The sequence below is a fragment of the Microcaecilia unicolor genome, chromosome 7 (assembly GCF_901765095.1).
Source record: "Microcaecilia unicolor chromosome 7, aMicUni1.1, whole genome shotgun sequence".
Classification (NCBI taxonomy): Eukaryota; Metazoa; Chordata; class Amphibia; order Gymnophiona; family Siphonopidae; genus Microcaecilia; species Microcaecilia unicolor.
The window spans coordinates 164,669,800-164,741,888 of record NC_044037.1 but is presented as its reverse complement, the minus strand read 5'-3'; the positions used below and the strand labels follow the sequence as shown (position 1 = coordinate 164,741,888).

The 72,089-nt window shown below is 45.0% G+C and overlaps 1 pseudogene; it reads right to left on the bottom strand.

Moving 5' to 3' along the window:
- Nucleotides 1-46,302: 46,302 nt before the first annotated feature.
- LOC115475090 lies at nucleotides 46,303-49,914 on the bottom strand (annotated as a pseudogene).
- Nucleotides 49,915-72,089: the final 22,175 nt, after the last annotated feature.

The window sequence follows — 72,089 nt, the reverse complement described above, 5'->3', positions numbered from 1 at the left end:
AAAGAAACTCCAGACAGCTCAAAACACTGCAGCCAGGCTGATATTTGGTAAAACATGATTCGAAAGTGCCAAACCCCTCCAGGAAAAACTGCACTGGCTTCCAATCAAAGAACGTATTACCTTCAAAATCTGCACCTTGGGTCCACAAAATTATCTATGGGCGAAGTCCCGGATACATGACAGACCTCATAGACCTACCAACAGAAAAATAACAGGATCATCTCAAATGACCTAACCTCCACTACCAAACTGCAAACGACTTAAATACAAATCAACCTATTCAACAGCTTCTCCTATATAAGCACACAACTATGGAACGCACTGCCAAAAGCTGTGAAAACAACCTACGACCACCTAACTTCAGGAATCACTAAAACCACCTTTTCAAAAAGGCATACCCCACCACCCCAACATAAATGCCTACGCTCTGCAACACAGCAAAACCAAGCTCACAATGGACACCAGCAGGCATATTTTCAAAGCACTTTGGGAGGCTAAGTTCCATAGGTTTCTATGGAACTTGGGAGGCTAAGTGCTTGAAAATGACCTGTATATAACCTTTCCTCTCTTCGATCCCATTGTACCTAAACACATGTACCTTTATTCGACCACATCACCTTGTATTTTGTTTCTCTACCGGACTTGCTAACGCCTTTACGTACTATGTAAGCCACATTGAGCCTGCAGATAGGTGGAAATGTGGGATACAATGTAACAAAATAAATAATAAATACAAATAAATATTATAGGGACCACACAGAATGTAGCAAAAGTGCATTCACATCTCTGAGAAAGAGTGAAGTAGATCAATGCACTATTCCCCTCAATATTCCCTGACAAAGATAAGGGCCAAGGCGGAGTAGGTCCCTTTCTTTAGATGAATGCATGACTGCCATTTTGCCTAGAGCTTTCAACCTTGTCCTCAGTAGCAACAAATCAAATAACAAGAAAGCAAAGAAGCTGCAGCATTTAAGGGCTTGTAAGGCTGAATGTGTGCCATCAATAGTAAACAAAATGGCTTCGTTCGTATCAGCTGGATTGCACATTAAAGTGTTCCATAAAACTGAAATATGAGTACCATTTTAATTTGATTGATTACAGTCTATTAGTAACGGTCTCCACAAGGCAGAAGGCAGCTGTACTTTATGTGAACAAGAATAATTTTGTGAGGTTTATAACAGAGCACATTAAAGTGAAAAAAGAGCAGAGAAACATCAAGATAACAAATGCAAGGATGCCTGGGTTCTGTGCTAGTGATGGGCAGCATAAGGGAGCTATCTACAATGGAAAGTGGGAGCAAGCAAGCTCATCGAGGACAATTTGCAAAGCAATTTATGTGGCTAAATAGTAATTTATGTAAACAAATTGGCTTTCTGAAAATTTCTCTTTTTCGAAGTAGCAAGTACGCACTCTAGTTCCACAACCTAATTGTAGTCATAAAAATGATCAAATCTATATATGTTATTTTCCATAAAAACAGGTCCACACAGAATGCAGGTACACACATCCAAGGGCTAGAATTTGGGGAGGGGGGGGGGGAAAGAAGGCAGCTGCCCTGGGCCCTCCAGGTATAGCTTCCCCTTCTTCCCACCACGATCTGTCTCCCTCCCTTCCCCCTCACCTTCCCAATCTTCTTTAAAAATGGATTTCCCCTCCCAGAGGGGCCCTGGCCGCAGCAGCCATCCTCACAAACTACTTCTGGCTGCCCGAAGCTTCCCTCTCTGCCATGATCCGCCCCCTCTGACACAATTTCCTGTTTCCATCTGGGTGGATCACACGGTGGATCATAATGCGTCTTTTTGCTGGGAAAAATGCTGTCACCATGGGAAATAAAAAGAGCCTGAAGGCTTTGTCACCATGCAGACAGTTTAAAAAAAATTGCCCCTCAGGAAATCATGTATCAGTCAAACATTCACCTGCAAACCTTTTAGAACACAGAGTCATTTTTAGTTTCACGTAGAAACACATTAGGCTGAGTTAAACTGTCTGGAGTAAAGCTATCCAGGTACCTTTAATGGACACTAACCGGTGAATTTTCAAAGAGAAGGGGGGCGTGGCGGCAGTGTAGCGAAGGCGGGACTGGGTGTGCTTAGGAGATGGCATCCTCGGCCAATAATAGAAAAAAGAAGGGCGTCCCTGACAAACACTTGGGCGACTTGGTTCATTTTTTTCACGACCAAGCATCAAAAAGGTGCCCGAACTGACGAGATGACCACCGGAGGGAATCTGGGGATGACCTCCCTTACTCCCCCAGTGGTCACTAACCCCCTCCCACCCTAAGAAAAAATCTTTTAAAATACTTTTTTGCCAGCCTCAAATGCTATACGCAAATGCCATACTCAGTCCATCGCAGCAGTATGCAGGTACCTGAGCGTTGTAGTGGGTGCAGTGTACGTTCAGGCAGGCGGACCCAGGCCCATCCCCCCCACCTGTTACACTTGTGTGGTAAATGTGAGCCCTCCAAAACCCACCACAAACCCACTGTACCCACATGTAGTGCCCCCTTCATCCCCCAAGGGCTATGGTAGTGGTGTACAGTTGTGGGTTTGGGGGGGGGGGTTGGGGGGCTCAGCACCCAAGGTAAGGGAGCTATGCATCTGGGACCTTTTTCTGAAGTCCACAGCAGTGCCCCCTAGGGTGCCCGGTTGGTGTCTTGGCATGTGAGGGGGACCAGTGCACTACGAATGCCCGGCTCCTCCCACGACAAATGGCTTGGATTTGGTCATTTTGAGATGGGTGTCCTCGGTTTCCATTATTGCTGAAAACTGGGGACGACCATCTCAAAAACGACCTAAGGACGACCATCTCTAAGGTCGACCTAAATTTCATGATTAGGGCATCCCCGACCGTATTATCGAAACGAAAGATGGACGCCCATCTTGTTTTCATAATACGGGTTGCCCCGGGCCCATTCTACGAGGATGCCCTCATGAAAACTTGGGCGCCCCGTTCGATTATGCACCTCCATGTGGACTTACCTGGATAAGTATGACCATTGAATACATTCATTAGTTATCCAGAAAAACTTATCCAGCAAGCTTTAAGCCAGCTGGTGTAGTGCTCAACTCACCCAGTTTAGTTTAACTGGACAGTACCAAATAAAGTATTGTGTAGCTAAACTAAACATGTGTCCCCATAGGAAGTAATTCTATAACTGAGGAGCTTACTCTGTAAATGAATATAGGCTTCTACTTTCCTTTACAGAATACTAGTACAACAGCAAAACTATGTGCCTATAATTTAAACATGGCGCCAAAGAAAACTTATAACATTTGTCTAAAAATCAAGTAGTCTCACATTATTGTGATTGATTCACGACCTCAGCGGAGACTCGTTTCACAGAACAGTTTGTGCTCTTGACTTGCCTGTCTCCTCATCAGTCCAAAATATCATTTAATCAACACTTTAATTCAAAAAAATCATATAAACTGTTTTGTTATTCTCATATATTTGTATAACAAAATATTAAAGCAGCTTATCTTTTAACTTTCTTGTTGCAGGTCTGCTAGCTGACATGGTGTGCGTTGTTGGCGATGGACTGAACCTTGATGCAGCAAGATGCTAAACATGTTGGCTAGCGGTCCACAACAAGAAAGTTAAAAGCTAAGTGGCTTTAATATTTTGTTATACAAAATATATAAAAGAATAAACAGTTTATGATTTTTTGAAGTGTTGATTAAATGATATTTTGGACCAATGAGAAGGTTGGTGAGTCAAGAGCGAAACTGTCCTTGTCAAACGAGTTGCCGCTGAGGTTGTAAATCAATCACAGTAATATAGTCTGCTTAATTTTCAGACAAATGTTATAACTTTTCTTTGGCGCTGGGTCTTCTGTTTGTTGATTTTGTGGTTACCCCCACCTTTCACTTCATATTGGTCAATTAATTAAGATTTATCATTTAAACACGAGCACTTACGCCAGCCATAGAGGTGGCGTGTGTGCTCCTAAGTTCCAGTGATACTCATATAACTTATAAACTGTTATAAGTTACACATATAAGTCCTGCCCATGCTCTGCCCAGACTCTGCCTATGTATATGTCTATTTGTAAGATGCACATTATGTAAGATATATGTGTTTTGACAGAATAGCACTTAGGTATATTTCTGGCATTTATGTCTGTATAGGTATATTTCTGGCATTTATGTCTGTATGTACACACATAAACACATATATGCCACTGGTGGCCAAAACTGGGTGCCAACATTTAGGTGTCGATCTAAGATGTGTGCCAAACCACATTGGCTAACGAGCCAATTAGTGCCAATAATTGAGTGCTAACTGGTACTAATGTGTACCAATTTGAATTTGCATGCACATCTTGCTATGCGGTAATCTATAACACTGTGCACCCAAATCCCATAATGTGCAACCCAAAAGGGGGTGTGGCCTTGTGCAGACTAACCATTCAGGCAACCAGGCAGTGCCTGAGGGCCCAGAGCAATTGGGAGGCCCAATACTTTCTCCCCTATTACCGACATCTCTCTCCCCTCCACCCCCAGGTCTGGCATTCCCCCTCTCTCTCACCCCCTCCCACACTCAGGCATTTCCCCTGTCTCTGACGCACACACAACCCCCCCCTACTCTGCGCATTTACCTCCAAAGTTCTTTTCTCTGTACAGGGTTCTGACATAGCCTGTCTGCTGCTGACCGGAACCTTCCCTCTGCCACGGCCTGCCCCTTTCTGATGTAATTTCCTGCTTCTGCCATGGAGGGCTGTGGCAGAGAGAAGGTTCCAGTCAGCAGCAGACAGCCTATGTGAGGCCCTGTACAGAAAAGGAACTTTTTAGGTAAAGGGGGGGGGGGGGGTGGAAGAGATGAACCTGGGGATGGAGAACAGAGAGGGGGCAATGTTGACCTCAGGAGGGAAAGAGACGTTGGACCTGGTGAAGGGAGGGAGGGAGGAAGCAGAGATGGTGGAGCTGTAGAGGGAAGGGGCAGAGATGGTGCGCCCAGAGGGAGGAAGAATGAGAGGGAGAGATGTTGCATCTGGTAGGAGGAAGAAAGATGTTCAATCTGGAGAGGGGGAGGGGAAAAGATGTTGGATCTGGGGAGGGGGAAAGAGACAGAGATGTTGGATTCGGGGGGGGGGGGATGGAGGGAAAGAGGGAGAGACATGGAACCCGGAGAGAGGCCATAACTCTTATTGCCCAGGAGCCCAGATCTCTCTCAGTCTACCCCTGCCTGGCACCCAAATTTGGGCACTGAAATCGGCACTCAATGCTATTCTCTAATGGACGCTCATCTTTGCATATCATTATAGAATAGCATTAAATACTGGTGTATTTCGGCACCAATTTTTGAGCGCCATTTACTGAATCTAGCCCATAATATTGGCACATAACTGTTAGCATATTACCATCAAAATGCCCCAAACGCCACCTTAGATAAGTGGATAAACAAAATTTATGTGATAAGCAGTGCTGGGAAGGGAATGATTTTTAAAATCAAAGATTTGTCTGGGTAACTCCCAAAAGTTAACGGGATAGTTCTTTGAATACTGGGCTCGCAGATGTCATTGCACAGGAACTGCACCGCACTTTGAAGCATAGCCTAAATTACAGAGAGAAATTGTTTCTCTGCATCATTTTGGTGTGTAACCCTGAGTAGGCCCTCAGTATCATGAGTAGCAGACATCTGAGAATGGAAAGCGGAGGCCTATTTCCATGGAGATGGGGGAGAGCAAATGGTCATATCATCAAAAGCAAATTAGGGACATGGAAAGCTTTTGTAATGCTGATATATTAAAATAAAAAGATAGAAAGAACATAAAAGGGCCGATCTCATTAAAACCAACTCTAACTTGGTAATCAGTGAAATAGAACTACTTACTTGAAATGGAAAAAAAAATAATATTCCAGAAAGCGTGCTTTGGAAGAGACAACAAAGCAGCACAAAAGCTTGCCGGTAGCCAGGTGTAATTTCCAGGGTGCGTGAATGTATTGTGTTCTGAACCTTTCAGAGCTATACCCTTACTGTAGCTTTCTTTTTTGTCAAATTGTCCTTCTTTTAACTCACTAGTCTAATACTGTATTCATATATATATATGCATGGATATAGTAGTGAAATGTGCATTTGCTCTAGATTCACTACCACTTGTATTCACTTTAGGAGAGTGAGCCACACAATATTCTTGAAATATCTCATTCTATTCAGAAAAGCAGTGCACTTCTGGATTAAAATTAGCCTAGGAATGACAAATGCAAGATTTAGATGTGTGTGAATTTGGAAGGCCATATAGGTCTATTCTATTCTATTCCAAGTACAGTGCACTCCATTTAAGTGCACATTGGATAAGCGCATGCTCTGTTTAACTGCATGCCGTACTTCGGTCCCGTTTTTGACACCATCAATTTCTATGGGGACAAACTTCGGTTTAGCGCACCACTGATAAGTGCAAGATTCACTTACATGCATGGTTCAAGACCGCTTCTCTGCAGGAAAGACTCCGCATAAGCGCACGCACGGAATATGGAAACCGATTGGTGCATGACAACCAACAAGATTTCAAATTTACTGCCTCTTTAACTGCCACAGGCAGAATAAGCGAAATAATGTTGTTAGGGCATACACTGGGGTCGTCGTCGCGGCGGAACTGTAAAACTTTAACACTGGCTGAACGAATAGAAGTTCTTAAAAAATTAGAAAACAAACAAAGTCAAGCATCTATTGCTAAAGAATATGGTGTCAATCCCAGTCAAATTTCACATATCTTGAAGCAGAAAGACCAGCTTCTGAAAGATTGGCAAAGCAATACAAATCCACAACGGAAACAAAAACGGGCGGGAAAAGCTGAGGAGGTAGAAGATGCTCTTCTTCGGTGGTTTTCTTGAGTCAGGAGCAGTTTCCTATCAGTGGTCCACTGCTTATGGAGAAAGCTAACCAGGTAGCAGAAAGTCTTGGACTAACTGAATTCAAAGCCACTGTTGGATGGTTGGAAAGATAGGAGAGGAACAGCATAAAATTCAAGAAACAGCACGGTGAGAAACAAAATGCTGATGACTTTGGTGCTGAAAATTGGGTTGTTTCAGTTCTTCCTACCATCTTGAACAAGTTTGCACCTCGTGACATTTTCAATGCTGACGAAAATGGTCTCTACTGGCGAGCGATTCCTGATGGAACACTTGCATTCACACATGCCGAAACTACTGAAGGTAAAACATCGAAGGACCGACTGACAATCCTCCTTTGCTGCAATATGGATGGGAGTGAGAAGTTGGAACCCCTCATCATTGGAAAGAGCAAACAGCCCTGTTGCTTCAAGAAAGTTAAGCAACTTCCTATGTCATACGAGGCTAACGCAAATTAATGGATGACTGGGGAAATTTGGAAGCAGTGGCTAAAGAAGTTAGACACTAGAATACGGGCACAAAAGCATCATATTTTGCTGCTTTGTGATAATTGTGCTGCACACAGGGATGATGTCAGGCTGTCTAATGTCAAGGTGGTCTTCCTGCCACCAAAAACTACCTCTCTGATCCAACCTATGAATCAGGGCATAATAGCCAATTTCAAACAACATTATCGGGCTCTTGGGCTACGTCGTCTGATGAGCGTTATGGATGACCAGACTGGTAAGGATAAACTGAACTGGCTCGTAATCTATCACTGTTGGATTCCCTACATATGCAGAAAGAAGCCTGGAATCATGTTACACAGGTTAAGTGCACGCTCTGGTTAACTGCATGCATTTCTTTGGTCCCAGACCCTTGCACTTAAGCGGATTGCATTGTATTTATATCCTGCTTGTATCAGCATGGAATCAAAGCAGGTTACAAATTTTGAAAAACTACTGTCATGATCTTACTGTAACTACGCTTGAGCCCAGCGAAGTCCAGCAGTGTCTGAGCCCAGTGAAGTACAGCGGCAATGACTTTCACCTCCGCACACACCCTGCTCCTGGGGCACGCAAGTGAGCTGCAGCTCCGCAGATCTGAGCTGACGGCAGCATGTCAGGGAGGAGGCATGCCTGAGCATGTCTGGGTGGCGTCGGAGCCTGAACACTCTTAAGGCAGTTCAGCCCCACTCACAGTGCCTTCGCAACAAGTCTGGTTCCTGCTTGCTTTGTTCCTGGTTCCTGCTTGCCTTGTTCTTGGTTCCTGGTACCTGCCAAGTTTTGTTTCTGGTTCCTGCTCAGCCTTGTTTCTTATTCCTGGTTCCTGCTCAACCTTGTTCCTTGTTCCTGCCAAAGCCAAGCCTTGTTCCTGGTTTCTGCCTAAGCCAAACCTTGTTCCTAGTTCTAGCTGAGACTTGTTCCTGGTTCCTGCTGAAGCCGAACCTTGTTCCTGGTTACTACTACTACTACTTATCATTTCTAAAGTGCTACTAGATGTACGCAGAGCTGTACACTTGAACATGTAAGAGACAGTCCATGCTCAACAGAACTTACAATCTAATCAGGACAAACAGGACAAATAAGGGAAAAGGGAATTACTTAAGGTGGAAATTATACAATAGACATGGGTACTGAGCAAATGAATAGGGGTTAGGAGTTAAAAGCAGCTTCAAATAGGTGGACTTTTAGCCTAGATTTGAATACAGCCAAAGATAGAGCTTGACGTACTGATTCAGAAAGTCTATTCCAGGCGTATGGTGCAGCAAGATAAAAGGAACGGAGTCTGGAGTTGGCAGTGGAGGAGAAGGGTACAGATAAGAGAGATTTACCCAATGAATGGCGTTTCTGGGGAGGAGTGTAGAGAGAGATAAGAGAGGAGATGCAGAGTGAATGCACTTGTAAGTCAGTAAGAGGAGTTTGAACTGTATGTGGAAATAGATATGGAGCCAATGAAGTGACTTGAGGAGAGGGTTAATATGAGCATAGCAACACCAGCGGAATACAAGTTGTGCAGCAGAATTTTGAACAGACTGAAGGGGACAGAGATGGCTTAGTAGGAGACCTGTGAGAAGCAAGTTGCAGTATTCTAACTGAGAGGTGATAAGAGTGTGAATAAGTGTTTTGGTAGTGTGCTCAGAAAGGAAGAGACAAAATTTTGGTGATATTATAGAGAATGAAACAACAGCTTTTAGCAGTCTGTTGGATATGTGCAGAGAGAGAGAGAGGAGTCAAAGATGTCCCCAAGGTTACGAGCTGACGAGACAGGGAGGATGAGAGTGTTATCCACAGAGATAGAGAATGGGGGAAGAAGAGAGGTAGGTTTAGGGGGAAAGATAAGAAGCTCAGTCTTGGTTATGTTTAGTTCTGCCATATGTCCTGGTAGAGCCTTGTTCCTGGTCCTGCCAAAGCGAAGCCTTGTTCCTGGTTCCTGCCAGAGCCTCGTTTCTGGTTCCTGCTAAAGTCTAGCCTTGTTCCTGGTTCCTTCCAAAGCTCAGCTTTGTTCCCTGATCCTGCCTAAGCTGATCCTTATTCTTGGTTCCTGCCAGAGCCGAGCCTTGTTCCTGGTTCCTGCCAGAGCCTCGTTACTGGTTCCAGCCAAAGCCGAGCCTTCTTCCTGGTTCCTGCTAAAGCCAAGTCTTGTTCCTGGCTCCTGCCAGAGCCTTGGTCCTGGTTCCTGCCAGAGCCTTGTTCCTGGTTCCTGCCAGAGCTTTGTTCCTGAGTTTCTGTCTGGCCTAGTCTTAGAGATCTGACTGTATCAGTTTCCTGCTCTTGCCTCTCTTTGTGGGCCTTGGAGGTGCTCTGTCTGCCGCAGTCGGGCCTGCGACTGTGGCCCAAGGGCTCACCACTCCAAAACACAACAACTACAAAACACTTACTAAGCAGATTTTAAATATTTACTAAAAGGGCCTCTTATCAAGCCGTGCTAGCGGTTCCCATGCAGAAATACCAGCGGAGCCCATTGGGATCTGCTAGCGTGGGTTGATAAAGGAGTCCCTAAGTCTTTAAAGCTTTCTGAAATAATACAACTTTCATTATAGCGTTCGAAATAAACTTGATTAACAGATGGATAGCCCAATCTTAATAAGGATAAGTACATAAGTATTGCCACGCTGGGACAGACCAAAGGTCCATCAAGCCCAGCATCCTGTTTCCAACAGTGACCAATCCAGGTCACAAATACCTGACAAGATCCCAAAAAAGGTTCAATACATTTTATGCTGCTTATTCCATAAATAGCAGTAGATTTTCCCCAAGTCCATTTAATAATGGTCTATGGACTTTTCCTTTAGGAAGCCGTCCAGACCCTCTTTAAACCCCACTAAGCTAACTGCCTTTACCACATTCTCTGGCAACAAATTCCAGAGTTTAATTACACGTTGAGTGAAGAAACATTTTCTCCAATTCTTATTAAATTTACTACTTTGTAGCTTCATCGCATGCCCCCTAGTCCTAGTATTTTTGGGAAGAGAAAACAAATGATTCACGTCTACCTGTTCCACTCCACTCATTATTTTATAGACCTCTATCATATCTCCCCTCAGCCTTCTTTTCTCCAAGCTGAAGAGCCCCAGATGCTACAGCCTTTCCTCATAGGGAAGTCGTCCCATCCCCTTTATCATTTTCGTCATCCTTCTCGGTACCTTTTCTAATTCCACTATATCTTTTTTGAGATGCGGCGACCAGAATTGAACACAATATTCGAGGTGTGGTCACACCATGGACCGATACAAAGGCATTATAACGTCCTCACTTTTGTTTTCCATTTCTTTCCTAATAATACCTAACATTCTATTTGCTTTCTTAGCCACCGCAGCACACTGAGCAGAGGGTTTCAACGTATCACCAACAATGATGCTAAGATCCCTTTCTTGGTCGGTGACTCCTAATGTGGAACCTTGCATTACGTAACTATAGTTCGGGTTCCTCTTTCCCACATGCATCACTTTGCACTTGCTCACATTAAACGTCATCTGCCATTTAGACGCCCAGTCTCCCAGTCTCGTAAGGTCCTCTTGTAATTTTTCACAATCCTCTCAGGATTTAACAACTTTGAATAACTTTGTGTCATCTGCAAATTGAATTACCTCACTAGTTACTCCCATTTCTAGATCATTTATAAATATGTTAAAAAGCAGCGGTCCCAGCACAGACCCCTGGGGAACCCCACTATCTACCCTTCTCCATGGAGAATACTGACCATTTAACCCTACTCTCTGTTTTCTAAACCTTTAACCAGTTTTCTGAAAGATTTTCTTTTAGCTCTAATAGCTTCCTTCACCTCATGTTTTAACCATGCCAGCTGTTGTTTGGTCTTTCTCCCTCCTTTTTTAATACATGGAATATATTTGGCCTGGGCTTCCAGGATGGTATTTTTAAACAGCATCCACGCCTGATGTAAATTTTTGACACTCGCAGCTGTTCCTCTAAGTTTTTTTTCACCGTTCTTCTCAGTTTATCATAGTCTCCTTTTTGAAAGTTAAATGCTAACGTATTTGATTTCCTGTTTATACTTTCTCCAAAGCTAATATCAAATCTGATCATATTATGATCATGTCACGACTGTGGCCGTGACCCCTCTTTGACTCACTTTATTTCCGATGGTCAGCTTCTGAGCTGGCTCCTGTCTGCATTGTTGTTTCTTTCCTATGTGTTTCAAGCCTCACTTTGGTGTTCAGTGTATTTCCTGCCTCTGTCCTGTTTATAAGGAAGTGGTGGACTTTCATTCAGGGCCTTTTCAATGTCAAATGTCAATGTCTCCAAGTTAGTCCGTGTGCAGTGTAGCACTTCTGCCTTGCTCTAGTCTGTGTGCCCATGGGCACTTCTGTCTTGATTTCTTGTTTAGGGTGCCTGTGTGCACTTCTGCTTCTGTTCTTCTCTGTTTGTCTGTGTGAGTCAGCTTTGTGTCTGTCCTGTTTGTCTTTAGCTTCAGTTCCCTTCCTGCTTGTGTCTGCCCTGCAAGCCTTCAGCTTTAGTTCTGACCCTGCTTGTGTCAGCCCAGTTTGAGAATCCTGAATCCTATTCCAGCCAAGCTTGTGTGAGAATCCTGAATCCTGTTTACTTGAGCATCCTGAATCCTGTTCCAGCCAAGCTTGTGTGAGAATCCTGAATCCTGTTTGTTTGAGAAATCCTGAATCCTGCTTGAGTATCCTGAATCCTGTTGTTCCAGCATTATCTGCCTATAGCTTCAGCTCCAGTCCTGTCTGTTCCTACATTGCCTGTCTACAGCTTCAGCTCTAGTCCAGTCTGTTCTAGCACTGCCTGCCAAGCAGTGGCATTCCTAGCGTGGTTGGCACCCAGGGCGGATCGCCGATGCGCCCCCCCCCACGGGTGCAGCGCCCCCCCCCCCCCGCCTGCGAAATGACACCTTCCCCCCTCCCCGGCGAAATGACACCCCCCCAGGTGTACGCCGCTGGGGGGGTGCCGCGGCGTGTGCCTGTGGGCTCCGACTTCGTGAATTTCGCTCGTTCGCTGCAGCTCCCTCTGCCCCGGAACAGGAAGTAACCTGTTCTGGGGCAGAGGGAGCTGCAGCGAACGAGCAAAGTTCGCGAAGTCGGAGCCCATAGGCGCGCACCATGGCACCCCCCCAGCGGCGTGCACCCGGGGCGGACCGCCCCCACCCCCCCCCTTGGTACGCCACTGCTGCCAAGCCAAGTCCATTCCAGCCTCCAGTTAAGTCAAGCCAAGACCGTTCCAGAATCCAGTGCCTGCCAAACCAAGTCCGTTCCAGAATTCAGCTCCATCCTTACTTGTTAGCCTAGTCCTGGTTGGGGGTTTTTGCCTCCTGCTGCCGCTCGACGACAGTAGGCCAAGGGCTCATGTTGTTACAGAGTTCGTGACTGTTTGTTTTGAGCCTGAGACCGTGACAGATCACTGTTATCAAGCGGCCCCATCACCATTACCTTACGCACTAGATCATGCACTCCACTAATGACTAGGTCTAGCATTTTAACTTCTCTTGTCGGCTCCTATACCAGCTGCTCCATAAAGCAGTCCTTGATTTTGTCAAGGAATTTTACCTCCCTAGCATGCTCTGATGGTCATACCCAGTCAATATCAGGGTAATTGAAATCAGCCATTATTATTGTGTTGCCCAGTTTGTTAGCCTCCCTAATTTCCGATAATATTTCTACATCCGTCTGTTCATCCTGGTCAGGCGAATGGTAATACACTCCTATCACTATCCTTTTACCCTTTACACATGGAATTTCAATCCACAGTGATTCCAACAAGTGTTTTGTTTCCTGCAGAATTTTCAATCTATTTGGTTCAAGGCCCTCTTTAACATACAATGCTACCCCTCCAGCAATTTGATCCACTCTTATCACTACAATATAATTTGTACCCCAGTATGACAGTGTTCCACTGGTTATTCTCCTTCCACCAGGTCTCAGAGATGACTATTTTATCTAATTTTTCATTTAATGCGTTATATTCTAACTCTCCCATCTTATTTCTTAGGCTTCTAGCATTCGCATATAGACATTTCAAACTGTTTGATGTTCCTATTTACATCATGCAGATTGGGCAGCAGGAATAGTTAATAACTGCACATGGGCATAAGAACAACAGCCATGAATAATTTTAAACACCAGACATGCCACCTTAAAATCTATACATGCACACACTGGCAACCAGTGTAGATCTCTCAGTAAAGGAGTGCACTACCAAATTTCCTACAACCTCATATCAATCTGGCTGCTGTATTCTGCCAGAGCTGCAACCTATTATGGGATTTTTTATGTACACCTGCATACAAAGCACTAAAATAATCTATTTGAGATAGGATTATATCTCAAATCGATACTCAAAAATGTTCTGTATAAAAAAAAGAAGACCTAATTGATCTTAACTGGTGCCACTTGAAAACATTTTTCTTATCTGGAAAATAATCGACTAATTATGAAGGGAGTCCAATAACGTTCTACCTTTGGAAACTGGTGTAATTTATGCACACACCTATTGCACAAGTTCGGCAGTCTTATCATTTTTCAAAAGGGTAATTTTATAACAAGGTATCTAGGCTGTAAGGGCGCTTATGTTTTGTCTAAGTTTTAAAGGCATACATAGTTCTGTGTATGTGACTACTGATAATTTAACGGGCCATCAGAAAAAAAATCAATGAGCCAAAGCAGCAACTTAATCAATGCAGAACTCAGCATGCATTTTAAGAGGAACAGATGACAGATAATGCTTGCCGGTTGTGGACAAAATTGATTAACTTTGGGCCCCAGAGTGAATGGGCTATGTCAGCATTGCCGCACGGCTTTATAAAAGAGGGCCTTAGATTGTAAGCCCACTAAGGACAGAGAAAGTACCTACATATAATAATGTAAACTGCTTTGGTGGTATCACAGAAATGCAGTATATCAAATCTATAACTCTTTAAGTTGCTGCTTTGGCTCATTGATATTTTCTGATGGTCTCTTAAATAATTACTAGTGCACATACCCAAAACATGCATTGTTGTTGAATTGTTCTGGTATCACTTCAGGGTGTCCTTTGCAGTAGTAATCTTTTGCATAAACCTAACTTTGCATGAAAGTTTGTGTAAATGTCACATTAATGACTGGTTGTGATACAAACCAGCTCATTAATACATGATTTTGAGAAAACCAGAATATGAAAAATGATTCACAGACCAGTTTTTGCACCATAACCCCCACACACACACACACACACAAACAAACAAACAAACACTGCACCTCATTGTGACCTGTACTGGCCACTGTTGGAAACAGGATGCTGGGCTTGAGTGATCTTTGGTCTGTCCCAGTGTGGCAATACTTTTATAATTATAAGGTATAGTTTAATTGTTATATTTTGTTCTTCCCTGGGCTCGAGGTTTTCATGCAGCATGTTATAAAAGAGCTGCTACTACTGCCAATATCTAAGGTCAATGGGAGGGAAGAGCTGCTACTGCCAATATCCAAGATCCCTGGGAGGGGAACCTTGAAGTCCTGGTGATGTACTGCTCCCTCCGGATACCTCCTCCCCCAATTCAATCCAAGGATAAAAGTACATAAACCAGTGCTCCCAAGCTCCATCCCTTTGAAATGTCCTCCCCTATGTGTCCTTGTGATCTCCCCAAGTTCCCATTCACTCTCACTAGTGAATCCCCCATAGGAGCTGGGTGATCCCCACTTGCTCCTGCCCCATGCATTGCCATTGTGGTACATTGGAACATAGAGGTTAAGCACCATCATCTTGTACAATGTTGGCACCAGGGCAAGAGAAAGAACATTTCTCCAATAAATCTTTTGTTGTCATGGTTGAGAATGTACAAAGTTCCCTGCCATGGCAATGTGTGAGAAATTGCTTGTGGAATTTACCTAAGGGATTTAAATAAAGCAGGAACTCATTTGCATCTCATAAATAACTTTTGCAAAAACTGCTGCTAAGCTGCAAACTTTTTTTGCGGCTTAGTACATTGGCCCTAAAGTGGATTTTAGGCCTTTTCTTCACATTTTAGACTATCGATAAGCAGCAGCAGCTCCATAGGCTCTATGGTATGTATGTTGTAGGAGAGGGGGAAAACAACAGGAGAAAGCTATATATATAGAAGGGAATTAAATTAAAGTGACATTTCCATACATTCAAAGCAATCCTATAAACCAGGTACTAACATTTATACATATGTTACAAGTGTGAGTGTTTAGAATACTAGCATATACATCAGCATGATGTATTGAGCCTGCAAATTGGTGGTAAAATGTGGGATACAAATGCAACAAGTAAGCATTGTAGCCAGACAGCATATTTTAGTGGGCCAATAGGTAGAATGGGTGGGCAGAGGCATTTTCTCTCCATCCCCACCCGCTGTTCCCCATTCCCTTGCTCCCCTCCTCACTCAGGTTTAAAATTAAATACCGTCACTGTTGGGAATCCCCAAGTCCTGCCAGTTGAAGACATTGGCAGCCAGCCATAACTCCCATCACAGCAGTCAGTGGCAGCCACCAATACCAGTATCTCACTCATGCTCAATTCATGCACGAGAACTGGGTATACACAAGGTGTAGTTGTCAGCGGCTGGGAACGCTGCCACTGACTGCCTCGAGGGGAGTTATGTCCAACTGCCAATGTCTTCAGCTGGTAGGATATGGGGATCCCTGCCAGCTACACCACGTTGCACCCTTTAACCATCTATGGGGCCTTAGGCAAACTTTTGTGAACATAAGAAAAGCCATACTGAGTCAGACCAATGGTCCATCTATCCCAGTATCCTGCTTCCAGCAGTGGCCGATCCAGGGACAAACAGTGGCTTTCCCCATGCCTATCTCAACAGCAGACTATGGAGTTTTCCTCCAGAAACTTGTCCAAACCTTTTTTTAACCTCAGATACACTAGCTGCTGATATCACATCCTCTGGCAACAAGTTCCAGAGCTTAACTGTTCATTGAGTGAAAAAAGATTTCCTCCTGTTCGTTTTAAAAGTAGTACCATGTATGGAGAAACAGATTGCATGCTCTCCAGTTGCAGGAGGCTCGAGAGGGTAGGACTTCCCCAAAGGGATGAAGAAATGCTATTTGTATTCTATCTCTCACAAAGCAAGAAGTGCTGTGCTGAATAGGTTTCAGAGTGTATCTTAAGTGGTCATTGTTATATTAGGAGCGGGTTTGGGGTTCTCTGCCTGGGAAGGGGAGGGAGGATTAGGTTTATCGAGTGTTATTATTTTAAGATGACCAGGGGTCATAAGAACCTAGACACCGGTCATCTCAGTAGTATATTCTGAGGGAGGAGGGGGTAATCTTGATCATATTTGATAAAGTTGAATGGTAAACAAGGTTACGAGGGTGGAGGGTAGTGGGACGTTTATCATAACAAAAAAAAAGGATCATGTGTTACATAGTTGTTGCTGTAAGATGTTTTTGCTTATTATTTTGTTAAGCTTGCTCATTATCTTGTAGTTTGATGTTACTATTTGGACTTGTTGCTTAGTTGCTGTTATGATTCTGCCGGTTTGGCTGAGGGGGAGGGGGGACATCTCTTCTGATTGGCTGCCAGGGTTTGTGCTGACGTCAGGGGATAGTACTTTAGCCTGCAGCTGAAGAGTTCCTCTGCTTTTGCGTTACTTACGCTTGGTGGTAACTAGAAAGCCTGATAGTTTTCTCTCAGAACGTGCTCTGGGTTCTGACAGGGATCTGTGTTCGTGTTAGAGTTTCTTTTCCTTCCCTCTGGGTTAGCTGCTGCTGTGTGTGTGTGCGTAGCTCTGTAATCAGGGTCAGCTGCTCATTTGTTTAGTGAGGGCTGGGCATTGCTCAGCCTCAGCTCTGGGCTGAGTGAGAGGTTATCTCCTTTGTTTGTTTTAAGGATTTCTGTGAGTTTAACCCTTTGTGTACTGTGTGTATTGTGTTCCTGCCTCTGCCAGTGTGTTTGTTCTATCGGCCCTGCTCCCTCTCGGGAAGGGAAGCATTCTCTCTGATTGTTTGTTGATTTATGGAACTCTCTCTCTGCTGGCTCTACAAGCTTAACCCTTTGTGTTCTGTTTGCCTCTGTCTACAGTGGGTTTGAGGCAAAGGCTTTCTGCCTTCCTTTTGTGTCTGGTTCCTCTGGCTTCTGCCTGGGGCTTCCTACCCTGGTGGGGGGGTGGGTTGCTGTGTTAGTTCCCCTGTCCTGCGCTAGTCCCCTGGGTGGGTGTGGCCCGCTCTGGTCCTTTGTTTCTCCCTCTGCCCTATTGCTGGTGTTCAGCGCATGTCTGGCATCTTGGGGTCCCGGGGGGCCCTCTGGGTTCTTTCACCCCTCCCTGTGTGTGTCTGGGTTCCCGTTCGGCCGTGAGGCCTGCACGAGTGGCTCTGTGTGCGTGGGTTCCGGTTCGGTTGCGAGGCCCGCCTGTATGCTTATTTCCCTTCTTCCTGAGGGACTGTGGGGAGGGGTAGCTTATGGGTATTGTGTAGCTGGGGTGTGTGGTGGTGGGCCGGTCTCCCCTTGGCCTGGGTCGGCGCCCTGCTGGCCTCGGCCAGGGCCCAAGGGCTCACGATCAACCCAACGGATTACAGAACGCAAAAGCCATGAGCTCGACCGATCCATCCCCCATGCAGCTTCTCCAGCAATTGCATGCTCAGCTACAACAGGTATCAGGAGTCGTGAACGCACTGTCTCAACAGGTAGATGCGCTGACCATCATGGGGGCTGTGGAGGGCCTGCCAGCTTCTACTCCGCTGGGTTCCCACGCATGTGGCCAAGGGATTCGGGTGGCTACGCCCCCGAGGTATGAGGGCGACAGTAAGACCTGCCAGGGTTTCCTCAATCAATGCCAAATTGTCTTCAAGTTGCAGGCCCAGGATTTTCCTTCGGATCGGGCAAAGGTGGCTTATATTATCTCTCTACTGCTCTGGCCTGGGCCTCGCCCTTATGGGAGAAGAAGGATCCCCTCCTGGATAATTTGGCAGAGTTCTTGAAACAATTTCGGCTCATCTTTGAGGAACACGGGAAGCCCTCCTCGGCGGTGACTCAGCTGTTGAACCTACATCAGGGGCGACTCTCTCTGGGTGAGTACGCCATCCAGTTTCGGACCTTGGCCGCAGAGCTAGGTTGGGATAACCCAAGCCTGACTGCGGTATTCTGGCATGGGGTCTCGGCCAACATTAAGGACGAACTCACAGGCTGGGAGCTGCCCTCAGATCTGAACGACCTCATCCGTCTCTGCACCCAGGTGGACATCCGGTTCAGGGAGCGGGCCTATGAACGTCGCGCTGGTCAGCAGGTTGCAGGGGCTAACTCGAGGAGCTCGCACAAAAGCCCTGCTTCCCAGTCGTTGGGTGTGCCCGACGGGTCTGAACCTATGCAGGTTGACCGGGCGGCCCAGGAGAGACAGCGGAGACGCTCTAAGGGGCTGTGCCTGTATTGTGGAGTGAAGGGGCACTTTGTCCGCGAGTGCCCGAAGAGAAAGAAGTCGGGAAACCAGCAGCCCTGATACCGGCTAGGGAGACCGGGTCAGGGCCAAAGTCCGTCTCCCCTTGGATGCAGGTTTTGGTGCCAGTTCTACTGGTGATTAAGGATACCCCTTGTTTTGAGGCGCTAGTTGACTCGGGGGCAGGAGGCAACTTTATCAGCGCGGACCTGGTGCGGGTTCATCAAATTCCTACGATGGAGTTACCTCAGTCCATCACTGTCTCAGCGGCTTGGGGACTGGTTCGGGGAGTTCTCCGCTCCAGGACCGTGCCTATGACCATACGGATAGGAGTCTTACACAAAGAAGTTATCTCCTTCTACGTCCTTCCGTCGGCCACTGAGGCCATAATCCTGGGATTACTCTGGCTTCGCCTGCACAACCCCTGCATTGATTGGGCCCGGGGTGAATTGACGGCGTGGGGCCCGGGCTGCCAGAAGGTCTGTTTGGATAAGGTCTCGCCAGCCCCAGTGACGCTTCCTTTGGAGCGAGCCAATGTTATGTTACCGGGGCCATACAGATCCTTTGGAGATGTTTTTTCCAAACAGCAAGCAGAGATTCTGCCTCCCCATCGCTCCTATGACTATGCCATAGAGCTACTACCAGGCACTGAACCTCCCCGTGGCCGCATATACCCCCTATCCTGGCCAGAGACGGAAACCATGTCCCAGTATATTCGAGAGAACCTAGCTAGAGGCTTCATCCGGCCCTCTAAATCACCCGCGGGGGCTGGATTATTCTTCATGGAGAAGAAGGATGGGGGGTTGCGCCCCTGTATTGACTACAGGGGACTCAATGCCATCACGCGGAAGGACAAATACCCCCTTCCCTTGATTTCTGAGATGTTTGACCGCCTCCAGGGGGCCCAGATCTTCTCCAAGCTCGATCTCAGGGGGGCCTACAACCTTGTGCGGATCAAGGAGGGGGATGAGTGAAAGACGGCGTTTAACACCCGCGACGGGCATTACGAATACCTTGTAATGCCGTTTGGACTTGCTAATGCTCCAGCCGTCTTCCAAGCCTTCATGAATGACATCTTCAGGGATCTCCTGTATAAGTTCATGATGGTCTACTTGGACGACATTTTGATTTTTTCAAGGGCTGAGGAAGATCACCAAGAGCACATGAAGACCGTATTGCAGCGGTTGAGGGAGAACCACCTCTATGTGAAATTGGAAAAATGTGAATTCCATCGCTCCGAACTGCTCTTCCTGGGGTACATCATTTCTAACCATGGGCTGCGTATGGACCCCAGTAAGCTGACAGCCATCCTGCACTGGCAGCAACCTACGGGGCGTAAGGCTCTACAGCGCTTCTTAGGTTTTGCAAACTACTATAGGCAGTTTATTTGGAATTACTCGTCCCTGACTGCCCCTCTTACTGCCTTGACTAAGAAGAACGCTGACGCCCGCAACTGGTCGCCTGAGGCGTGTCAGGCCTTTGAGAATCTGAAACAGGCGTTTGTTGGAGCTCCAGTGTTGCGCCATCCCAACCCGACAAATACATTTTTCGTGGAAGTGGACGCATCATCGGTTGGCGTAGGAGCAGTGCTGTCCTAGGCCCACCCCAGTGGGAAACTTCTCCCATGTGCATTCTTCTCTAAAAAGTATACCCCTGCCGAGAAGAATTATGCCATTGGGGATCAGGAGCTATTAGCCATTAAATTGGCCCTGGAAGAATGGCGTCATCTGCTGGAAGGGGCGCAGGAGCCCTTCACGGTGTTCACGGACTATAAAAATCTGACTTATTTACGAGAAGCGAGAAGGCTGAATCCTCGCCAGGCCCGGTGGGCACTATTCTTCTCCCGCTTTGATTTCATTCTGACTTATCGTCCAGCGGAGAAGAACATCAAGGCAGACGACCTCTCCCGGTCCATGGAGGCTGACCTGGAGGAAGAACTCCTGCAGTATGTAATTAAACCCGATGTCATTGTGCCCACGATGACGCTAGCAGTACCTGCGGGTATGACCTTTGTGCCACCCCGGCTGTATCTGGATTTTCAAAAGGCGTTTGACAAGGTACCGCATGAAAGGCTACAGAGGAAATTGGAGGGTCATGGGATAGGAGGAAATGTCCTATTGTGGATTAAAAACTGGTTGAAGGATGGGAAACAGAGAGTGGGGTTAAATGGGCAGTATTCACAATGGAGAAGGGTAGTTAGTGGGGTTCCTCAGGGGTCCGTGCTAGGACCGCTGCTTTTTAATATATTTATAAATGATTTAGAGATGGGAGTAACTAGCGAGGTAATTAAATTTGCTGATGACACAAAGTTATTCAAAGTCGTTAAATCGCGACAGGATTGTGAAAAATTACAAGAGGACCTTAGGAGACTGGGCGGCTAAATGGCAGATGATGTTTAATGTGAGCAAGTGCAAGGTGATGCATGTAGGAAAAAAGAACCCGAATTATAGCTACGTCATGCAAGGTTCCACGTTAGGAGTTACGGACCAAGAAAGGGATCTGGGTGTCGTCGCTGAAACCTTCTGCTCAGTGTGCTGCTGCGGCTAAGAAAGCGAATAGAATGTTGGGTATTATCAGGAAAGGCATGGAAAACAGGTGTGAGGATGTTATAATGCCGTTGTATCGCTCCATGGTGCGACCGCACCTTGAGTATTGTGTTCAATTCTGGTCACCGCATCTCAAGAAAGATATAGTAGAATTGGAAAAGGTGCAGCGAAGGGCGATTAAAATGATAGCGGGGATGGGACGACTTCCCTATGGCTAAGGAGGCTAGGGCTATATAGCTTGGAGAAGAGACGGCTGAGGGGAGACATGATAGAGGTATATAAAATAATGAGTGGAGTGGAACAGGTGGATGTGAAGCGTCTGTTCACGCTTTCCAAAAATACTAGGACTAGGGGGCATGCGATGAAACTACAGTGTAGTAAATTTAAAACAAATCGGAGAAAAGTTTTCTTCACCCAGCGTGTAATTAAACTCTGGAATTCGTTGCCGGAGAAAGTGGTGAAGGCGGTTAGCTTAGCAGAGTTTAAAAAGGGGTTGGACGGTTTCCTAAAGGACAAGTCCATAAACCGCTACTAAACGGACTTTGAAAACTCCAAAATTCCAGGAATAACATGTATAGAATGTTTGTACGTTTGGGAAGCTTGCCAGGTGCCCTTGGCCTGGATTGGCCGCTGTCGTGGACAGGATGCTGGGCTCGATGGACCCTTGGTCTTTTCCCAGTATGGCATTACTTATGTAAAGGACAATGGGGGCATGCCTCTCAAATGGCAGGACATCCCGGGATTCTGGGAACCAAGCGGTTCATCTCCCAGCAGTATTGGTGGCCTTCACTTGATCGGGATGTGCGGGAGTTCGTGGCTGCGTGTCCTGAGTGCGCCCAGCATAAAGCTGACTGTCGGAGACCCCAGGGGTTGCTGATGCCTTTACTGGTACCTGAGAGACTGTGGACCCACATTGCCATGGACTTTGTTACGGATCTGCCCAACTCTGAAGGGCACACAGTTGTCTGGGTAGTGGTGGACCGGTTTTCTAAAATGGCCCACTTCATACCCATGCCTACCCTTCCTTCAGCGGTGAAGCTGGCACAGTATTTCCTCAGCGCTATTTTTCGTCTCCATGGTCTGCCAGAATCTATTACCTCCGATCAAGGAGTACAGTTTGTCTCAAAGTTCTGGAGAGCCCTGAATCGGGCCCTTGAAGTAAAGCTGAACTTTTCGTCGGGATATCACCCACAATCCAATGGCCAAACAGAACGAGTGAACCAATGATTGAAGCAGTTCCTGCGGATGTATGTCAATGAGCACCACAATGACTGGAGTCAGCTGCTGCCTTGGGCAGAATTCACTCATAACAACCGAGTAAGCTCGGCCACGGGCGCTTCGCCCTTTTACATCGTATGTGGAAGACATCCGCGGATACCATCCCCCTTGAAAACCAACTCGGATGTCCCGGCAGCGGATCGGTCTCGCAGAGTGGAACCGCGCTTCCAGCCTGGCGACTTGATGTGGTTGTCCACGCGTAATCTTCGTCTGAAGATCCCCTCCTCCCGCTTTGCACCTCGATTTGTGGGCCCGTATCCCATTGTGAGGCAAGTGAATCGGGTCTGTTATCAGCTAAAGTTACCACCTACATTACGGGTACATAACACCTTTCATGTGTCCTTGCTGAAGCCTGTGATTCTGAGAAAAGGGACTTTGCCCGCATTGCCGGCTAGTCCAGCCATCTCAGCCTCCCAGGGGGAATACAAAGTCCGGGATGTCTTGGATGCGAGGCGCTTCCGGGGACATCTCCAGTATCTCATTGCGTGGAAGGGATATGGACCGGCAGACAACTCCTGGGAGGACGCTACTCATGTCCACGCGCCGGTCTTAGTCAGACGGTTCCATCGCCTTTTCCCTCACAAACCTAAACCTCGTAGCCGGGGTAAGGGGGGCCCTTGAAGGGGGGGTGATGTTATGATTCTGCCGGTTTGGCTGAGGGGGAGGGGGGGGACGTCTCTTCTGATTGGCTGCCAGGGTTTGAGCTGACGTCAGGGGATAGTACTTTAGCCTGCAGCTGAAGAGTTCCTCTGCTTTTGCGTTACTTACGCTTGGTGGTAACTGGAAAGCCTGATAGTTTTCTCTCAGAATGTGCTCTGGGTTCTGACAGGGATCTGTGTTTGTGTTAGAGCTTTCTTTTCCTTCTCTCTGGGTTAGCTGCTGCTGTGTGTGTGTGTGTGCTTAGCTCTGTAATCAGGGTCAGCTGCTCGTTTGTTTAGTGGGGGCTGGGCATTGCTCAGCCTCTGGGCTCTGGGCTGAGTGAGAGCGTTATCTCCTTTGTTTGTTTGTTTTAAGGATTTCTCTTCCCCCTGTCCCGGCCTGCTGGCTCAGTGAGTTTAACCCTTTCTGTACTGTGTGTATTGTGTTCCTGCATCTGCTAGTGTGTTTGTTCTATCGGCCCTGCTCCCTCTCGGGGAAGGGAAGCGTTCTCTCTGATTGTTTGTTGATTTATGGAACTCTCTCTCTGCTGGTTCTACAAGCTTAACCCTTTTTGTTCTGTTTGCCTCTGTCTACAGTGGGTTTGAGGCAAAGGCTTTCTGCCTTCCTTTTGTGTCTGGTTCCTCTGGCTTCTGCCTGGGGCTTCCTACCCTGGTGGTGGGGGGGAGGGGGGGTTGCTGTGTTAGTTCCCCTGTCCTGCGCTAGTCCCCTGGGTGGGTGTGGCCCGCTCTGGTCCTTTGTTTCTCCCTCTGCCCTATTGCTGGTGTTCAGCGCGTCTGGCATCTTGGGGTCCTGGGGGGCCCTCTGGGTTCTTTCACCCCTCCCTGTGTGTGTCTGGGTTCCCGTTCGGCCGTGAGGCCTGCACGAGTGGCTCTGTGTGCGTGGGTTCCGGTTCAGCTGCAAGGCCCGCCTGTATGCCTATTTCCCTTCTTCCTGAGGGACTGTGGGGAGGGGTAGCTTATGGGTATTGTGTAGCTGGGGTGTGTGGTGGGGGGTCGGTCTCCCCTTGACCTGGGTCGGCGCCCTGCTGGCCTCGGCCAGGGCCCAAGGGCTCATGACCAACCCAACGGATTACAGTTGCTTAGTGTTGGATATATTTTGTTTTGATCCTGAATAAAAACTGTTAAACCTTAAAAGTAGTACCATGTAACATCCTTGAGAGTCCCTTTTGAAAGATTAAAAAAAAGTTTTATATTTACCTGACTTATGTTTACTAAGTATTTTGTAGACCTCTATCATATGCCCCCCTCAGCCTTCTCTTTTCCAAGCTGAAGAACCCTAACCTCTTAAGCGTTTCCTCATATGAGAGGAATTCCATCCCTTTAGTCATTTTGGTTACCCTTCTTTGAACCTTTTATAATTCCTCTATATCTTTTTTAAGATATGGCAACCAGAATTGCACACAAGATTCAAAGTGTGGTCACACCATGGAGCGATACAGAGGCATTATAATATTCTTTTTCTTATTTTCTATCCATTCCCTAATAACTCCTAGCGTCCTGCTTGCTTTTTTGGCCACCACCACACACTGGATAGATTTCAGCATATTGTCTATGGTGACACCTTGATCTTTTTCTTGGGTGCTGACTCCTAAGTTGGATCTAAGCACCAAGTAACTAAGATTTGGATTATTCTTCCCAATGTGCATCACTTTGCATTTGTCCACATTAAATTCACCTGCCATATGGATGTCCAGTCTTCCAACTTCTTAAGGTCTTCCTGCAGTTTTTCACAGTCTGCATGCTTTGTAATGTAAGCCCCGCTCCGGGAGCCAAACCACACCCTACAATTACCTTGCCTGTGTAATCAGTGGCCGTTACCTCAGGTGTGATTCCCCCCCCCCCCCCCCCCCAAGGTGAACAGGTGCCTACTACAAAAAAGAAAAGGAAAAGGTTTAAGGCGGAAATCAGATAAACTCTGCTAACTGCAATTTGTTTTTACTAATCACTTTAAATAATACTCAATAACACTGTAATCTAATAAATATTATTTAATCTCTCTTTTCTTTAGCAACCTAACTGGATCCAGGTTACAAAACTAAGAATAATAACAATATAGAACATATTTGAACAGCACTAGGAAAATATATATCAGATAAGTAATCCCTCTGTAAAAAGTTTTCTCTTAACTAAATGTTAGTGTCTGAAATAACTACTACTATTTAACATATCTAAAGCGCTACCAGGGTTACGCGGCGCTGTACAATCTAACAAAGAAGGACAGTCCCTGCTCAAAGGAGCTTACAATGTAAAGGACAAAAAAGTACAGTCAATCAAATTGGGGGCAGTCTAGATTTCCTGGATAGAGGTACAATGGTTAGGTGCCGAAAGCGACATTGAAGAGGTGAGCTTTGAGCAAGGATTTGAAGATGGGCAGGGAGGGGGCTTGGCGTATGGGCTCAGGGAGTTTATTCCAAGCATGGGGTGAGGCGAGGCAGAAAGGGCGGAGCCTGGAGTTGGCAGTGGTGGAGAAGGGTACTGAGAGGAGGGATTTGTCCTGTGAGCAGAGGTTACGGGTAGGAGCGAAAGGGGAGATGAGGGTAGAGAGGTAATGAGGGGCTGCAGATTGAGTGCATTTGTAGGTTAGTAGGAGAAGCTTGAACTGTATGCGGTACCCGATTGGAAGCCAGTGAAGTGACTTGAGGAGAGGGGTGATATGAGCATATCGGTCTAGGCGGAAGATAAGATGGGCAGCAGAGTTCTGAACGGATTGAAGGGGGGATAGATGGTTAAGTGGGAGGCCAGTGAGGAGTAGGTTGCAGTAGTCAAGGCGAGAGGTGATGAGAGAGTGGATGAGAGTTCGGGTGGTGTGCTCGAAGAGGAAGGGGCGAATTTTGCTGATGTTATAGAGAAAGAAGCAACAGGTCTTGGCTGTCTTCTGGATATGGGCAGAGAAGGAGAGGGAGGAGTCGAAGATGACTCCGAGGTTGCGGGCAGATAAGACGGGGAGGATGAGGGTGTTGTCGACTGAAATAGAGAGTGGAGGGAGAGGAGAAGTGGGTTTGGGTGGAAAGACAATGAGCTCGGTCTTGGCCATGTTCAGTTTCAGGTGGCGGTTGGACATCCAGGCAGCAATGTCGGATAAGCAGGCTGATACTTTGGCCTGGGTTTCCGCAGTGATTTCTGGTGTGGAGAGGTAAAGCTGGGTGTCGTCAGCATAAAGATGGTATTGGAAACTGTGAGATGAGATCAGTGAGCCCAGGGAAGAGGTGTAGATTGAAAAAAGAAGGGGTCCAAGGACAGATCCCTGAGGAACTCCAACAGATAGCGGGATGGGGGTGGAGGAAGATCCATGAGAATTGATGTTTTGTGTTAACCTCTTGTTTTCCAGGATTAGCACTTACTCCAGGACTGCAGTCTCTCAGGTAACTATATCTCTGAACTTATATTTAATACATGTAGTTTTAAATGTCCATTTGTCGCCTTTCTCTCTTTTCTATGGTCTTTCTTGTACAACTTCTTTTCTTCTCCTTTCTTTTAGTTGGAGCTCATACCTTCATTTTTTTCTCTCTCTCTCTCTCTCTCTCTCTGGACTCTCCAATCCAGAACCCTACTACCTGACTTTATCTTTCAATGTTTTTATTGATGACACTTCAAAGCAAAAATAAACAAATAAGGCAATTTGCTACGTACAGTCATCAAACTTTTATCATTTTATCCCCCCCCCCCCATTTCCTCCCTCTGTTTATGCTTCAACATTTTAACATTAGAATATTGTACTTCCTTCTAATGGATTGACTTTATTAGGCAATAACATCCCGCTGCCCAATTAGGCTATAAATGTAACAGCAAAACAACAATAAGACCATACGTTGTGCAGGAAAGAACAGTACATAGGGGATTCCCCTCCCATCTCATGGTCTCCCCATCATATTCTACTACCTGACTTTAAAATGCAATACCCGGCAGCTATGCTAAGACTTATTATAATTAAAAAAAATTATGTCACCCTAAGCTAACTAGAAAAAATAACGGCTCCTTTTACTAAGTGGCGGTAAGCCAAACGCGGCCTTACCACTCACGATAACGGAAGTACCGCCGGGCTACCACAGCAGCCCGGCGGTACTTCCCATCCCTACAAAAATTTATTTTTGTAGTGCTGGACTGTACCTGGCGGTAATTGGGTAGTGCCATGCATATCCCAGTTACGGCTGGGTTAGCGTAGGAGCCCTTACCGCCACTTCAATGGGTGGCGGTAAGGGCTCCCCTCAAATTAGCTGAGCGGCAAGTACTTTACTTGCCACCCAGCCATTTCCTGCAGGAAAGCGAGACCTTCCCTTTTACCAGCTGTGGTAAGAGGGGGCCTCGGCATGTGTATAAAACATGTGCCAACACTAGCACCGGCCCCCTTTTGTCACAGCTTGGTAAAAGGGGTCCTAAATGATTAATTCAAGTGTCTCTTTTAACCCACCCAATTTTTATTTCCCACATTCAGCACAATTGTTAGGACTCATTCACTGCTTTGCTCTATAATTTTTTTTTAACAGAGTAAGGATGCTCAACATTAAACAAGCTTGTCACTGAACTAAATACGCTTCCACAAAAGATCACTAGTATGTTCAGGGAATCTGTGTAAACGGTTCTTAATTGTTCATCACATTCAACTATACATATCCAATCACAGGAGGAAAAAGGGCCTCAGTTGGTGCTGAAACCAAGACACTATTCAAAAGAACTGCATAATTAAGCCTTCTTAGCTCAGCTGCATTTGATCATAGGCTCCCAAAAAAAAAAACATCCATGCTGATATATAACTTTTTTTTCTTTTCATTTTGTATTCTTTATCAAAATGTTTTGTATCACAAAATTTAACACACCATGTTTCATGATTTCCTGAACAAGTCTAGTAGATCTCGTCAAACATTCACATTCTGAGCAGTATGAATGGTGAGTGGTGTCACTGAGAATGAGACTGAGGACTCCCCCTGAAGAAGCGTATGTGAAACAGGCTCCCGTTGGGATAGTCCAATAATAAGATAAGTCTCTATCAGTCTCTCTGATGCTCAATAAGTATAATATTACAAAGTATTGAGAAAAGGTGGATGTTTTGACAAAATCTACTAGACTTATTCAGGGAATCATGAAACATGGATATAGGGGGATTCCTAGTCAGCCCTCTTATTACCAGCCTGGAAACAGGGGCAGGGCTACCCCTAGCAGTAGTCTTTGCTTTTTTTTATGCAAACAGTATAGCATAGCCCAGAAAAAGGGAGAGTGAATTGTTTTATGCATATTGAAAAGAGACCAATTTAATTAAAAATAGACCAATAAAATGGTTTTCCCAGAGTTCCCTCATGGGCAAATACCAGTGGTGTAGCCAGACCCAGTATTTTGGATGGTTGGATGGACCCAGAGCTAACTTAGATGAACCCTTCCATGGCACGGCACAGCTCCCCCCCCCCCCCCCCCCCCCAGAGATATAAAAAAAAAAGTATAGATTTTTTTTCACCTCCCCCACATCAACATCTCTCCTCCTCCTTGGCATCGTGGCATCTGAGTGCCTGTCACTGAACCCCATCCCTCCCTGGTGTACCTTATAGGCGTCCCCAGCACCTGCAGTGATTCAATTATTGCTGCCTGTGCCTGCGCTGACTCCACAGGCCTCCATCGGCTGGGTCTCACCAGACAGGAAATGATGAAAGCGAGGGCGGGACCTGGCCGATGAAAGTCTGCAGGGCTGGTGAAGGCAGCAATAATTGAATCACTGCAGGCACCGGGGACGCCTGTAAGGTACACCAGGGAGGGAAGGGGTTCAGCGACGGGCGGTCAGATGCCAGGACACCAAAGAGGAGTGTTGATGTGGGGTGCTGCCGCTGGGTGGGCCTGAGCCAAGAATGGGTGGGTCTGTGCCCACCCAGGCCCACCCATAGCTACGCCACTGGCAAATGCATTCCTGAGAGTCATCTCCTCCCCAGATTAATGCTATCAGAGTGGATAGGTAAAGTGGCTGACTGTACGGAGCATCAGGAGGAAGGTGGAGGCCAAGCTACATTACTCATTGAGAGTAGATGGAATACTGTCCACCACATCTCCTAAAAAGTACCTACCCCTATAATCACTGCAGCATAGATCTAAAGTCTGAGGATAGAAAAAAAGGGGAAAAGCCCTACTATGTTATACTGTAAGTGCACACTTTTCAACTTGCTAGTCCTAGTGAATTTCCAGGAAAAAATGTGCTGGGCCCACATAGGACTAACAGCCAGTTAGGCAGTGATGCCACTCTGTATTCTGACCTCATCACTGCTCTTTCATCACTCTTCTCCTATCTTGTTTCATACCTCCCCATTGTTTGTGTCAGACATTAATCTTTCCCTTTCTGTTTCATTGTAGATTTAATTCTCTCTCTACCTCTCACAGTAAAATATAACCCTTGGCCTTTAGTTCTATATCTCAATCTGTATTCCTAGTGAATTTTCAAGAAAGGATGTGCTGGGCGCACACAGGTTTAGCAGTTAGCTAGGCAGTGATGTCACACTGTATTGTGACCTCATCACTGCTCTGCTCACTGCTCTATCCCAGACACTCAAAGACAGTTTCTCTTTTATTTCTCTCCTCCTGTCTTGTTTCATACCTCCCCATTGTTTGTGTCAGACATTGGTCTTCCTTTCTCTATTTCATTTTATTTTTAATTCTTTCTAATTTTTTTTCTCTCTCTCTCTCTCTCTCTCTGCCTCTCACAGTGAAATATAACCCTATTCTCATGCTGCTTTTGCTCTTCATTGCTACGACTCAATCCACACAGGACTAGCAGCCGGCTTGGCAGTGATGTCACTCTGTATTATGATATCACCACTGTTAAGCTCACTGCTCTATCCCAGGCTTTCAAAGACAGTTTCTCTTTCTGTTCTCTCCTCCTACCTTGTTTCATATCTTCCTTTTGTTTGTGTCAAACATTGATCTTTCCCTTTCCATTTTATTTTAGACTTTCGGCAAGATGTATCAACAAAACGTAAAGGAATCGAAAACGTAAAAGTCACGTAGAAAACTTACCGAATTTGAAAAAACGAAGGATGCTCAAAAAAAAAAAAAACTACTCAGAAATGTTCGGTGCGGTATTCAAAAGTCGGATGCATGAAAGTTTCGCTAATCTGGTGCAATCCCCGCCAGCAGAGTAGGAAGCGCAGGCGCATAGATTCGTTCGGAAAGCACACGGTATCAGCGTGGCTAATGTGCGCATGTGACACATCATAGGCATGTGTCCAGGGCTTGCGTTCAGGGCGTGTAAGATACACGTCACTACTGTTCGTTTTTCGAAAAGGCTACTGGCGAGTACTGCCTCCAGCTTGATTTTCCCTTGTTTTTCTTGCTTCCAATTTTTCATCGGTAAGTAAGACGTTTTTTTTAAGGTGTGTGGTGTGTGCCACGTTGTTTCTTCCTTTCTGTTTTCAAAAAAGTGTTCATAGGTAAGTAAGACGTTCCCATGAGCATATGAATGGTGTAAAATGTGATTTTGCTGGCATCAGGACCGTGCTGATGCAGTAAGCGGGGTAAGCGCCGCAGGGGGGCGCCATCCTCTGGGGGCGCCGCCGCTGCGTGCTTACCTTGCCCCTCCCGCTCCCATGTAGGAACTGCCCGCCCTCTTCTCCCCCCCCAAGATCCCTTTCCTTTTTTTTTTCTTTTAAATTTACCTTCCTCCGGCAGCGCAGCGTCAGTGAAGAAGGCGGCGCTCCCAGTCTCGACATCTCTAGCCTTCCATTCGTTCGCTCAGTGTCCCGCCTTCTTCTGACGTCATCCTTGAAGGCGGAACACTGAGCGAACGAATGGAAGGCTAGAGACGTCGGGACTGGGAGCGCCGCCTCCTTCACTGACACTGCGCTGCCGGAGGAAGGTAAATTTAAAAGAAAAAAAAAAGGAAAGGGATCTTGGGGGGGAGAAGAGGGCGAGCAGTTCCTACATGGGAGCGGGAGGGCAGGGGAGAGAGGAGCATAGATGGGAGGGCAGGGTTCATGGAAGGGAGAGAGGGGAATTGCTTGATCGGGATGAATGGTGGGGGGCAGGGGACAGATGGGCATGGATGGGTGGAAGGGTAGGGCTCAGGGAGAGAGGGGAATCGCTGCCTTGGAGCCAGGCAGGTGCGGGGGGGGGGGGGGCGGCGCCAACTGGTAGTCTGCAGGGGGGGGCGGCACCAACTGGTAGTCTGCAGGGGGGCACCAGAGACCCTTGGCACGGCCCTGGCTAGCATGTTGTTGACTTCTCCATTTTATTTGTTTTAAGGTGTGTAGTGTGTTCCACGTTGTTTTTCCTTTCTGCTGTCCATTTTTCATTGTTATAAGTGTGGAGATCAGCTTATGGCGGGGTGATGGCAGGGTGCTAAGTGTGCATTTTCAAGATGTTAACATCTCATCCATTTTATTTCTCTGGAAGTTATGGAAAATAATGTGCCATGGCGTGAGGAGGATGAGGAAACAGAGGTTGGCAGTGAGGGCCCTGATCGCAATGGTAAGCTGAAGTGTGCGCCAAAATTTACGGAGGACGAGCTACAAGTGTTGGTGCATGGTGTATGCAATGAATTTGGATGGCTTTTTAAAAAGTCCAGGCTCTCGCTTGGACAAAAGAACAAGATATGGAGGAAGATTGCGGATGAGGTGAATGCTGTCAGTGTGCGGATGCGTACTGTGGAGCAGTGTAAGCATCGTTGGCATGACTTCAGGGGTATGGTCAAAGACAAGGCACGGAAGAAGTGGAAACATGGAAAGGGTACAGGGGGTGGCCCTTCATGTACCATGGAGCTGACTCTCCTGGAGGAGGCTGTGTTGACCACCCTTGGTCGTGAGCAGGTGGTCGGACTTTGTGGTGGTGCCAACACGTCGGAGGATGCCATTGGTGGTATGGAAGGTGAGTTTCTTTAGTGTTTTGCAGTCAGTGGGGTGGGTGTTGGTAAGAAGTTTGGCTGTGGATGGTTTTGGGTCAACGTCGTAGCCAGATCTACTATTTTGGGTAGGCTTACATTTAATATAGGTGGCCCTTCCAACCCTCCCCCCCCCAGCTCAGTATTTCCTCTGTCCTTCCCAAATCCCTGCCTCCAAAGATTGGCATCTGCCCCCTCTCTGAATCCCCAAGTCCCTCCCCAGTGCACCTCAGAGGTGTCTCAATTCATCTTCGCTGCCTGCACCAGCCCCACAGGCTCCCTCTACTGCATCCCGCCAGTGAAAAAAACAGAAAGTGACGTCAGCAAGGGCAAGACTTGGCAGAGGGAAGCCTGTGGGGGCCGGTGCAGGCAGAAAAGATGGATCATTGTGGCTGTCAACACACCCCTAAAGTACACCGGGAAGGGACGGGGGATTCAGAGAGGGGGGGTCAGATGCAGAGCCACTGAAGGAGAGGAAGAGAGGGGAGTAAATTGCTACTGCTGGGTGGACCCAAGAATGGGTGCACCTGTGCCCACCCTGCCCCACCCATAGCTATGCCACTGATCCCCCCACTCTAGGGCTCTTGCTGTAGCTAGAAAGGAAAAGCATGCATGATGCAAGGTTCCACATTAGGAATCACCGCCCAGGCAAAGGATCTAGGTGTCATCATTGATATGTTGAAACCCTCTACTCAGAATGTTAGGAATTATCAGGAAAGGAATGGAAAACAAAAATGCGTATGTTATAATGCCATTGTATTGCTCCATGGTGGGACTGCAACTTGAATACTGTGTGCAATTCTGGTCACCGCATCTCAAAAAGATATAGCGGAATTAGAAAAGGTACAGAGAAGAGCGACAAAAATGATAAAGGGGATGGAACGACTTTCCTATGAGGAAAGACTGAGACGGCTAGGACTCTTCAGCTTGGAGAAGAGACGCTTGAGGGGAGATATGATAGAGATCTATAAAATAATTAGTGGAATGGAATGGGTAAACGTGAATCGTTCGTTGATTCTTTTCAAAAATACTTGGACTAGGGGTCATGCAATGAAGCTACAAAGTAGTAAATTTAAAACAAATTGGAGAAAATGTTTCTTCTCTCAACATGTAACTGAACTCTGGAATTCATTGCCTGACAATGTGGTAAAAGCAGCTAGCTTAGCAGGGTTTAAAACAGGTTTGGATAATTTCCTAAAAGAAAAGTCCATAAGCCATTATTAAGATGAACTTGGGAAAATTCTTGGGATCTTACCAGGTATTTATGACCTGGATTGACCACTGTTTGAAACAGGATACAGGACTTGATGGCCCTTCGGTCTGCCCCAGTATAGCAACGCTTATGTGCTTATTACACATGTCCACAGAAAGCAGCTTCTGCACATTTAAGAATCACTGCTGGTGTCTCTTGCTGCTGAAAAGTGCAGAGAGCAGAAACCAGGTGCTACTCTGAACCTGAGTGGGCAACAGTAACATTTCTATGGCACACCTAATCAGGTCTGAAGGCATATCAGGGTATGCTAAATGGTCCCTTATAAGTTTAAAAAAAAAACAACAACTACCTAAAACCATCTCAGGTTTTCTGAGATGGAAACATGCATTACACTGTTTACTAAACCGTGTTATAGGCACATGTCTTTAACATGCATTAACCATGTACGCGCCTACAATATCCCTATAGGTGCCTACATTGTTAGCGAGCGCGCTAATTGTAGGTGCATTAGAAACGCCCTTAGAATGAAAAGACTTCAGGACTAGGAGCAAAGTCAGTAGTGTCACTGTCAGTTTTCCAGCCATCACTAATGTTGCTGCACCCATCAGGAAGGAGATGTCAGGATGAGGAGGCAAACAGGATACACTGGGCAAGAATGGATAAAATAAAAGAAAAAAAAAAAAAAAAGAAATAATGCTTCAACATGTGTGTGGGGTGGGGGTGGGGGAGAGGACTTTGAAAGCAGCTGGGGTTCATGTAGCTTTTCTGAAGGTCAGTTTGCAATATGGTAACTTCTGGCTCTGCTGTCACTCTGCATAAAGCCAAACCTTCTCACATGGGGAAAAAAGAAATCTTGTTTTCAACCCATTAGTGTGCCCCCTCCCCCACAGCCCCATTAGTGGGCCTTATTAAACCAACACAGACAAAGAGCAAAGATGCCCTTGTTAATAGAGAGTCTCTGATAATTACTCTGCTCTACCATTTCTCCTGGACCCTGAATAGCCTTTCAATAATGTTTCTCTTGCTGTGGTGGCAGACAATGGCCTTGCAGACTGCTGTAGCAGTGCCAATCCCATTAGGAGAAGAATGGCTGCACTTTTGGTGCCTGTCTGCATGTGTGTGTGCTTGTGAGTGTGTGTGTGTGGTGTGGGGACAGCAGGCTTTACACAGTGGGAACTAGGTCTAAATCTGCCCACTGCCATCTCTTGTTTCAACACTCCGCAGAGAAAAGGGCAAAAAAAATAAATAATAAAAGCTTTCACCTAAAGGAAGTGCTTGGGTGAAAGTCCTCTTCAGAGAAACAATTTCTCTATTTAATCAGGGTCCATGCTGAGTGGCTTGAGAAAGCAGCTGTCTTCTGATGTAGTGTGGATTGATGGGAATATCTGCTTGTCAAAGGAAAAATTAAATGCGTTATTGAATGTCCAAGAATGGTTAAAAAAAAAAGCATGGAAGTTTTGGGAGGTTGTCTTCTTTTATCCATTTCTTCATCTATCTGCTTCCGATTCTTTTCCTCTGTCTGCTTCCTTTTCTGTCTTTGTATCTCCATGACTGCATCATCCGCCAGATTCTATTTATCGCGCCTAGTGTGCCATGCCAAAATCCAAGTGTATTCTATAACAACACGTGTAACTTAATTGGCTTAACAAGCCAATAAACATTTTAAACAGCACTTAACAAGCAATAATGAGAACTAATTGGCAATAATTAGAATTTCTGTGGATTACTCGCTACATGTATTCTGTAATGCACAGCGCCTACATTCTAGTGCGCGGAGCCAACAAAGGGCAGGAAAATGGACGTTTTGTGGGCGTTCCAAAATTTACATGTACTGCTATAGAATTTGCCCCTTTTCTCCTAAATCTATTTGCAGGTATTTACGCCACATTTCTTGGTGTAAATGGATGCATGTAGTTCTAGGCGCTTGGATATCAACAAAGCATATTCTATATACTGTGTCTAAATCTAGATGCAGCTTATAGAACACACTTAGGTGGAAATTTATTCCACATGGATTTTTCAGGCGTCATATATAGAATCTACCCCTATAGGGGTAATTGTTAAACTGTGCATGGTTGCAATGCACACTGGTACTTTTTACATATGGTATTAGCGCCAGTTCAAGTACATGCAAACTTTTATAATTTATTTATTTAAAAACTTATATTCCACTCAGTCCCAAAGTTCTTGGCAGAACACAATTGTACATATATAACACAACAATCAACAAATTTATTTATTGCAGCATTTATATCCCACATTTTCCAAACGTGTTTGGTTCAATGTGGAAGATATCAGTGGTAGAGAGTTACATTGTATTATGAGCTGCGGTAATAAAGTTACATTTAAGATTAACCTAATTTCATGACAAACAGACAATAGACAGTTTCATAATGTGATAAATACCACCTTTGCAAAAAACATTCTTCCACCCTGTGATACACCTGCATCAGGGCTTTTTTTGAGGGGGTACTTGGGGGTACTGAGTACCGGCACCTTTTCCACTATCTGCTAAAATTGACCCATGGTTCTCATATTTTAATGAAAGAGCTCAGGTTCTACATACAAATTCTGCCTTGTCATAGATTCTGTGTCTGGTTGCAGGGGGCCTGGCTGTTATGGGGTAGGTCCCTCAATGATCACTCCATCCCTGAAGGGTGGTCTGGCATTTGAGTAGCGGCACCTTTTTTGCTAGACAAAATGCACTGACCTGCATAGACAAAAAAGGTTTTCAATTCTCTTTTAAACTCATTCATGTCTCTGTTTTTTCTTAACCTCAGAGGCAGTTTGTTCCAAAGCAAAGGACCCGTAATGTAAAAGACTGAAACTTCTAAATTCCTTCACTTTTACTACACGGAATGAAGGCACATCCAATAAGTCCTTGCCAAAGGGAAAAGTACCCACAGAAATAGGCCTAGTTTTTCTGCAGGTCCTTTTTTCCAGCTAAAACAATGTACACAGGTTTGAAAAGCATAGGCATTGGAACAGATTAGGCCACAAGAGCTACTGCCCTAGGGTTGCCAACTTTTTTGCTGCACCACGCCCCTCTCTTGTCCCATTCCCCAGGGTCCACCCCGTCCTTTGCCTCACCTACTGTTGCACCCAGGGGCAACCCAGCTGAGATGTTGCCCTCCCCCGGGTCAAGTTCTGCCATGTCCCCCCTTCCCCAAGTTTACCTTCTTTCTCCATGTTTCAAAAGCTGGCAGCAGCAGTGATTCCCATATGCTGCCCTGCAGCCTGCACCAGTCTCTTCTCTACTACGGCCGCCTCTGAGGAAACAGGAAGTTACATTTGGAAGAGCGCAGGCTGCCCCAGGAAGAGGAAATCTTCAGCTAGAGAGGTTTAGAGATCCCCACCAGCTCAGGTATTTAATATTTTGGGTTGGCAGGCAGGCGGGAAGGGGCAGAGCCGGAAAGGAGACGACTTCTGTGCCCATCTACTTTGGGCTCAGGCCCACCCAAAATTGTCTGTCTGGCTATGCCCCTACTTAATCTTATCCTTCCTTTCCAACCTGAAAAAGCACAGTATTGGGAGGAGCAAGACTCGAGGGAGTCCCCCCCAACTGCCCAGGTCAAAATCTCTGGCAGTCAGCACCTGACTACTATAGTCAGCCTTGACTCTTCCCCCTAACAAAACTATTCTGCTAAAATAGAAGAAACAAACAACTGTTTGAAAACTTAATAACTTTTCAGTCATTTGAGTGTATACCTAGTGGTCATCCTGGTTGTGTGAAGGACAGCTTTATTCAGTTTGCTTTCGAAGAACTGTAGATAGGATAAGTTAATGTTATGCTGAATATGCAATTCAGATTTGATAGTATCAGTACTTAATTTGTTGCATTCATCAGTCCAAAGGTTATTCATGTCACTATTCAGGGCCAGTCTTAGGCAGGAGCAACCGGTGTGGCTGCACAGGGCCTGGCTCTGTTGACTAGAGACCTGCACGGGAATAGGGTTTACGGCTTTTTTTCCCTGTTTATGTTCCCCCCTCCCCCCTGTTTCCTCTCCTACAGCAGATGCAGCACTGATCACTTCCCTCCCTGTGAGTCCAGTACCCACCCCACTTCACAAAAGCCTGATTTTTCTTTGCTGGTGCCGGCAGCTGTAACAGGAACAAGTTGTCTATCTTTGTTCAGCCAGACTGAGGAGAACTGGTGCTCAGCATTCCTGCTGTTTCTTTGTGTTTAAGAGCAGCTATTTGCTGTCTTGGATGCAGACTTTTAAAGGGGAAATACCTTTTTGCTTTTGATTAGTGTACTGTAAACCCCACACAGCCTTTTGAGGCGAAACGTGACCATGTCGGGTATCTGAAAATATATCACTTCAGCTATCCATCTTTTAGTCTGCTTTTTTTGTTTGACGTTCTATTTGTGAGCCTCTCCTATTTGTCCCTTAGGGGTGAAGGAAAGGGGAGAGGGAATTGTTGGATCATAAGGGTGGAGGGGACAGGAGAGGGAAGAGGGAGTGCTAGACCATAGGGGTGGAGGGGAAGAGAGAGGGGACAAGGAAATGCTGGACTATAGGGGTGGAGGAGAGAGAGGGGTGGGCAGGACAGGGAGATAGGCTACAAGTTTGGATGAAGAATGAGAGGGAGGAAACGCTGGGGCAGAAGAGTATAGGAAGAAAGAGGGAGCGGAGATGCTTGGCATGGTGAAACCATGTGGGCGAGACCATCAGGGTTCTCAGGGGAGGAGTGAAAAGAGGCAGTTAACCGGCTATCAAATGATATTCAGCAGGGTATTGCTGACTTCCTTCCAGTCTGCTCTTTTACTTGCCAAACAGGACTATTACATTCAGTTGACAAATTCTCTTGGCTCAAACCCTCAACGTCTCTTTGCTACACTGAACTCTCTCCTCAAAGTGCCTTCACCTCCACACACCCCCCCCCCCCTTCACTTTCCTCCCAGACTCTGGCTGAGTTCTTTCATGATAAGGTTCACAAGATTAAACTTGAATTCTCAACCAGGTCACCTCCAACTCTCCTTCCCTTAGTCCATTCTCTCAACCCTCCAACCCCTGCCTCCTTTTCTGAAATCACTGAAGAGGAAACTACACATTTTCTTTCCTCAAAACTAACTACCTGTTCCTCTGATCCTATTCCCACCCATCTACTTAAAACTATCTCTCCTACTGTCATCCCTTTTATCTGTCATATCCTCAATCTTTCACTGTCCACTGTGACTGTTCCTGATGCCTTCAAACTTGCCGTAGTCACACCACTCCTTAAAAAACCTTCATTGGACCCTACTTGTCCTTCCAACTATCGCCCCATCTCCCTCCTCCCTTTCCTATCCAAGATACTTGAACGTGCTGTTCACCGCCGTTGCCTTGACTTTCTTTCATCTCAAGCTATTCTTGATCCACTTCAATCTGGCTTTCATCCCCTTCATTCAACTGAAACAGCACTTGCTAAAGTCTCCAATGACCTGTTCCTGGCCAGATCCAAAGGTCTCTATTCTATCCTCATCCTTCTCGATCTATCTGCTGCTTTTGACACTGTTCATCACAGCCTTCAGGGCTCTGTTCTTTCCTGGTTTTCTTCTTCTCTCTCCCAGCGTACCTTTAGTGTATACTCTAGTGGATCTACTTCTATCCCACTGTCAGTTGGTGTACCTCAGGGATCTGTCCTGCGACCTCTTCTTTTTTCCATCTATACTTCTTCCCTTGGTACTCTGATCTCATCCCATGGTTTTCAGTATCATCTTTACGCTGATGACTCCCAGATCTACCTCTCCACACCAGAAATCTCAGCCTGCCTGTCTGACATTGCTGCCTGGATGTCTCGGCACCATCTGAAACTTAACATGACCAACTGAGCTTCTCATCTTTCCCCCTAAACCAACCTCTCCTCCTCCCCCATTCTCTATTTCTGTGGAGAACACTCTCATCCTTCCTGTCTAATCAGCTCGTAACGTTGGGGTCATCTTCGACTCTTCCGTCTCCTTCTCTGCACATATTCAGCAGACTGCTAAAACCTGTCATTTCTTTCTCTATAATATCAGCAAAATTCGCCCTTATCCACACTCTTATCACTCGCTTAGACTATTGCAACTTGCTTTTCACAGGTCTCCCACTTAGCCATCTCTCTCCTCTTCAATCTGATCAAAATTCTGCTGCACGACTAATATTCCGCCAGTGTCGTTATGCTCATATTAGCCCTCTTCTCAAGTCACTTCACTGGCTTCCTATCCGTTTCCGCATACAGTTCAAACTCTTCTTATTGACCTATAAGTGCATTCACTCTGCAGCTCCTCAGTACCTCTCCACTCTCATCTCTCCCTACATTCCTCCCAGGAAACTCCGTTCACTGGGTAAATCTCTCTTATCTGCACCCTTCTCCTCCACTGCTAACTCCAGACTCCATTCCTTTTATCTTGCTGCACCATATGCCTGGAATAGACTTCCTGAGCTGGTACGTCAAGCTCCATCTCTGGTAGTCTTCAAATGTAAGCTAAAAGCCCACCTTTTTGATGCAGCTTTTAACTCGTAACCCTTATTCACTTGTTCAGAACCCTTACTTTATCATCCTCACTTTAATATTCCCTTATCTCTTGTTTGTCTGTCCTAATTAGATTGTAAGCTCTGTCGAGCAGGGACTGTCTCTTCATGTTCAAGTGTACAGCGCTGCGTACGTCTAGTAGCTTTAGAAATGATAAGTAGTAGTAGTAGTATTTTGTAGGTAGTAAGGGCTCACACGCTAATTGGTTAGCACGCTGCGTACGTCTAGTAGCTTTAGAAATGATAAGTAGTAGTAGTAGTAGTATTTTGTAGGTAGTAAGGGCTCACACGCTAATTGGTTAGCATGCGGTGATGTAGCTGCATTAACCAATTTGCACAGTACAATGCCTACTCTCTTCTGACTTTGCCCCAATGTGAAAAAATAAAATCTATTTTTTAAAACGTAGAAAGCATGTGCAGATGCCAAAATTACCAGGGGATGCCTGAGCGGGTCCTGCAGTGAGGTATTTTAAGCTGCGGTAAGCATGAATTAGTGCTTACCGCAGCTTAGTAAAAGGACTCCTCAATTTTGTGTTATTTGTGTGTTTGTTTGTTATGATTATGTACGTCCTTTTGTACTCCACCTTGGATAAAGGCGGATTATAAATAGTAAACTAGAAACTATAAAGTCGTAGATCCAAAATGTTGAGAATGGCTGATTTTTCATGCCACAAGTCCTTAAGCAGTCTTCAAAACTTACATGTTTGAGCTTCTGTAACTTTTTTATTTTATTGTGCTTCATAAAAGGATGGGGTTTGGACTGTTGTATTACAAACTGTTAGCTCATATTTTTTTGTTTCTGGTGACATTAGTCACCTTTTCCCAGAGCTGGTCACATACAGGAAAAGAAGCAAGCAAGAAGAGAAAACCTCTTTAAGGGGTCAAACCAACCCACAAAGAAAAATAACTGGCTACAGGACAAACTTTATTTCATTTTTATTAAAATGCAGAGTCCGCTAATTCCAAAGTAGATCACATAAATACATACAACAATATAGTAAAACAAAGACAACTAACACATACAATAACATGTTATGCTAAAACCAATTCATTTTAAAACAGCTATACTCAAGGCATTCGTTACATCCTACAAGGCTCTGGCGAACAGCCAGGTCTTGAGCTTCTTCTGGAAGCTCAACAGATCTTTTTTCATTAAAAGCTCTGTAGGAAGTAAATTCTATAATTCTGGACCTGTCACTGAACATGCTCCTTCGTAAGTAAGATATTTCTGAGCCAGCTGCAGTGAGGAAATCTCCAGTAAGCCCTTACCCTGTTATGTTACATTTCTAAACCACCTTCCTTGGATACAGTCCAAAATGCAGCGGGAAAACAACAGTTACTTCAGAAACCACAAGTAGATCAAAACCTGACAGAAGAATGGTTAAGGCAAGATGAATGTAAACCTACAATTGACAGACTGATCATTTCAGCACAGGATAGTGGACAACAAACAACATGGTTCACAGCCAGAACAGGAAAAATTGGAAAAACAAATACACATTACATAGCACTGAATCAGAAAGTTACATCTTGGACCAGATTTTATATACGGCACTGAAAACCCCCCACACAGCACCATTCTATCAACCTAGCATAATGTTAGGAGCGGTTTATAGAATACGCTTAGCACCTGTCTCCATGACTAAAATTTAGGTGCGGCTATTTACACTAAGTAAAACCTGGTGTAAATGCCCACGCCTAACTTAGGCATGGATCAGCCGTATTCTATAACTCCACGTAAATTTTAGGAATGCCCATGACCCGCCCATGGCCACATCCCCTTTTGAGATCTAAACACTTAGCAAGTTCTGTCCATAAATTTTAATTAGTGTCAATAACTTTGTTAATCAATTAAGTTATGTGCACAATTTGGCCGCACGGCCAAAATTGAGTGCGCAATTTTGGTCGCCATATATAGAATCTGGGAGCTTACCACTGGATGTGACTTGCTGATGCCAGAAGGCCTGTAGGAAAAAAAAGGTAAACAGGAAAAACGTTGAGGATACTCAAAACCAATTATCCATATAGGAGGCAATTCTATAACTGGAGAGGGGCGGTAGTAGTTTATTCTATAACAGAGCCTAGCACCTAAATTCCATTATATTGGTATCAGGCCTCCCCATGGCCACAATCTGGCCTCTTTCCCTTTCTCTCAATCCCCCCTCCTTTGCCATTTATGTTCAAACTTATCTTTACTGCTAGAGGTCACTGGCAGCAGTAGTGATTCACACAGGCCTCCTGCGGCTGTCCTTGGACACATCTCTCTGACTCCTCTGATGCAACATCCTATTTCTCTGTGGGTGGTACACCTCAGAGGGAAGGCTTCAGGGCCAACAGCATGTGTGAACTACAGCCATTACTAGCAATCTCTAGCAGTGAAAGAGTTCAAAAAGGTTTTAAAGGCTGATGGGGGGTGAGGGATGGGGAGGGGCTGAAAGAAAGAGAGAGATGTCAGGTCATGTGTAGGGGATAGGGAAGTGGAGGGAGAGATGTTGGATCCAGGGTAGAGAGGATGGAGCAAGAGATGCTGGACCTGGGGTGGAGAGGAGGAAGAGAGAGAGAAATGTTTGGATCCAGGGGCAAAAGGGTTGAAAGGAGAGGAACAACGGAAGTGAAGAGAGGGGGAGAGATGTTGGACCACAAGGTGCATGGAGGGAGGAGATGGATGCTGGACTAGATGAGGTGGGAGGGGAGAAGGAATAAATTTTGCCCCATGGGGGAAGGGAGGGAGAGGGAAGTTGATCATTACCCTCTGTTAGGGGTCCTCAGACTATTACCCCAGTGCTGATGCTGGAGCTTGTAGCTGACACATGAGCTGTGGATGGCAGAAAGGGCAGATGTTAAGGGAAGGGTATAGGAGAAGTGTTCTAATGCTGAGACCAAGTGTATTAGTAAAAGAAAATGTCCAAAGGTACACTACACTTTATTTTCAATTAAGTGTCAGCTTTTGAAATGCACAGTTCTCATAACTTTTGTATTTTACATAGTACAGAAGGAAATGCATTTGTTTCTCGGTGTTGCATTGCATTCACATTTCTCAGAGTTCCTATTTCTAGTTAGTGGTTACTAATTCAGTGTTTGATGCTGTCTGTATTTTGCAGGAGTGATAGAAGTAAGGTTGTCAGCCGGTAGTTAGTTTCTGTATGGGGTTCTGTAGCAGTCTGATTTGTTTTTCTAGCAGGAAATATATTGGTATTCTAGGGCGCTGCCTTTTAAAAGGTAGAGTTGTTGCTATTTGAGTCCTGGATGTTAGAGTTGCTTTATTTTGATAGGATCTCTATACAGATCTGGAGCGGGTGTTTTCCAAGGTTTGGTTACTAGAGCTCTTAAGAGTTTGTCCCCGCCCTCCCCAGTCCATAGTGCTATCAGCCTTTCTTAATATTTCTGCTCAAGGCCCTTTCAATCCTAGCTATGCTACTGGCTGTGGATATTCAGCAGCATTGTTCAGATAGGACTACGGAACATTCTTACAGGCCACCTTGTAATAGTAAAGCAAAACTTATCCGGAGCATAAAAATTGTCCTATCTAGATAACTACATTTTAGGGCTGTACATTGATTAAAAGGTTTAACTGAATGATTAATCACTACAAAATGTCTTTAATCGCACGATCCGAATGGGCATCACCTCCTCCCATCTCCTCCATGGGCACCATCCTCTTCCCCTCCAACCATTTTTCCTTACCCTTCCCTTCCACTCCATAGGCACCATCTCATCCTCTCCCTTACCCTCCATGGGCACCCTCTCATTCCCTTCCCATCCCCTCCATGAGCACCATCTCCTCCCTTCTCTCCATTCATGATCACCATTGTTTCCCTTCTCTTTCCTCCCCTCTTTGATCCTTCCAACCCTATGTCCAGCATCTTTCCCTACCCCCTCCCGCATCTCTCTCTTTCCTCTTTCTCCCACCCCGCCCTGGTAATCTATCTTCTTTTTTTCTGCTTCCTCTTTCTCCCATGGCCCCCGCCATGGTCTGTACCTTTCTGTCTTTTTTTCTTCTTCATCTTTCTCTCATGATCCCTGCCTTTGCCATGGTCCGTATCTTTCTCTGTTTTCTTACTTCTCACCCAGCTCAAAGCGTCTCTCTGTCACAGGAAGTTCTGAGGCAGTTATCCAAGTCTTTCTTACTCTTAGCTCTGATAAGAAGCAATTTAGTTTTATCCCTGTTTAGTTTTAGATGACTATTAGTCATCCAACTGCTAATCAAGGAAACACACATCTCTATTCTAGGTCTAGTCTCAATTATATTAGTGTATATTAGGATAAGATCGGTGGTATCATCGGCATACATAAAAACTTAGAATCCTGCCTTTTCTAATTTTGTGGCAGGCAAAACAGAGGGAACAACAACACACAAAAATCATCAAATAAGGAAAATGTATCAGGCCACAGATTGGACAAACAAGGCAGACTCAGACGTCAAAGGAAGCAATATTTTATTCAAACACGACATGACCTGTGTTTCGGCTATTGCGTGCATCAAGGGTCTGTAACAAAAAACAACAAACAATATCACGCATTTCAAATTAAAACACAAAAATAATAAAATCCAAGTCACATTAACATAAGACAATAAAAGGTACAATGAACATAGATACCAGTCAGAATTGATAAGACATATTTGTATTCTCCTAGGTCCTCCTCACACCTCATAACCTGGCTGTGGACAACATCTTTAAAGCAGCAACAGATAGCTATGAAAATCCAGTATGGAGCTTGTAAGACTATATGCATCGAGAGGCCTTGTAGAAGTCCTGCCCCTCGTATGGATTTCTTAAGGAAAAGGCAGTCCATGCAGGAAAAGGAGCGAGGCTACCACAGCACGTATCAGCATGCACAGGTTCATAGGACTCAGACTGGATTGCCATATCTCTCTATTTCTGCATTGCATTGAAGACTGCTGGGCATAGACCTAATCAGCTGTTTGGGTCTATGGATCGCTGGACCAATTTGGGGTGGTTTGGGCGGTATTTATATTACAGTCATGTGGTAATTAAAGAGTCACTAGTCATTTTTGGCTTCTTGCCCTTTCTTCCTGCTATCACAGCCCATGCATGCTCTATTTGGTTTCCCTGCTATTTTCTACAGGAGGCTTCTGCTATAAGAAAAGGGATAATGAGGCTCATTCATAGGGAAATGAGGAGGTAATCCATCTGAAACTTTTTCAATTACACCCAATTTGTCTCTATTGGCACACTTCAACAGCTTCTGCTTTGGCTTTGAACACTAAAGATGCTGATTTGTCAATCTTGCTGAATTAGTATTTATCTTGACTTCCTTCCTTGGCCTCAAAATGAACAACATACATAAAGGTTAAAATTCCAGGTTTTATTTTAATTTCCGAGTGGAATGTAGTGGAAAGATACACAGCTGCCAAGTTACCAAGTTCCAGGAAGGAGACATTTTGGCCAGTCCTGGTTTTCAATTTATATCCCGAGAGCTGCCAAATTAACCAGTTCCAGAAGGAAGATTTTAGGCCTGTCCTGATACGCTAACTTGCAGCAATGATTTTAATGGACAGAATTATGGCCTACAAATTTATGATTGCTTTTGGTTGTTAAGTTTTAAAACTAGACTTTTTGTCCGGTCCTCTCTCCCAATGCACTATGGTAATCTCTGATTCTACTTACTGAAATCAGTGCCACAGACCTCAGCATGCATCAAGATAGTGTCAGGGCCAGCTTAATCATTAGGCAGACTAGGCTGTCACCTACACTGGCAGATTCTATGGCACAGCTCTCAATCCAGTCCTCGGAGCAAACCCAGCCAGTCGGGTTTTCAGGACATCCACAATGAATATGCTTGAAATAGATTTGCATACCAAGGAGAGGCAGTACATGCATATTCATTGTGGAGAGCCTGAAAATCTGACTGGTTTGGTACGCCCTGAGGACTGGGTTGAGAAGCACCTTTCTATGGAGCTGCAAAGAGCAGCACTGGCAGAGATGCCAAGTTACCCAGTTCCAGGAGGAAGACTTTTTGGCCAGTCCTGGTTTAAAACTCACATTACAAAGCAACTTGGTGTTTCTAGTCTCTGATTCTAACCATTGAATTCAGTGTTGCGAGTATCATAATGCATCATGATAGAGTTGTTAGAAATCCATGATGGCCTAAAATCTCCCTCTTGGAACATGTAGGAGCCAATAGGTGCTGAGCACCATCAGTATTGAGGAATCTCCTTCATTGTGTAAGGTAAGGGTAAGCATAATGCATTTGATATACTGCCTTTTTTCAAGTTTAAATCTTTTTATTAAATTTATTTAAAGTAACCATAACAATACAGTTGTACCAAACAATGCGGTATCAGGAAAATAAGTACATTACAGCAACTCCTGGGAACTAGTTTTCTTAGTACAAAGCACCACAAAGTTCTGAAATGCACAGGAAAAAAAAAAAAGCAGGTGGAAACCAGTCTGTTTCATTCATGACTTTGTTTAAGGAATGATGAATTCTGAACAAAAAACCATGTCAGAAATGTGCAAACTTAAAATACCACATCCTCTCAGGCAGGCAGGTACTTTGTTCATTCCAACTGGACACACATAGCCTGTATCGGTTATACCAGCTACAGCAAACTAAGGTTAACTACAAAAGCTTCCTACAAGCTGGTAAAGCTGCACGATAAGAAACTCTAGCTGGAGAGCCAGCATGTCCTTGATCGGTCTTCCTCTCTGTAGTGGTGACAAATGTACCATGTGAATCTGTAACTTTGTAGGAGATTTTGTACAAGTAAGGTTGAACACCCGTTAAACTTCTGTCAAAACCATTTTCCAATTTTATACAAACGTAGAGTCAAATACAGTTCTGTGCAACATATTTTTCAAACCTCCAGTCACCTTTATTAACAGTAAGATGGAGCTTCGAGTGTAAATCTTGTTTAAGATTTGTTTCTGTTGTAAATCAAAATGCTCCTGGAACACAGTGTTTTTTTTTGCTACTTTGTTTATTGTTGACATTTATTTTTCCTCAATTTTCTGTCCTAGTCTTCCTCCTAGTGTGGGCTCGATAGATACTATTAAGATATTTCTTTATTATATGCAATTTCATTTATAATAGTTTGTATTGTTAGTATTTTTCTGTACAAGCATATATGTAATATGTAAATTGCATTAAAAAAAACAACAACACATATTATCTACCTCTGACTGCTTTGGCTTCTGTGGCAGATATTCATGCCTGTTCATCACTTCTACAATTTTGATCTTTTCACCAAGTTTCTCCTCCACCTTCTTGCTCATCACTCAAGTTCACATTAACCTTGAGTGCATCCTTGATTGGTGTGGACCATCATCTGAGAAAAGCCAACACAATTTATTTTTTTTAGTAAAACTCTAGGGATACCTGTCTTAGTCTACCACTTCCAGTGTTCTATAGGGCATCCTAGAAAAGAAAGGAAAATGAATATTAAATTCAGTCAGCAAAAACACAATATAAATATATGCTAGTATAAACATTGCTGGATTTCCAAATCCGCAAATGACTATTAAATATCCAATCCAGCTTTCTTCTGTCTGGCTTATGAACTTAAGCTGGCCATTATAGCTTGTCTATATATAGGCTGAAAATCACTTCTGCAACATTTTTATTATACTTTGACAAATGTTGAAGACATGTTGCATAAAAGACTCCTCTAAGTTAAGTGCTTCCATGGACCTTTCCGATTTCTTTTAGTTTATGTGGAGGGGCATTTTCAATATGATGTCTAAGTCCGACTTTGGACGTTTTGCACAAAATGTCCAAAATCCGAATAGGAAAAAGGTAATTTTCGAAAAAAGAAAAATGTATTTTTTTTCGAAAATACAATTTCGAACAAGGTTTTGTTCTTTGTATGCGTTTATTTTTAACCATTTTTGAAAAAAAAAAAAAAAAGTCCAAATAAAAAAAATGTACAAAATCAAGCCACTGTGATGTAGGAGAGACCAGCATTTTTGCTAGACTAGCCCCCCACACATCCCAGGAGATCAATGAGGCAGCCTAGAGGGAACGGCTGTGGACTTTAAATAAATGTTCTCAGGTACACATCTCACTGTTGCTTCATCTGCTGAGCCCCCAAAAGCCCAGTAACCTCAACTGTACACCACTACAAGAGCCCTTATGGGTGTAGGGGGCACCCATATATGGGTACAGTGGGTTTCTAGTGAGTCTTGGAGGACTCACAGTTTCCACCACAAGTGTAACAGGTAGGAGAGGTATGGGCTTGGGTCCACCTGTCTGCAGTGCACTACACCTACCACTAGACTACTCCAGGGACCTGCATGCTGCTCTAATGGACCCGAGTATAACATCTGAGACTGTAACAGAGACTGGTAATTACTATTTTTAATCACATTTTTGGGGGGTGTGGGAGGTCAGTGACCAATGGGGGAGCAAGGGGAGGTAATCCCTGATTTCCTCCACTGGTTATCTGATCAGTTAGGACACCTTTTTGTGCCTTACTCATTCTAAAAACAAGTCTAGCTCAAAACATCTTAGTTTTAGTCCTGGACAGTTTTGTTTTGTTCCATTATGGCTGAGAAACGTCCAAGTGTTAGGAACGCCCAAACCCTGCCCTTAACACCCCCTGACATGCCTCCTTGAGTTCTGGGCGCACTGCAGACGAACAGCATAGAAAAACATCTGAAAAATAGGTTACAAAAATACCTACTTTTTTCTGAGAAAAACATCCAAATAGTGCTTTATGCCACTTTTTTGACATTTTTTTCTTTTGAAAATGAGCCCCTTTCTCTTTTGGGTTTACTTAATGAGCATACTTGCAGATGAAGTGTTATAATGGGCTCCATGACTTGTTTACACAGATGGAAAACTCTACTTTACCTTGAAATCTCCCATAGCCTCTCTCAGTTCTGTCAGATGACACTCTCACATAAGTAAACTCACATTCAAAATCCCTGTGTTGAGATCCCACTGTTCCAATGGAATAGGTCCCTTCCTTCTTTCAATGTAATTTCCCAGTGTTCTGGAGGAGGATGGGGGCTGCAGCAAAGTCTGCACTGTTTCCTCAATTCACCAACACCTCCAGTACTTCTGACTGACAGTTATCTCAATATCGTATAATGTAGGAAACAATTCACACTCAGGGAACCTTTCCTCTTGACAAACCTTATTTGAAAATTAGAAAGAGTAAGAAACTCAAAAGGTATCAAAATAAAACTGAAGTTCAGCTGTTTTTCATAGGCAAGGATGAAAAACTGGCACCTATCTACCATAATGCCTGAAAAGTTTATAGAATAACGTTCTTAGGAAATTCTTACATTGGTCTAATAAGAAGGTATTTCACTGTCCTCAAAGTAGAGGAGTGTGGTAGCCGTGTTAGTCCACTCTTAAGGTTATCAATAGAAATCAAACAAAATAAAACATGGAAAAGAAAATAAGATGATACCTTTTTTATTGGACATAACTTAATACATTTCTTGATTAGCTTTCGAAGGTTGCCCTTCTTCGTCAGATCGGAAATAAGCAAACGTGCTAGCTAACAGTGTATATAAGTGAAAACATTCAAGCATTACTATGACAGTCTGACAGGGTGGGAGGATGGGGGTGGGTCGGAGGTATGCATGGGGACATCAAAGCATATCATTGATATTCTAACAGGATGGGTGTGGATAGGTGAGGGGTGGGGTGATCAACAGAGACATACAGCTTTATGGTTTATAATGGGCTAGGAACCCCAGATCCTTGTTAAGTCCTTTCTGTTGGGTGTTAAAATATTCAATCATTCTGACTTCAAAGGTCTTATGTTCTTGTATGGTTTTAAAGTTACCTTTCAGTATTCTCACTGTGAAATCACTGGTACAGTGTCCTGGTTCTGTGAAGTGCTGTCCCACCGGGGTGGGGGCCCTACTGGCTGTATTGTTCATGTGATGTCTATGTAAATTGAATCTTGTCTTAAGCATCTGGCCTATTTCTCCAATATAGCATCCTTCGTTACATTTTTTTACACTGAATGAAATTTAAGAACACAACAATAAGGAAAATCAGCCAATAGAGATTTAAGGCCTGACCATCATCCCAAAAGAAAAAGCTTTAGTAAACGAAACCCATAGAACAAACTAAGAATAAGATGAATGGTGGAATTTATTCATACCTGTTAATTTCCTTTCCTCAAGTCCTACTAGATTAGCCCATACCAATGGGTTATGTCTCTTCCTCACCAGCAGATGGAAGTAGAGAAATCTGAATTTTTCCAATAACATCACTAATGTAAGGGCTGGAATCTTTCAGTATTTCTTTGCTCAAGCAGTTTAGTATCCAGACCAAAACAACTTTCCCCATAGGGGTGACCCCTGCAGAACATTACAATTAACCACAATTCCCTACTTACTTCAAGCAAGGAAGGAGCTGAATGAAAACCCTAAACAATCCTTAATACTGAAGTCTTCCAGGGCAGGTCCCAGAATGTTTAGTAGGACACAAGGAAAGGAAATTAACAGGTATGAACAAAATTTCTCCTTTATTATAGCCCTATGAGACCAGTCCACCAAAGGAATGTACAAAAAGCAGTCCCTGGCCAGAGCCAAAGGTCTCTATTCTATTGTCATCCTTCTCGATCTATCTGCTGCTTTTGACCCTGTTGATCACAGCCTACTCCTTGATACGCTGTTCTCACTTGGATTTCAGGGCTCTATTCTTTCCTGGTTTTCTTCTTATCTCTCCCATCGTACTTTTACTATATATTCTGGTGGATCCTCCTCCATTTCTATCCCACTGTCAGTTGGTGTACATCAGGGATCTGTCCTGGGACCTCTTCTTTTCTCCATCTGTACTCTGATCTCATCCCATGGTTTTCAGTACCATCTTTACGCTGATGACTCCCAGATCTACCTCTCTACACCAGAAACCTCAGCAGGAATCCAGGCCAAAGTATCAGCCTGCCTGTCTGACATTGCCGCCTGGATGTCTCACCGCCATCTGAAACTAAATATGACCAAGACTGAGCTTCTTATCTTTCCCCCTAAACCAATCTCTCCTCTTCCCCCATTCTCTATTTCTGTGGATAACACTCTCATCCTCCCTGTCTCATTAGCTCGTAACCTTGGGGTCATCTTCGACTCCTCGGTCTCCTCTTGCACATATTCATCAGACTGCTAAAACCTGTCATTTCTTTCTCTATAATATCACCAAAATTTGCCCTTTCCATTTTGAGCACACTACCAGAACCCTTATCTACACTCTTATCACCTCTCGCTTAGACTACTTCAACTTGTTTCTCACAGGTCTCCCACTTAGCCATCTCCATAGGCGCCCGGTATAAGAGGCTTGGAGAGGCTAAGCCTCCCCCCTGCTGCAGCAGAATGGATCAGCTGTGGAGTCCAGCTGCTCTGAGGGGATTAAATTGTTGATTTACCTCCATCCTCACAGCAGGAGCTGCAGTGAAAGTCCTCTAGCAGTTGTAGAAATTGGTGTATGGTTTGTTTACCTTACTGCTGGGAAAGCAGGGGTGTTGGCTGGAGGTGTCCTGGGTAGAAAAGATCATTTTATTTTCATTATAGTGTTTGGAATATGTCCACTTTGAGAATCAGGTGCTCAACATTAAAAGGTTATATTTATTTACTTATTTATGGCATTTTATCCCACATTAAACATGAATTAGGGTGTTTTGTGGCTCTACATGAGAATTGTGATGATATGATCCCTTGTTTCATATTGTTGACGATCTGCATTTTCTGTATGGGTGGTATATTGGTGTATTAGGTCTGCCCAGTGTAATATTTATAGTACAGTAAGGTTCTAAGTGTGTTTTTGGACAAAGTTGTGCATAGTGTTTTGCAGTTGAGCGATTGTGGTTAGAATACGCTTTGAGCAACCACTTTATTCTTTGACATATGATACATATCTAATATCTAAATTTAGTAAAAGGTATTGTGACTTTTATTTTTATTTATTTTTTCTGCGTGTTATCAATTATGGATTTAAGCTCCACCCCTGGCCCCACCCCCTTTAGCCTGCCCAAACAGTTGGGCAACCGACCGCCAGGGCCGTGCCTAGGGTCTCTGGCGCCCCCCTGCAGCCTATCAGTTGGCGCCCCCCCCTGCAGACTATGAGTTGGCGGCGGCGGCAGCGCCAGCGCCGCCCCCCCCCCCCCCGTGAAAATGATCGCTCACCACTTGCCACACTGACAGGAATTGTCAGCAATATTCTTAGAAAGAAATTGCTATACATTGCAAAATAAGATAGCAGATGTAAATTCTCAAAGTGGACATATTCCAAACACTAAAATGAAAATAAAATGATTTTTTTTCTACCTTTGTTGTCTGGTGACTTTCTTTTTCTGATCATGCTGGCCCAGTATCTGATTCTGCTGCTATCTGTCCTCTTAACTCCGTTTCCAGGGCTTCCTTTCCTTTCCTCCTTTCTTCTTCATTTCTGGTCCTCAGCTTCTGCCTATTTTCTTCATCCATGTGCAGTTTTTCTCCTCTCTTCCTTTTCCCTCATTTCATCTCCTTCATCTCTCTTCCTTCCCCTCTATGTCCAGCAATTTCTCCTCTCTCCCTGAGCCCTGCCCTCCCAATCCATGCCCATCCATGCTCCCCTGTCCCCTCCATTCATCCCTTTCCAGCAATTCCCCTCTCTCCCTGAGCCCTGCCATCTCAATCCATGCCCATCCATGCTCCTCTGTCCCCTGCCCCCTCCATTCATCCCTTTCCAGCAATTCCCTGAGCCCTGCCCTCCCAATCCATGCCCATCCATGCTCCCCTGTCCCCTCCATTCATCCCTTTCCAGCAATTCCCCTCTCCCTGAGCCCTGCCATCTCAATCCATGCCCATCCATGCTCCTCTGTCCCCTGCCCCCTCCATTCATCCCTTTCCAGCAATTCCCCTCTCTCCCTGAGCCCTGCCCTCCCAATCCATGCCCATCCATGCTCCCCTGTCCCCTCCATTCATCCCTTTCCAGCAATTCCCCTCTCTCCCTGAGCCCTGCCATCTCAATCCATGCCCATCCATGCTCCTCTGTCCCCTGCCCCCTCCATTCATCCCTTTCCAGCAATTCCCCTCTCTCCCTGAGCCCTGCCCTCCCAATCCATGCCCATCCATGCTCCCCTGTCCCCTGCCCCCTCCATTCATCCCTTTCCAGCAATTCCCCTCTCTCCCTGAGCCCTGCCCTCCCAATCCATGCCCATCCATGCTCCCCTGTCCCCTCCATTAATCCCTTTCCAGCAATTCCCCTCTCTCCCTGAGCCCTGCCATCTCAATCCATGCCCATCCATGCTCCTCTGTCCCCTGCCCCCTCCATTCATCCCTTTCCAGCAATTCCCCTCTCTCCCTGAGCCCTGCCCTCCCAATCCATGCCCATCCATGCTCCCCTGTCCCCTCCATTCATCCCTTTCCAGCAATTCCCCTCTCTCCCTGAGCCCTGCCATCTCAATCCATGCCCATCCATGCTCCTCTGTCCCCTGCCCCCTCCATTCATCCCTTTCCAGCAATTCCCCTCTCTCCCTGAGCCCTGCCCTCCCAATCCATGCCCATCCATGCTCCCCTGTCCCCTCCATTCATCCCTTTCCAGCAATTCCCCTCTCTCCCTGAGCCCTGCCATCTCAATCCATGCCCATCCATGCTCCTGTCCCCTGCCCCTTCCATTCATCCCTTTCCAGCAATTCCCCTCTCTCCCTGAGCCCTGCCCTCCCAATCCATGCTCCCCTGTCCCCTCCATTCATCCCTTTCCAGCAATTCCCCTCTCTCCCTGAGCCCTGCCATCTCAATCCATGCCCATCCATGCTCCTCTGTCCCCTGCCCCCTCCATTCCTTTTCCAGCAATTCCCCTCTGTCCCTTCCATGACCCCCCCCCTCGCATCCATGCTCCTCTCTCTCCCATGTCCCAGCCTGGCCCGCCCTCTTCTCCCCCCCCCTTCGCATCCATGCTAAGTAGTAGTAGTCGTTTCTCCCCTGCCCTCCCGCTCCCATTGTTCAACTGCGGCTGCCCACCCTCTTCTCTCCCCCCCCCCAACATCCCTTTTCTTTTTTCTTTTTAAATTTACCTCCGTGGCGGTTCCGGCAGCGCAGCGTCAGGGAAGGAGGCGGCGCTCCCGACGTCTAGCCTTCCCTTCGCTGCGTTCCGCCTTCTTCTGACGTGACGTCAGAAGAAGGCGGAACGCAGCGAAGGGAAGGCTAGACGTCAGGAGCGCCGTCTCCTTCCCTGACGCTGCGCTGCCGGAACCGCCGCCACGGAGGTTAATTTAAAAAGAAAAAAAAAGGGAGGGCGAGCGAGGTGAGCATGGTGCAGCGGCGCCCCCCGACGGAAGCGCCCCCCTGCCATGCTTACCTCGCTTACTGGGTCAGCACGGCCCTGCCGACCGCCTATGGCCATCTCTCTCCTCTTCAATCTGTTCAAAATTCTGCTGCATGACTTATATTTTGCCAGTGTCGCTATACTCTTATTAGCCCTCTCCTCTAGTCACTTCACTGGCTCCCTATCTGTTTCTGCATACAGTTCAAACTCCTCTTATTGACTTATAAGTGCATTCACTCTGCAGCTCCTCAGTACCTCTCCACTCTCATCTCTCCCTACACTCCTCCCCGGGAACTCCGTTCACTGGGTAAATCTCTCTTACCTGCACCCTTCTCCTCCACCGCTAACTCCAGACTCCGTTCCTTTTATCTTGCTGCACCATATGTCTGCAATAAACTTCCTGAGCCGGTCCGTCAAGCTCCATCTCTGGCCGTCTTCAATCTAGGCTAAAAGCCCAACTTTTTGATGCTGCTTTTAACTCCTAACCCTTACTCACTTGTTCAGTACCCTTATTTTGTCATCCCCACCTCAGTAATTCCCTTATCTCTTATTTGTCCTGTTTGTCTGTCCTAATTAGATTGAAAGCCTTGTCAAGCAGGGACTGTCTCTTCATGTTCAAGTGTACAGTGCTGCATACATCCAGTAGCGCTATAGAAATGATTAGTAGTACTAGTAAGAAAGGCCATGGAATCAGCCTGTAAATACGAATCGCTGCAGGAAAAAGTGACGTGTGGCAAGAAGGAAGGGAAGCGAGAAAAGTGGTGACTGCTCCATGCATGCACATCTTCCTTACCCTGCCCCCACAGCTGCAGACTTGGCTCGGTGGTGATCAGGGCCGCTGAGAGGGGGGCAGGGGGGACAAAATTTCCTGGGCCTCCAAGGGGGGCCCGGCAACGCAGTCCCCTCCACCCAGTGGTGTGCTGGAACTGGCTCGCAAGAGCCGGTTGTTCTTGAGGGCGAGCCGGCTCTCCTCCCTCCCGCCCCTGAGCTACAGGGTCCCTCCGAGTACCTGAAGAAGGCATTCTTCGGGGCAGGCAGAAAAGATGCCCAGTCTTGCCTGCCTCTTGCTGGCGCTGACCCTCCCCCGCTGCCAGATCGCTCTTTAAAAATGACTGCCGAGACTTCCAGTGGCAGCCTCGCGAGACTTCTGAAGTCTCGTCGGCCATTTTGAAAAGCGATGCAGTAGCGCCACGGGAGAGTCAGCGCCGGCAGCGGGCAGGTAAGACTGCCTGCCCCGAAGAATCCACTGGACAACCTGGGTGGCTGGAGGGGGGGGGGGCAGAGGAGCGAGGAGAATCGCTGGGCATGGGTGGCTGGAGGGGGGCAGGGGAGCGAGGAGAATCGCTGGGTATGGGTGGCTGGGGAGTGAGGCGAGTCGCTGGGCATGGGTGGCTGGAGGGGGGCAGGGGAGCGAGGAGAATCGCTGGGTATGGGTGGCTGGAGAGGGGCAGGGGAGCGAGGAGAATCGCTGGGTATGGGTAGCTGGAGGAGGGCAGGGGAGAGGAAAATCGCTGGACATGGGTGGATGGAGGGGAGGGCAGGGGGGAGAGGAGGGTTGCTGGACATGGATGGATGGAGGGGAGGGCAGTGGGGGAGGAGGGTTGCTGGCCATGGGTGGATGGAGGGGAGGGAAGAGTGAGGAAGGAGATGAGATAAGGGAAAAGGAAGAGAGGAGAAAAACTGCACATGGATGAAGAAAATAGGCAGAAGCTGGATCCACTGGACAGTCAAGTCTGCGGAGGACCCAGCTTTTACTTACAGATGTAGGGCAAGAAATGAAGAAAGGCAGAATGTAAAGAAATAAATGGAAAGAAAGCCCTGGAAACTAAGTTAAGAGGACAGATAGCAGCAGAATCGGAAACTGGGCCAGCATGATCAGAAAAACAGTCACCAGACAACAAAAGTAGAAAAAATAATTTTATTTTCATTATAGTGTTTGGAATATGTCCATTTTGAGAATCAGGTGCTCAACATTAAAAGTTTATATTTATTTACTTATTTATGGCATTTTATCCCACATTAAACATGAATTAGATTGGAACCTGGGATCATTTAAATTTTTTTTCCTGGAGTAATGCATTGCCCCCCCAGGCTCTCTCCCCGGCTATAGCCAGCTCTGCAATTTGGGGGGGGGGGGGGGGGCGCAGAGGTGGACTAGTGAGAGTCTGTTGTTAAACATTTACCAGCACACCACTGCCTCCACCCGCCCCCCTCCGTCCACCACTGGACCGGGCCCCCCTGAATTCAAATCATAGCGCCTCACCTCGACCTTGCTCCCTGTGAAAAAGCGCAGCAGCGTTAGTCTGCAGATCGCCTCCCTTCGGGCCTTCCCTTCCTGTGTCCCGCCCTCGTCTGACGTAACTTGCAAGAGGGTGGGACACAGGGAGGGAAGGCTCGAAGGGAGGCGATCTGCAGACTGCCGCCGCTGCGCTTCTTTCACATGGAGCGAGGTCGAGGTGAGGCGCTATGATTTGAATTCAGGGGGGCCCGGCCCGGTGGATGGAGGGGGTGGCGATAACCTCAGGTGGCAGGGGGGGGGGGCCCTGGCCCAGTCTCTCGGCGGCCCTGGTGCTGATCACAAGGGGATGAAAGGAGAGCAGCTGCATATTAAGCTTCACACTCTTCATCTGCTGCTCAGTAGGGCTCTGACACACTCCTCTCCTCCTTCCTCAAGTCCCCTACTCCTTCGGAGGTCTCCAGAAGACAAGTTTAAGGCTGGACGGAGAGGCACACCGTCCTTTCTGAAGGCCTCCAGAAGGAGTGTGTGGTAGGGGTGGGAAACTTGACACCCTGGATCTTGTTGATTAAGATGTTTGTAGAAGGCAGGGTGGAAGTAGCATTAGGCTACTTCGGTACTGTCTGAAATCTGAAGGCGAGTAACCAGGTCACCGGGAACAACATTTTATGTTGGGTGTGGGTAAAGAAACCAGGCTTCCTGGAAGGGAAATGTGTTAAAACAGCAAAAGCGAATGATTTCTGAAAAATAAATTCTAAATGTGCATGTACTATACAAAATGCAACAATAATTTCAAAATACAATGACAATTGCATTTGAATACAAATTGGTGCAGCAAAAATTAAACTGCTTGTCTGAACTATTTCTTTTTATTAAAAAAACAAACAACTCAAAACCTGTACTTCATGACACAGTTACTATTACCGCAGATGGGGTTCAAACTTTGTCCTTGTGTTATTCTCTGCTGTTACTCTGATTACTTTATAAATTATTTCTCTGTACCACTAGCTTTTATCTTTATTCATATTATCCATTTATTTACATTGTTTTGGTACACTCAGTATACATACGGATAAAGTGATTTGATTGCCCCTTAGTCTATTTTAAAGCATGGAAACAGAGGTTAATAAATAAAAACTGAAAGAATAAAGTGATACTTTTCTAAACTGGACTAACTTACTCCACATTTAGTTAAGTAGTAATTTTGGCACCACTCATGCACACAAGACAGACCTTTTATTTAGCTGATCTATGTTACATTCAGAACAGCATAATTTCATGCTCTACCTGAAGTGGCCCCGGCACGAATTTAAGGGGAAAAAAAAACACAAGACGACGACTTATTGCGATCAGCATCTGTGCCGATCTTATAACTCCCCGGTGCATTAGCACTTACTGCTTTGGTAGTTAAAAAAAACAACAACCCACGGTTAACTAGAACTGTGCAGCAAGTCCTCCGAATCCTCGCTTAAGTAATTCAGCACAACTGCACTTGTTCTCTGCTTGGGCTCATGCAGCAGAGCTCACACTGATACCTGCACAAACCAGCGACATCAGGAGTTATCCCCCCATGTACACTGGCGGCGTGTAGGTGCAGCGACCGACATTCAATGCAGCGATCATCTGGCTGCACGTGTGTAGGTCGTCATCGCCACACGCATGCGCCACTAGATCAGGTGACCCCCCACCCCTGATACTGGCCCGTGCGTGTGTCGATGTGAGCCTTGCTGCATCAGCCCAGAGAGCAAGTGCGGTTGCGCTGAATTATTGAAGGGAAGAAAAAGGCGGTACTTGGACGTCCTTTCGGACCCTGCCTGGGTAAGTAGTTGATTACTAAGAGGTTTGTACACTCGCATGTGAACTGCGCAGCAACGGCTTCCAACCCTGCAAACCCCTATCCCGTACTGCTCTTTACTTCCAACTTGTCTTGGAGATCGCAACCGGCCACACAACCCACCATAGGCCCCGCTGCTTCTCCTGCGTCCCGCCCTCCTCTGACGCAACTTTTTCAATCCGAGGGAGGAAAGTTGTGTTCTTAGAGGGGGCGGGGTACCGGAGAAGGGAAGCTACGGGATTGGTTGTAGTTGTTGACGGGACGATCTTAGATATGATAAATTTGATGGTAGGACGGGGGGGTTGAGATTGGGTTTTTGAGGGCGATGGGAGGGAGGAAGAGGGAGCTTGAACCGGGGACTCGGAGAGTGAAAGAGCGAGGTAGCCCAAGGGGAAAGGAGACCGGTTTCGGAGTGCGTGTGAAGAGGGGTGCTTGGCGTATATGGGGGTATCCAAATGCGTGTGACTTGGTATCTTTGGAGGCAGAATGTGGTCATGCTTGGGAGCTGAGGTTGTAGAATCCGCATCCTGCCCGTATTTCCTACCAGGTGCAAGGTTACAGATTTAGGGAAGAGCCCTTGGCTGAACAGATTATTTTTAGCGACTGTCTCCAAGATGCTGTAGTGTCCACTCAGATGTATGGCAAGGTTCTGATTTGATGCTTGGCCATGTAAAACTTGATAAAATATTGAAGGTATGATAATTGCAGATTGGCTCAATAAAGTTTAGATTTTTAAAAAGGCTGTACAGAAACGGGGGTAAAGCTACAGCCAAGTTGTAGGTGATACCTTTTTATTGGACTCATTTTAATATCTGTCATTAGGTTTCAAGAGATGTGTTCTTGGATTTGGATTTTTCATTTGATTACTGACTTAGCAAATCTGTGCTCAATGCCAGTTGTATTCCCTGCTCACCTGGGTTTACAATTTAAGGAAGCCATTTACTCAGTGTTGTGTTAACCCCCCATGGGGCTCTGGACAAACTTTGTGGATGGGCTTCGCCCCACCTGGTCCAGCAGTAGAACTTACCTTCCTAAGGGGCCCTTTTACTAAGGAATGTAAGCACCTTTTGTGCGTCCAACGCGCATCAATTTGGAACTACTGCCTGGCTACCGTGTGCCCTGGGTGGTAATGCAATTTTTTTATGCGTGTGCCCGATATGTTCGGCAGAAAGTATGTTTTTTATTTTCTCCTGCGTGGTGCTAACCAGACGGTAATTGGCTGTGTACGCATGCTGATGATTACCGCCTGGTTAACGTGTGAGACCTTACCTAAGTCAATGGGTGGAGGTAAGGTATCAGGCCCAAAATGGACGTGTGCTCATTTTTACTTTGCTGCATGTCTATTTTCAGCAAAAAAAAAAAGGCATTTTTTGCTGGTACATTGAAAAATGGACTTGCACATGTCCAGTACACATGTCTACACCAGTGCAGGCCATTTTTTAGTGCACCTTTGTAAAAGAACCCCTAAATGGGGATATAAAAGCCTGGAGCTGCCATTTGACCATGCTGCTGTGGTGCAACCAGTTCCAGTTCCGCCCCTTGGATTCAGGAAGTCGCATCAGAAGGGGCAGGACTGGCAGAGGTGGAGACTAAGGAGGTTGGAGAAAGGCTTATGCTATCTCATCTCCTGTTCTATCTGGCTCATTATGTGGCTGAATCCAGTAGGCAGAGCTTGCCACCACATTGAGTTACCCAAAACAATAGCAAATGCTTATTAGAAATAAGAGCCTGTTTATATGTGGTCCATCTGTAAAATGTCTAAAGCTGTTCCAGTTGGATAGGTAGTGCTTTAAAAGGTGGAGGATAAAGGATTTTATTTTTGACAGCTTTTTTATTTATTTGAAAGCTTTCCATATATAGATATGTCATGAAATGAAATTGAAAATCACTAAAAAGCATAACAAAATTATTGCTGCTGGTAGAAACAGCAGTAATAAACTTTGTGCTCATCTTTCTACATTGTTCTATGTAGTACAGTAATACATGGTCAAATTTAAGTGAGGATATCATGTTTCCTGATGGGTTCATCTTAACTGTTGCTGTAATCTGCTTTGGGAAGCTTGGTGTTATAAACATGGAATATATTGAAATTAATTTTACTTCCATTTAAACTCTGCTTTCATTGAGGCGCATGGAATCGCATCTTTACTTCATCTGTTTTGTAGAAGTTTACATTTTAGATACACAAATGGGTTCTGTTTTGAGCATGTTTCAGGGATAGTTTATAAGTCAAAACAATAAAAATAACTATTTTGTTTCATGGAGATATCTAATTTGTCTAAACATAACTAAATGGGCTATAAGCCCCTAATGCAGTCCATTGGTTTTCTTATATTTTGTTCTTGTGATGACTTATACAATTGCAAAACTGAAAACTGTTATCTCTTCTAGCTGGTCGATAATTAAAAGAGCTCATTGTGAATGCTGTCCACCCTAAAAGGTTGTTTTGTGGCTGTACATGAGGAATTGTGATTCCATAAATAAGTGTATTTTTGTTCCTAGTCACACATCCAAAGGTTATGTAATCCTTTCAAGAAAGTCAGTTAATTGTTTAACTTATTAGTGGAACATAACCACAAAGGCATGGGGTATGGTTGCATTTTCAATATGCTAGTTAGAGCCCAGCTAAGAAACAGGTTATTTTGAGATAGTCTTCACTGCACCAAATTTGCTGTCCTTGTGCCATCATCACCCAGTTGGATAGGCAGTGCCTTAAAAGGTGGAGGATAAAGGATTTTGTTTGTTTTATTTGATATGTATATCCCACATTATCCCAAGCAAACGTGGGTTCAATTTGGCTTACATTTGAAAATACAGTGAGACAGAATGTTAAAATTCAGTAACATCATGGGAGCAAGTTGATAGATATGTCTGAAACATTTAACAAAGTTGAGATTACCATATATGTCCAACTGTGCATTTAAAAGGCTGTTCTTTAATGATGCCACATGTTCAGAAATCATAGCCAATAGACAGTTATTCAGACTTTACCATATGTACACACCAGAACTGGCATCTGTACTCATATAGCAAAAGTAAAAAAAACAACTTCTACAGAGTATATCCAAAACTTAATTTTTATGTTTAAATCATCTTTATTCAAAGCACAACATGTTGGTAGATGAGCTTCATACAGAACAAGACAAACTAGTGAACCATCTAACATGGCACAGTATAAACGTTTACAGAGAAACATAGTCCCTCCCGCTCTCCGCTCCCTTCCCTGTAAGCTCATCCGGCTGTTTCCACCTGCCAAAATAACACAGCAGATATACAGTTCAGTAGGGCCCAAAGCAATTCAAAACAAGTAAAGTCGTAAACACAATTTATACCTAATTGTTCAACCACCCTTAGGTTTCGTCTTTGGGTTTAACAAGCAAATACCATGTGCATGTAAGATCTGGATAAATGGATTAAAACAATCAAAGTTTAAAGCAAATGCCCCAAATATGTAATACTTAGTAGTAGTAATAAAACAGTGATGGAATATTCACACAGCAGGCAGCCAACAAATTTATTTTTGCACTGAAAATAATTAACTTTGTATGATCTTGGCGGCTTATAGTGTGCTGCTTGCTATTTTGTATTGTTGGCCTGCATAATAAAATCACAGTTGCAAATATTTTTCTGCCACAGCTTTAATTAACAAAAGCACATAATTTCCTACTGGATCACACTCATACACGTAACCTGACAAAATGGAGAAGATAGTTCTGTTTGAGATACTTCTTAACACAGACTGCCCTATTTCAAAACAAGAAAACCAAGAAAGGGAAACTGTGTGGTTAGCTGGATTTGAGACAGAGAGGCGTATTTTCAAAGCACTTAGATTTCCAAAGTTGCATAGAGGCTCATTTTCAAAGCACTTACACTTACAAAGTTCCATGGAAGTGCTTTGAAAATACGCCTCATAGTAACCTATGGAACTTTGTAAGCCTAAGGGCGTCTTTTACCAAGGGGTGCTCACGTTTTTAGCATGTGCCAAAATTGTAGGCACACTAAACGTTAGAGATGCCCATAGGAATGCATTGGTATCTCTAACATTTAGCGCGCCCACAATTTTAGCGCGCGCTAAAATTGTGAGCACGCCTTAGTAAAAGATGTCCTAAGTGCTTTGAAAATGAGCCCCATAGTGTCTAAAACAATTTTTCACATATAATACAAATTTCAGTAATATCTGTTGAGGGAAAAATAAGGCCAACTTTACTTTTCTGTGTTACCAATGAGCACAGTTCGCTGCCACAGTTATCACTTAAAGTGTTTAGGCTCACAATCAAATCATATTAGGAAGCTTGAAGTTGACTTGGTTAACCTCTGCTGAATCTCAACCAGCTAATAGTTTTAAGGTTATATTTTCTTTGCTGAACTTATTCTGATTAATTTCCCCTCCACCAGATTTGTTCCTCCTTGGTTGATTTTAAACAAGAAGCTAAGAAATTATTTACTTTGTTCTGGCAACAAGGACATCCTATCAAGCTATGCATCACCATTTGCAAAAAATAAATGTCATTCAGCTACAGCGTTTCTACTACTGCTTTCCCTTAGCCATCATTATTCCTAGGACTCATCTATATATAGATACACAGCCGGGAGACAAAGATTTAAAAAAAACAAACGTCTTTTACAACCAAACAAACAAACTTGAAGAAGAAATAAATATATACAACAGAACTGGAAAACGTTGGCACATTTTTTTATGAGCAAATGCTGTCAGCTTGTTACTGAACCTTTAAGAGAGGCTTATTACCTTTTACACTTGACACACAGTATTCTGTGTATGTAAGGACTCCACGTCTGTTAGGATTTTCAACCTTTAATGCTGACCACAGGACTCTTGATGAAAGCTTTACAGGCTGAAACATGGCCTGTGTTGGGTTCCTTTGTCAAGCGCATCTTTTACCATTCTGTATACTATTGTTGGAAGTGTTTTTGTATATGTCTCCTCAAACGTTTGAATAAACTGAGACTTTGGGCATCGTGTTACTTTGTCTTGGTACCTTCCACTCTTTTTTCTTTCTGACACATTTAGACCAAGTCTGGACAGAACTTCTGCATGAAGGAAGCTGTTCCCTTATTATTCAATACCTCTCTTTTATAAAGTAGTAATAAAAAAAATTCAAGTGCATTATACCACTTCATTCCACAAAACAAAATGAAGACCTTAAATGCTCCCAGGTTTCAACCTAATTACGTTAAAAAAAAACCCTTTGTACTTATAAATAAAAGCTATGTATGTTGAGCACCTGATTCTCATAACATGTCTGTTTTCTAGGGGTGATCCAGGAAATTACAGACCATTAAGCCTGACTTCAGTGCCTGACAAAATAGTGGAAAATATTATAAAGAATAAAATTGAGTACATAAATAAACATGGTTTAATGAGACAGTCAGCATGGGTTCAGCCAAGAGAAGACTTGCCTCAACAATTGCTTAATTTCTTTGAAGGCATGAATAAACATGGATAAAGGTGAGTAGGTTGATGTAGTATATCTAGATTTTCAGAAAGCTTTTGATAGAGTTCCTCATCATGGACTTTTGAGAAATTTAAAAAGTCATGGGATAGGAGGCAATGTCCTGTTGTGGATTAGGAATTGGTTATTGTACAGAAAACAGAGGGTAGGATTAAATGGTTATTTCTCTCAATGGAGGATGGTGCATAGTGGAGTGCCACAGGGATCTGTACTGGGACTGGTGCTATTTAACATATTTATAAATGATATGGAAATTGGAGCAGCAAGTGAGGTGATTAAATTTGTAGATGACAGAAAACTATTCAAAGTTGTGAAAACGCATGCGGATTGTGAAAAATTACAGGAAGACCTTAGGAAACTGGAAGACTGGGCATCCAGTTGGCAGATGAAATTTAATGTGGCCAAATGCACAGTGATGCACATTGGGAAGAATAATCCGAATCATAGTTACCTGATTCTATGATCCACCTTAGGAGTCAGCACTCATGAAAAAGATCTAGGTGTCATTGTACACAGTATGCTGCTGAAATCTTCTGTCCAGTGTGCATCAACAGCCAAAAAAGCAAACAAGATGCTAGGAATTATTAGGAAGGGGATGCAAAATAAGACCAAGAATATTATAATGTCTCTGTTGCTCCATGGTGCGACTTCACCATGAGTATTGGGTTCAATTCTGGTTGCCATATCTCAAAAAAGATATAGTGGAATTGGAAAAGATTCAAAGAAGAGCAACCAAAATGATAAAGGGGGTTGAATTCAGTTCTGGAACTCGCTGGCGGAGGAGGTGGTAACAATGGTTAGCATATGTTGGTTTACAAAAGGTTTGGACAAGTTCCTGGAGGAAAAGTCCATAGTCTGTTATTGAGTTGGACATGGGGGAAGCCAGTGCTTACCCTGGGATTGCATGGAACGTTGCTACTAATTGGGTTTCTGCCAGATATTGTGACCTGGATTGGCCACTGTTTGAAACAGGATACTGGGTCAGATGGACCATTACTTTGACCTAATATGGCTATTCTTATTTTCTCCACGAATACAGCACCTTGGGAAGTAGCTGGACCAGGGAGGGAAAAAAGTTGCTGGACTGGAGTAGTCCCTGTGGGCCTCCCATTTTAAATATAAACATGCTTATATGCCTAGGGCCCCCCAAAGGGTTAATCTTGCCCTTGTGAGGGGAGTGGAAAAAGGGAGGAGGGAGAGAGAGTTGAGTGGTAAAGCAGATTGGGGGAAGAGGGTATGGGGTGAAATGGACTGAGAGAGGAAGTGTGTTGGGGAGATAGGTTGAGGAAGAGAGAGAGAACTTTATTTTAGGTGCACAATTTGCTATATGTCACCCTGGCCCCCACACATCATTGGTGAAAGATCACCCACTTGCTTAGGGCATTATTTGCTTTGTCTGACAATGATCCTGGTTCTCACATTAAAGTTTTTTTGCACTTTGTCTCATTTTTGTTTCCTACAGCATACACCCCTGGCACAGTAGGGCTCCAGAAATGTAGGGAGATCAGAAGACATGGATAAGGCTATTCTACGACAAAGCTATATAAGCAGTCATGGATCACTCACACTTTCCGTAGCACTAGATAGCACTACTACACATAAAGGCAGATTTTAGAAAGAACGTTAAAATTGGAATTGAGATGCCTAGGTTGGGAAATGTCAAATTCTGGTAGTATTTTAGAAAAGGATTTGTTGACATAGATCCTTTTCTGAAATACATGCAGGAATGGATGTGTACTGTGTTGGTTACTGCAGTTGTCAACATTTAAAATATCAATGGGGTCAACACGTCAACAGCCATTGTACCTCTGCCATTTTAGATACCTACACATCTGTGTTTTCACCAAGCTGTCGCAGGACCCAGTATCATTTGCCAGTATCACTTTTGGAGCTGACAGCCAACTTTGGGGGATTAAGGGGACAGACTTCTCTAATGCTTCCAGTAGGGTACTGCAGAAAAATCACCGTTCTATAATCAGATGCCCCCCAGGAACAGGTATAAATCCTGGTATTGATCTCAGAAACAGTTACACATCTTATCACTGTATCCTGCTCAATTACATTCCTCTTTTGAAATGGGAAAGACATATGAATAGTTTAACCTCCCTCTCCCCCCTCCGGTCTTGTCCAAAACATACCCAGACCATGTAAATTCGCAATCAACATTTATTTGCACTTTGGATGGGCATATCTACTGCTACTACTAATTATTTCTATAGTGCTACTAGACCTGTGCAGTGCTGTACACGTTCCCGGGATTCTGTATATCGTGCCTAGTGTTCCACGCCAATATCCAAGCGTATTCTATAACAACATGAGTAACTTAATTGGCTTAACAAGCCAGTGTTTTTAACAGCACTTAATAAGCAATAATGAGCAGTAATTGGCAATAATTAGCAATTACGCGTTTAACTCGCTAAACATTCTGTAATGCAGACTGCCTAAATTCTAATGCGTAGAACCAAAAGGGCCATGGTTATGGGCTGGGAAATGGGCATTTCGTGGGCATTCTGAAATTTATATGCCCCTCTACGCCTAAATCTACACATCTGTATTTATTCCACATTTCCCTTGTTGTAAATGGATGTGCATAGTTCTCGGCGCTGGGATATCAACTGAGCAAATTCTATATACCGCACCTAAATCTAGGTGCTACTTATAGAATACGCTTAGGTGGAAATTTATTCTGTGTGGAGTTGTCAGGTGCTATATATAGAATGTAGCCCTATATGGCTGTCTAAAATCTGGATTTAGATGTGTATGCGATATATACACGTCTAAGTGCTGGTTTACGCATGTTGCAATAGTGAATAGGGGTTCTAAAATAACCACCACAGTTAGTTTTGCCAGACATGCAAATGTACACCTTCTTTCCTCATGTCTCCTCTTAGCACATCAACATACAGTTCTTCACCATTATAGAGGCCATTTGCAAGATGGCTGAGATGTTCCTATCATTGTTTTGATGATACTTACTGATCTAGAAAAGCAGAGTCTGATCCCCTTTTTCTGACGCTCAATTATTATGAGTTCCAGTGCAAGTCAGTTTAATCACAGACTACTAGCCAAGGGCTTGCCCATCATTAATCTCTTATATGCTACACAGCATAAAGTGCCTGTAGTCTTGTGGCCCTTTTGCCAAATTTGTGTAGAGTTAGATATTTACATAGTAAGTGCTACCTGGTACAGTACATATTCATATATGGGATTTGAACTTGGGCCCTCTGGTTCCCAGCCCACTGCTCTAACTATTAGGTTACTCCTCTGCGCACATATAGAGCAGTGAGCTGGGAACCAGAGGGCCCAAGTTCAAATCCCATGGCAGCTCCTTGTGATCTTCAGCAAGTCACTAAAACCGTCCATGCTTTGGGAAAAGGCAATAGCAAACTACTCCTGTATCATGCCAAGAGAACCTTTAGGGGGCCTCATTGTATGGTCATCAAGAGTCAATTCTGACTTATAGGGTGTATAGGGATCTGGATTTATATATAAAGGTAGGGAAGGGTATGGCTGTTTGTGTCAGGCAGTGTGCAGCACATGGTTGCAGCTGATGCAACTAGGGCTGTGGTATATGTTCCATCTCACAGCAGTTGAGATAGAGGTAAGGAAGTATGCAAGAGTGCACCTCTATACCCTATGCCCATCATTCATGCCTTACCGATATGCTGGAAACCAAGTGAGGGCTGAACACAAGGATCCCTAAAAGAGACCAGCAGAGGACGAGAGAGTGGGAAGCGGAAGAAGACTCAGCAGACAACGCAATCGGCAATAAAACAATGCTTTAGTTTGAACACAAAGTCCTAGAGCTGGACACTGTGTAAAACACTTTTCTTTCATCAAAGACTCGATACGCCACTGTGTTTTGGCGAGCGCCTGCTTCAGGAGTCTTTAAAAACACTTTTTTAATGAAAGATTTTTTGTAACAAAAGTGAGTTAAAAACAGAAAAACTGATGTGATGCACTCCTTACTGGTCCAAAGCAGGAGGTGAAATAATTTGAGTGAGTCAAACATGGGGACTTTCTGAAGGTGGCTTTTCTCTCTGCTGCAATAATTTTAGTACTTGGCAAGACATCAAACCACACCGTTCTGTTCCCCACTACTTGCCATTGGTAAGTTTGTCTGTGGAAGCAATACCAACTTAATCTGCAGGAGCTCCCATAGATGGAGCAACAATTGAGTGGTTCTCCATGCAGTGATAGTGGAGTGAACCATGTTTCTGGGCTACAAGAATGTCTTAAGGAAACATCATTGGCCCTGGCATACAGCAGACTCCTAGGGCTCTGTTGAGGACTCTGCCTGGGAATTAGAGGGCATTACAAACCAATCTGGAGGGCTAGAAAGCACCTGGGGTCTGGGCTCTGAGTAAAAGATCCCTGGCTTATCTTTGAGCTTTATCATTAGGTAAATTTTGAAGGGGAAATTAAATTGGGTTAGGTGACTCAAATCGAGTGTCCACATTTTGGGCCATCTTGGTACACCATTTTAACACTTGAAAATTCACACAAATTGAGATGCCACCTAAATAGAATAGCAGACTTCCTGTTCTTCCCTTCCTTCTCCCCCCTGCCGTGATCAGATTTCAGTTCTCCTTCCAGCCCTTTCCTATTGCTGACCTCCATACATATCCTGTTCTTGGACTTCTTAATACCATGGCCAACTAATACTGAAGTGGAAAAATTGTAGTGGTAACAATAGTGGCAGTTAGCATACAACAGCCCTTCACTTGGGTTTCCAGTCAACAGCAAGCCAATGCAGGAGGAGAGCCTGAGGTCTATGAGTGTATACTGAATCACAAACCATGTACTGACTGCTGCTGCTGCTGGTTGCAGGTTGGAGAAGAGGAGGTCTAGAGGCAGGGGGTCATAACATAAGAATAAGCATACTGGGTCAGACCAATGGTCCATCTGCTTCCAACAGTGGCCAACCCAGGTCACAAATACCTGGCGGAAACCCAATTAGTAGCAACATTCAATGCTACCAATCCCAGGGCAAGCAGTGACTTCCCCCATGGCCATCTCAATAACAGACAATGGACTTTTTCTCCGGGAACTTGTCCCAACCTTTTTTTAAACCCAGATACGCTAACTGATGTTACCACATCCTCCGGCAACGAGTTCCAGAGTGCAACTATTCTCTTGAGTGAAAAAAAATATTTCCTCCTATTTGTTTTAAAAGTATTTCTATACAAGTTCATCGAGTGTCCCCAGGTCTTTGTACTTTTTGAATGAGTGAAAAATCGATTCACCTCCACCAACTCTACACCACTCAGGATTTTGTAGACCTCAATCTTATCCTCCCTTAACCGTCTCTTTTCCAAACTGAAGAGCCCCCTCATGGGAGCAGTTCTATCTCCTCTATCATTTTGGTCACTCTTCTTTGAACCTTTTCTAATTCTGGTATATCTTTTTTGAGATACGGCGACCAGAATTGAACACAATACTCAAGGTGATTGAACATAGTACTCAAGGTTGTCCTGCTTCTTGAGATCCCACTGACTGATTTTGTGATTCCATTTAGGTTTGTGACTACCAGGGTCATAGCCAGACCTCGAAGGGGGAGGGGGTTGATCCCAAAATAGGGCCTCCCTGCCACCGCTGCCACCTCCCCTCTGCCGCATAATGGTACTTTGGCTGGCAGGGGTCCCCAACCCCTGCCAGCTGAAACGTTTGTCCTACGCTGGTCTCATATTGCCTGCCCTGCTCTTTTCTCTGTTGTGCCACACATGCTGAGTTTCACTAAAACGAGTGTTCACATCACAACTGAGAAGAGCAGGGTAGGCAATGCAACGAGACCGCGTAGGACAAACAGGTCAACTGGTGGGGGTTGGGGACCCCCACCAGCCAAACCAGGTGTCCCAGATGATTTGGGGGGGACCCAGGCCCTGTGGCCCCCTGTAGCTATTCCGCTGGTTACTACTGTTTGGGAACCATTGTCCTAAGAATTAAATTTAAGCTATTGATGTTTGTTTTTAAGATACTGTATGGACTAGCTCTTGATTACCTTCAAAATTTGATTTGTTTTTACTTAGCACTTAGACCATTACGTTCTTCTTAATAGGTTAGACTAAAAATCCCTTCGGTGTTTATCAGAAATCTACTACTAGATTGAGACCTTTGCTGGGAAGAGGTCCAGAACTATGGAAAAAATTACTGCGTGATATTCAAGAAATTACCTCATATAGGGCCTCTTTTATCAAACTGCACTAGTGGTTCCCGGTGCAGCAGTGCCAACAAAGCCCATTCATTCTGAATGGGCTTCTTTGGCGTTGCTGAGCAGGAGCTACTAGCACAGTTTGTTAAAAGAGGCCCATAATGTATTTAGGAGAGCTGTTAAAACAAATTTGGGCAATATTTGACAGATAATTAAATACTAGCAGGTTTGGTTTTTATTGTTAATGTTTTGTAATCAAATGGGTTTTGTCCATTTCCATTTAAATCTGTATTGTGCCTTGAGCCGTTTGGTTTGTAAGTGGAATAGAAATGTCCAGATTAGATAAGATTAGGATTTAAATTATCTTTAGTAATGCAAATATTGCACTTACTTTCCTTGATGACAAGGTGAGAACAATTTTAATAAATAGAATTGAAACAAAACAAAAAGTAAAATAAGATAATATATTTTTTTATTATTTAACTAATTCAATACATTTTTAACTAGCTTTCAAAGATCAGAGCCTTCTACTCCAGGTTTAGACAGTATGACAAAAAGATGACAAATATCAGAATATATAAGTGAAACTTAAATGTTCCACTTAGAGGGATAGGTGGGAGAAGTGAGAGGGGGAGTGAAAAACAGGGCGCGATATATGGGTGATCAGAAGGTGACAATGCAGTTTTATGGTTTATAATGTGATAGGATTTAGAGATCTGGGTTTCTAGTTCTTGAGTATTTTTATCATCTTAACTTCCTGGATCGTTTAAAAGTTTCTTCTTACTATTCTGATTCTGTCTTCTGTTTTGAAAAATGCTTGCCTGCTAAGGTGTCAGCTTGGTTTTTGTCAGGGAGAGGGGGATGTCTCCAAATGGATTAGTTTTGCACATCAGGATGTCACAAAATGGCTCAATTTATTAACAGAGTCTTCAACATCCAATTTGCATATACAATGTTCCAAAAGATTCGCAAAAAGTAGTGCACATAAGGTACCAATGGCCATTGGTGAGAGAGACACCGTTCGGGCTAATCAAATTCCTTTACAGAAGAAAGTCTTATGGACTTCCCTGCCATCTTTTGTTAAGACATTATCAGGCTCATTTTTGAAAGAGGACGCCCATCTTCTGATACAAATCGAGAGATGGGCGTCCTTCTCTCAAGGTCGGCCAAATCGTCAATTGAAAGCCAATTTTGGGCGTCCTCAACTGCTTTCCGTCGCGGGGACGACCAAAATTCACGGGGGCGTGTCGGTACCGTACCGAAGGCGAGACTGGGGCGTGATTTAGAGATGGGCATCCTCGGCTGATAATGGAAAAAAGAAGGGCGCCCCTGACGAGCATTTGGCCGACTTGGTCCATTTTTTTCATGACCAAGCCTCGAAAAGGTGCCCAAACTGACCAGATGATCTCCCCTTACTTCCCCAGTGGTCACCAACCCCCTCCCACCCAAAAAAAAAAAATTAAAAACATTTTTTGCCAGCCTCAAATGTCATACCCAGCTCCATCACAGCAGTATGCAGGTCCGTGGAGCAGTTTTTAGTGGGTGCAGTGCACGTCAGGCAGGCGGACCCAGGCCCATCCCCCCGTTACCTCTTACACTTGTGGTGGTAAATGTTGAGCCCTCCAACCCCCCCCCCCAAACCCACTGTACCCACATGTAGGTGCCCCCCATTCACCCCCTTAGGGCTATGGTAGTGGTGTACAGTTGTGGGGAGTGGGTTTTGGGGGGGGTGTTGGGGGGCTCAGCACTGAAGGTAAGGGAGCTATGCAGCTGGGAGCAATTTGTGAATTCCACTGCAGTGCCCCCTAGGGTGCCCGGTTGGTGTCCTGGCATGTGAGGGGGACCAGTGCCAGTGGCGTAGCCAGGGGGGGTGCCAGGGGAGCGGCTGCTCCCCCAGATGGAGTTCTGCCAGCTCCGGCGCCTATTTTTTTCTCAATGTGTTACATTGAAAATGTGCGCCAGCGCCGGCGGAAGTCCGCTCTCACTCCCCCGCGTCATCAACCTGGCTCTGCTTCTGACCAGTGCACTACGAATACTGGCTCCTTTCACGACCAAATAGCTTGGATTTGGTCGTCTTTGAGATGGGCGTCCTTGGTTTCCATTATCGCCGAAAACCAGGGACGACCATCTCAAAAATGACCTAAGGATGACCATCTCTAAGGTCGACTTAAGTTTTATGATTTGGTCATCCCCGACCGTATTATCGAAATGAAAGATGGACACCCATCTTGTTTCGATAATACGGATTGCCCCGCCCCTTTATGGGGTGTCCTGCGAGGCCTCTCTCATGACAACTTGGGTGCCCCGTTCAATTATGCCCCTCTTTGTTGGTGTTTTAACTGCTTTGAGACCCCTGAAGAAGGCAATTTCCTTGCCGACACACTGCAGTTGTTGGGTTATCTGTCTCTAGAAGTACCTTAAGTACACTACTTTTGTGTATCGTTTGGAACATA